The sequence below is a fragment of the Trichomycterus rosablanca genome, chromosome 1 (assembly GCF_030014385.1).
Source record: "Trichomycterus rosablanca isolate fTriRos1 chromosome 1, fTriRos1.hap1, whole genome shotgun sequence".
In the NCBI taxonomy this organism is placed as follows: Eukaryota; Metazoa; Chordata; class Actinopteri; order Siluriformes; family Trichomycteridae; genus Trichomycterus; species Trichomycterus rosablanca.
Genome location: NC_085988.1, coordinates 11,777,535 through 11,849,623, shown reverse-complemented (window position 1 = coordinate 11,849,623; position 72,089 = coordinate 11,777,535). Strand labels below are relative to the sequence as shown.

At 41.4% G+C, this 72,089-nt stretch overlaps 3 protein-coding genes across 3 annotated transcripts in view; all 3 read left to right on the top strand.

Annotated features, from left to right (window-relative positions):
- LOC134309195 (CMP-N-acetylneuraminate-beta-galactosamide-alpha-2,3-sialyltransferase 1-like) overlaps window positions 1-10,975 on the top strand; it is a 17,906-nt gene extending 6,931 nt beyond the window's left edge. The window contains exons 2-6 of the mRNA XM_062990871.1: window positions 1,167-1,366; window positions 4,774-4,953; window positions 7,065-7,110; window positions 8,190-8,309; window positions 10,479-10,975. Of these exons, the coding sequence (XP_062846941.1) occupies window positions 1,167-1,366; window positions 4,774-4,953; window positions 7,065-7,110; window positions 8,190-8,309; window positions 10,479-10,646 (714 nt within the window). The 3' untranslated portion in view covers window positions 10,647-10,975. The remainder of the gene's footprint in view (window positions 1-1,166; window positions 1,367-4,773; window positions 4,954-7,064; window positions 7,111-8,189; window positions 8,310-10,478) is intronic.
- Window positions 10,976-29,393: 18,418 nt separating this feature from the next.
- LOC134308831 (CMP-N-acetylneuraminate-beta-galactosamide-alpha-2,3-sialyltransferase 1-like) lies at window positions 29,394-35,721 on the top strand. The gene is made up of 6 exons (XM_062990761.1): window positions 29,394-29,429; window positions 29,505-29,704; window positions 33,561-33,740; window positions 34,583-34,628; window positions 34,914-35,033; window positions 35,554-35,721. The coding sequence occupies exons 1-6, from the start codon at window positions 29,394-29,396 to the stop codon at window positions 35,719-35,721; spliced, it is 750 nt and encodes a 249-aa protein (XP_062846831.1).
- A 19,572-nt stretch (window positions 35,722-55,293) lies between these two features.
- LOC134307364 (CMP-N-acetylneuraminate-beta-galactosamide-alpha-2,3-sialyltransferase 1-like) lies at window positions 55,294-66,583 on the top strand. Its single transcript, XM_062990582.1, has 6 exons — window positions 55,294-55,494; window positions 58,738-58,937; window positions 63,490-63,669; window positions 64,272-64,317; window positions 64,928-65,047; window positions 66,416-66,583. Exons 1-6 carry the CDS (start codon window positions 55,294-55,296, stop codon window positions 66,581-66,583), a joined length of 915 nt encoding a protein of 304 aa, XP_062846652.1.
- The last annotated feature ends 5,506 nt before the right edge of the window (window positions 66,584-72,089 follow it).

The window sequence follows — 72,089 nt, the reverse complement described above, 5'->3', positions numbered from 1 at the left end:
AAGTGTTGTTTGAATTAGGAATACATTTAAGGCAAGGTATCAAAATTTGATGTTAATATCGGGGGTGTCTTATAGTTTACCCAGTAGCGCCTCCCGAAGAACGAAGAGCCATTTCTTTGAACGGCTCTTTAAAAGGAACCGAGCCAAAAGATCCGGCTCCCTTCAAGAAGCCATAATTCCCACCACTAATATATACACACACACCTAATTAATGTGTGCCATATGTGGTTCTGTGATGAGAAACATAGGTGGTACTTGGAAGTTTTGGTTTGATAATGGGTGGTACTTGGTCTAAAAAGTTTGAGAACCACTGCTCTAGGCTATCACTGTCCACTGTGTGCATTGTCAACATGGCAGTGGTGGGGCTTGATCCAGCAACTTTCCGATTACTAATGTAGTACCTTAACTGCTAAGGCTTTATAGCCCCAGTGCTATTGGTCTGTACTCATTCAGTTCCTTAGGATTTTTGCTCTTTTGGCACCAGAACAATGCAGGAGGTCTTCCAAAGCACCATCAATAACCTCAATTAATCACATTCCCATTTTGGTAGCTAGCTTTAAAAGAATTACTTAGCTGCTACAGATATAGCCCAGATTAACCAGTCCTATCTGAATAAGACTTCTATTTTATTTATGCATTTTCTCCCATTTCTCTCAATGTAGTGCAGTCAATTTGTCTTCCGCTGCTGGAGGATCCCTGATTGCAGTTGAGGTGGGTATGTTGCTGCTCACGCCTCCTCCGACCCGCGTGCAGCCCTTTGAGGAACCCTTTTTCACCCATGCACTCTGCATAGGCGCTTCTCTATCTGCTAATCAGGGTCCTTACACAACGTTTGAAGACCCCACCCACATAGTCCGGACATCCCACCCTAACAGAAATGTGTCTGCTGCAGGCATTGCCAATCATGCCTGCTAAATGCACCCTAAATAAGACTTTTGAAAATAAGGAAAAGAAAAACAACACAGCTTACATTTATGAATTTACCTCATTTGTCAAATCATGTTGACAATAATTACAACTCAGCTGGTGAATGGGGCAAAATTTTACTTTTAATTAGCAGAATAAAACAAAATCCTGAATGCAAAATATGTAATGTATGTTTTATTTTATTATAATTATTTTATAATAAAGCATTGAAATTGGTTTTCTCTTTTATCTCTTGGCAGAGGCTACAACGTCTCAACAGTGGGAGCAACAAAAACTATGAGGTGATTAAGGACTCCCTGTTCTCATTGTTCCCTGATGTGCAATACTACAACGACTCCAGTCATGACCGCTGCAGAACCTGCGCTGTGGTGGGAAACTCGGCCAACCTTATTGGATCTTTTTATGGTCCTCTAATAGATGCACATGACTTCGTTATCAGGTACCATCACCTGTCTTATTACCTATCCTAAATTATTTTTCCTATAGGTTCTCTCTGTGCTAGTGCACCATTAAAGTGTAATAAAACAGTGTTTGCTTGACAAGGTTGAGAAAACAAAACAAACTGTCACCTTTTGGTAATTTTGTCTGAATGGTAAGATGTAACCCAGGTACCACCTTACAGTCATGAATTAGAGGCTGATGAAACATGAGAATGTCCATAGTCAAGCAGGCTGTCATGAAATTGAATCCCCTGTTCCTGTGTTATATGTTTTATGTACATGTATTGTATAATTAGCTATAAACTCAAGCTAGCATGAAGACTTGAAAGCCCAATGACCCTGATCATGAAAGTTGCAGAAACTGTGCATTGGTACTTAATATAATTACTTATGTAAATTACATTGTTACCTAATTCTTAACCCTATCTATGTTGCAAAATCTACCTTACTAAAACTAATCTACAAAACATACAAAGTCATTTGTAAGGAACATAACTTGGTACTTGTAGTTCTCAGAAGGCACAATGAAGGCTGTCTCCCACTTACCTCCTTGACGAATTTGTTAGACTCAAGGCTGACCACCCCTAGTGACCTGTAGTGATTGACTATCTATGACTACTATGATCATAGATATGATAGATCTATGACAGTAGACTATGTCTACTGGTGATAGGACGCAGTGCCTTGAGGGACTACAAGTACCAAGTAATGCCCTTTGGGCTCACAAATGCCCCACGGTCCTCCAACGATTCATTAACTACATGTTTGTCTACTTGAATTACATCTTGATCTATAGTATAAATCTAGATGAACACATAGCTCATGGTGGGCATGTCCTGCAGCTGTTCTTGGACCACCATCTCTCCTTTAAGCTGAAAAATCCAAGTTCCACTGATAACCTTCCTGTGCTTCGTTGCATCCAAGAATCAGTTGCAGATGGATCCAGCAAAGACCGAGGCCAACACTGAATGGCCCCAGCCCACCTCAGTCAAGCTGGTCCGATGCTTCCACGGCTTTGTTAATTTCTTTTGCCGTTTCATTTGGTAAAATAGGTAAAACAGTATGAACACAATTATGCAATTTAGCAAATGCTTATTAACACAGCAGCTTCCAGTTATGATCAAATATCATGCAGGTAATTGAGGGTTAAGGGCCTTGTTTAGGAGCCCAACAATAGTGGGGATTAGAGATGACTGGTGGATCAAGTAGCTGGTTGACTTGCCTCTGTAGCGGTCCCACCTAGTGCTCTCGCCCCTTTAGCCTAAGCCTTTTGGCCCTCAGGGGCGTTTCTGAGGGATACCATCTATTGAGGAGTCCAACAGGCCCTCTGCATCCCCATGACATCCCTCAAGGGACACCATCCTATCACCAGTATAGACAGTCAATCACTAGGGTCCGGGGTGGTCTTTCAAATTCGGCAAGAGGGTGAGTGGAAGAAAGCCTTTATTGTGCCTCCCAAAAACTACAAGTATCAAGTAATGCCTTTTGGGCACATGAATGCCCCCGCTTTCATCCAACAATTATTTAACTAGGTAATCCAGGAGGCCCTGGGGCACTATGTGTTCGTCTACTTGGATGACATCTTAATCTATAGTAGAAATCTAGATGAACACATAGCTCACGGTAGGCATGTCCTGCAGCTGCTCTCGGACCACCATCTATCCTTTAAGCTGGAAAAGTCAGAGTTCCACTGATAACTTTCCGGGGCTTCATAGTATCCAAGGGTCAGCTGCAGATGGTCCAATGCTTCCTGGGCTAAAGAATTTGATTGGCATCGCTGACATTGCATTAGCTTGGTTTAGGTCACATCTTACAGATAGGCAGCAGTTTGTCTCACTTGGCAGCTTTAAGTCAAATCCTTCCACTCTTGCTCATGGTGTTCCTCAGGGCTCAGTTCTTGGCCCCCTGCTGTTCATTATTTACATGCTTCCACTTGGAAATATTATCCGGCAGCATGGTCTATGTTTTCACTGTTATGCGAATGATGTGCAAATCTATATCTGTGCCAAGCCTTCTAACAACCTTTCATCGGATTCACTGATAAGCTGCTTGGTCGATATCAAAGACTGGATGGCCAAGAGCTTTCTTAAGTTGAATAGCAATACAATGAAAGCCATACTCTACTTAAATTGGGCAGCCCACATTGGCTATTCCTGACCTTGTTACAGCCTCTGTAACCTAGTTATGTAACCTCGGTGTTATACTTGATAACACACACATACTTGATCTGTACCAAACCATTCTTCACTTTCGTTTGATACCCATATTAAATCAGTTACAAAACAACATTGCCAGGCTGTGTCCCTCCCTTTCCTACTCTGTAGCTGAGACGCTAATTCATGCACAGGTTGATGCCTCTGATGTATGGGTCAGGGCAACCCCAAGCAACACTTTGCATGCACATACTTCTCTCATAGACTAACACTGTCTGAGAGAAACTCTACTATTGGGAACAGAAAGCTGCTAGCCATGAAGTTTACTTTGGAGATACTTATTACTAGTTTGGACGGACCACAAAAACCTGGCCTACATTCAACAGGCCAAATGGTTTAACCCTAATCAGGCCTCGACTTTGTCCTGTCCTATTGACCTGACCTGGTTTCCAACCCTCTCACCCTCAAACAAGCCTCTCATTCCATAATCCAGGATAATAGCGTCTCTTAGATGGGGGCTCAAAGAGGCTCTATGGGAAGCTAAGTGACAGGAGCCCGATCCCAGTAACAGCCAAGCTATAAAACGATCCCAACCTCTGTTTATGGACAAGTCCTTCAATGGGGAAAGACGGGCCTTTTTGCAGGCCACCCAGAAGCCAGTACAACAGATGAGTTTTTGCACAGATGGTGGAGAAGTACATTAGGGCTTGCAAGGTCTGGGCTCTGCCTGCAACAAAGAACCTCTTGCATCCTCTTCCTATTTTCGTCTTGCCCAGAAATCAGCATAGTCCATAGCAGAGGCAGCACAGGTACAATGCAAGGTTCAAAGAGATGTGGTTTGGTGTATAGAAACTAGTGACCTTTGCAAAGACCTGCTTTCCAATAAACAGTTTGCAATGTATAATATACATATATACATATATCTATATACAAATATACCGGTGCCTCATTCAGGACCTACATTTGCCCTGCACCCACTGACGCACTGTGACCCAGACTAAGATTAAGCAGTTAGAGGGATGACTGATTAAGAAGCTACTGCTTAATTGCCAGAATGTCTGTTGGCTTTCACTGGAATCTGTACCAAACCATCCTTAGAAAAACGAGTGATAATATAAGAGTATTGCAAAAGAGAGTAAACCATAGATGAGAAAAAGCTGCCGGCAGGTGTAATTCTTAGTCTAGCAGGTGAGAAAAAAAGCCTAAACTTTTTTATTATGATTGTTACATGCTTGTTAAATCTTGTTCCGCAGGATGAATCAGGGTCCCACTAAAGGCTTTGAGACTGACGTCGGGACACGCACCACGCACCGAGCCATGTACCCTGTAAGTGCCATGGACATGGACAACTCCACCCATATGGTGCTGCTGCCATTTAGTGTTAGAGACTTGGAATGGCTCATAAGCGCCTTCACCACCAAGCACATTAACCGGTAAGAGCACAAACCAAATGGTCAAAGTAACACAAACAGTAGCTGTGTAGCAACATAATTTAATTTATATGACAGAAAGAGAACGATTACTTAAAAGGTATTTAGACCCCACATTATATGACCACACACCGGAGGTGTTCACAAGTCACAAAATACAAGTCATTATAAATCTTAGGCCAGAGTCTAAATCAAGTCACGAGTTCTTAGACCAGAGTCCAAGTCAGGTCACGCATCTTTAGGCTACAGTCCAAGTCACATGTGTCAAACTCAAGGCCTGCGGGAGCTTAAAAGACGTATGATTGTCTTAAAATACTGTAAAATTGTACATAAAGACAATGCATACCGATTTTGTGACCTGCAAAGTGGCCGCATCCCACCACTAGATGCCGTTGTTTCCACATCAGCGTTTAGCTGAGGCGGCTTTCCAACAAGTGATGTTGAGAAATATTTACAAATAATCCCAAAATATACAAGAACAGAAAATTGAAGCAGAATGAAGAGGATTTAATGAAAGATGGGAAAGTGAATACAAGAAACTGGTACGTCTCTTTTGTTATGAGGTCAAGTCTGTGGTAAAGGAGTACAATATAAATGTAGATATACATTATAAATATACAGTATGAATTTGGCATTTTGACACCAAACACAGAATTTAGCCTCCAAGAAAAACAAGAAATTGTCCAACACTTAAAAGGCAGATACATTGCAATCTATACATTGCAATAGGTCTCAGTATAAAGGACAGAAAATAAATAAATAAAAGGATTAATACAACTATAGTGGTCTGGTAAGAAGAAGAGGCCAATTACCAATCAAAAAACACTTGAAGCAAATTGACACAAATAGACAATACATCACACATCAATCCAAGCAAAATAGTGCCGGGACTTTTAATACAGACCCATCCACTCTGACTCAGGGCTAATGGTCCTCACCAAATGCTGCTTATAAATACACTGATCAACCATAACATTAAAACCACATCCTTGTTTCCACAATCACTGTCCATTTTATCAGCTCCACTTACCATACAATTACTGACTGTAGTCCATCTGTTTCTCTGCATGCTTTATTAGCCTCCTTTCATGCTGTTCTTCAATTGTTAGGAACCCCTACAGGACCCCCACAGAGCAGGTATTATTTAGGTGGTGGATCATTCCAAGCACTGCAGTGACACTGACATGGTGATGGTGTGTTAGTGTGTGTTGTGCTAGTATGAGTGGATCAGACACAGCAGCGCTGATGGAGTTTTTAAACATCTTACTGTCACTACTGGACTGAGTATAGTCCACCAACCAAAAATATCCAGCCAACAGCGCCAGTTGGCAGCGTCCTGTGACCACTGATGAAGGTCTAGAAGATGACCAACTTAAACAGCAGCAACAAATGAGCGATCGTCTCTGACTTCACATCTACAAGGTGGACCAACTAGGTAGGAGTGTCTGATAGAGTGGACACTGAGTGGACACGGTATTTAAAAACTCCAGCAGCGCTGCTGTGTCTGATCCACTCATACCAGCACAACACACACCAACACACCACCACCATGTCAGTGTCACTGCAGTGCTGAGAATGATCCACCACCTAAATAATACCTGCTCTGTGGTGGTCCTGACCATTGAAGAACAGGGTAAAAGCAGGCTTAAAAAGTATGTAGAGAAACAGATGGACTACAGTCAGTAATTGTAGAACTACAAAGTGCACAGAGCAATGACTCCAACCCTATAAAACACCTTTTGGAATACCAGGAACATAATTTTTGAGCGAGGCCTTCTTTTTTGTACCATATTAAATAAAAGATGGTCTGTGATGTTGTTTTGTTTTTAGTACACCTGAGACCTGTAGGAATATTTTGTTTTGGTTCTCTCTGTGGATTGCAATGCAGCAGTACTACATTTCCTAAGCTTGTAGATTGGAAAATCAGTTGTGAGCAAGGCATTCTGAGCTAACGTTATACCAATGCCAATATATACTGTACTGAATATGATATCCAACAAGACCATGTACCGGTGTTATACTATTGACCATATACTGTAGTTTATATAGTGTTTGTTTCTGTATTTCAAATGGCATCATTTAAATTCTTTGTTTTTGTTGTTTTCTCTCTTAAGCACACATACGGCAGTAAGAGCAACATTAGAAGCCAATAAAGACAAGGTGAGCACTTACCATTTTTAAATGTGCGTAAAGTTTCATTACAGTTGGATGATGGGAGTCAAACCTTAAGTACTGGTCCGTATATGTCGGTTTGCGATACACAACTACTTTCAAATACCCCCCATCTCGAATAGCAGTTTCACAATCTAAGAAGGCTAAACTGATCAAAACTCCCGACACAAACAGAGTAACAGCTACTGGCGAAACGGATGTCACAACATAGAAGATTGACCTCTTTGTTTCTACACTCACTGTCCATTTTATCAGCTCCACTTACCATATAGAAGCACTTTATAATTGTACAATTACTGACTGTAGTCCATCTGATCCTCTACATACCTTTTTAACCTGCTTTTACCCTGTTCTTCAATGGACTCTCCCAGGAAGTACCACTACAGAGTAGGTACTGTTTAGGTGTTGGATCATTCTCAGCACTGCAGTGATTGAGTGGATCAGACACAGCAGCGCTGCTGGAGTTTTTAAATACCGTGTCCACTCACTGTCCACAATATTAGACACTCCTACCTAGTTGGTCCACCTTGTAGATGTAAAGTCAGAGATGATCGCTCATCTATTGCTGCTAGACCTTCATCAGTGGTCACAGGACGCTAATGACTGGATATTTTTGGTTGGTGGACTATTCTCAGGCCAGCAGTGACAGTGAGGTGTTTAAAAACTCCATCAGCGCTGCTGTGTCTGATCCACTCATACCAGCACAACACCACCATGTCAGTGTCACTGCAGTGCTGAGAATCATCCACCACCTAAATAATTTCTGCTCTGTGGTGGTCCTGTGGGGGGTCCTGACCATTGAAAAACAGTTTGAAAGGGGGCTAACAAAGCATGCAGAGAAATAGATGGACTACAGTCAGTAATTGTAGAACTACAAAGTGCTTCTAAAATGGACAGTGAGTTTAGAAACAAGAAGGTGGTTTTAATGTTATGGCTGATCAGTGTATGTGTCAATTACAAGCGTATGTAAATCTCTGATCTAAAGAGAAACCTAGAAGACAGACGGCCATGTTCCCTCTTAACATCCCAGCTAGAGTAACAAATGTCATCTTTCTTTTCTTTTTTAGGTGATCATCATGAACCCTGAGTTCATGAAATACGTCCATGCTTACTGGTTAAAGGGAAGGGGCAGAATCCCATCTACTGGTCTCATTATGCTCATATTTTCTCTACACGTCTGTGATCAGGTAACAGCACCATTTTAACACATTGCAGCATCAATAAACATTTAGTGGATCCATTAATGAACCAGATAAACAAGAAATGAAAGCAGGAAACCAACATGACACAGCATGAGGGTGTATATTATATACCATATGTGGACAGTGCAGACCAGTGGAGTTTCTTTAAACAAAGCTTTTCTTCATGTCTTTATAGAGCTCGCTTTGTGCACAGGAGCACAGTCATGATGGAACAGTAAAGGACCTTCCCTTAACTGTCAATGCAAAGATGAATGCATACAACTGCCTATACATTGCTGCTTTATTACACCTGTTAGCAATTGTTGTGACTAAAACACATGAATTCAAGCAATAGAAGGGGTGTCCCAATACTTTTGTCCATTTAGTGTATATGCTGGTGTAGGTTTGTTTGACTGCACCTAATACAAAGTACATGAAACAGTGGACTCTTGTCTTGTCTACTCTTGTCTACTCTCTCCAACCTTGGAGTAACTGGTTCGGCATGACAATGGATGGCCTCCTACCTGGAAGGACGCTCCTACCTATATCCCCTCCATGCACTCTCTCAACCGGTGTTCCTCAGGGCTTCGTACTTGGCCCAATACTATTCTCTATCTACACCTGCTCTCTGGGTAAGGTCATAGCCTCCCATGGCTTCTTTTACCACTCCTATGCAGATGATACTCAGCTCATTCTGTCATTTTCTCCTTCAGACACACAAGTCTCAGCTCGCATCTCAGCATGTCTGCATTATATCTCACAATGGATGTCAGCTCATCATGTTACTTATTTCTGCAGATCAATCTCCAACCCAGGATCTAGTCATCTCTCTTGATGACTCCCAGATCAGACCATCTGATCATGTAAGAAGCCTTGGTGTCGTCCTGGATAACCAGCTGACCTTCTCTCCTCATGTAGCCAACATCACGAGATCGTGCCGGTTCCTCCTCTATAACATCAGGAATATTCGGCCACTTCTCTCCATGGAAGCCACTCAGATTATTGTGCAGTCACTTGTAATCTGACAGTTGGACTGCTGCAACTCCCTCCTGGCAGGTGCTCCTATGTCCACTATTAAACCCTTGCAGCTCGTTCATAATACAGCTGCCCGTCTGGTTTTTAACCAGCCCAAACACTGCCACATCATCACCTCACTGCTGCGTTTGAAACACTGATGCTCACCTACAAAGCCAAAAATGGACCAGCCCCAAGTTACCTTCAAAGTCTAATTAAACCCCGCTCTGTACCGTGCAACCTCTGAGCCACTAGTCTCTCTACTTGATCCTCCACCCAGGACTAGAGGAAGACAAGCATCAAGGCTCTTCTCTGCACTTGCACCTAAGTGGTGGAACGAACTTCCTCTGTCTGTCCGAACATATGAGTCTCTAGCTGTCTTCAAAAAACGATTAAAAACCTCTTTACTGAGCACTTAAGCTGACGTACTTACTTACTCACTTACTTGCTAACACTTGCAGATTTGTGTTCTTGGACTGTTGTCTACTTAAACTACAGAAATGAAATGTTTACTATGGAAGCTCTTCTGTAAGTTGCTCTGGATAAGAGCGTCTGCTAAATGCCTAAATGGATATTCAGATTACTCCAAGAACCCCTCAAAACACGTCTTTCATTTTACACAGCCAAGCAAGCTTTAGATTTCAATGGACTCATACTGTAGTCATGCCTCTAGTCTTGCTTTTTTTAGCCATGTGGCCAACAACAAACGTGCCAATTTAAAGCTTACTCGCCTGTGGACATTTACATTTTACATTTTCAGCATTTAGCAGATGCTTTTATCCAAAGCGACTTACACGATGAGCAATTGAGGGTTAAGGGCCTTGCTCAGGGACCCAACAGTGTCAACTTGGTGGTGGCGGGGCTTGAACCGTCAACCTTTTGTTTACTAGTCCAGTACCTTAACCACTGAGCTATCACTGGCCTATGGACAGTGCCACCTGTGTTCCAGCTGCCTGTACTGCAAAGCGAACCTGTCTTTATTGGTTCTTTGATTACATATGACTATCCATATGACCAGCCAAAGTAGTCATATTTGTATAGGCACCAAATTTGCAAAGGAAGTCACCAACTGTAGTCAATCATAGTTAAATGACATTATAAAATGTACACCAATAATTAATTAATGTTAGATTTTGACATTGGTCAACTTATCCATCACAGGTGAACGTGTTTGGATTCGGGGCTGACAGAAGAGGAAGATGGCTCCATTACTTTGACAACACACATCAACCACGTTTTAACAAAGGCAACCACAAAGGCAGCTACGAACGCGGCATCCTGCTGGATCTTCAGAGAAAAAAAAAGGTTACAATTTACAAAGGATGGTGAAGAAACAATGTGGGTAAAGACACTGATGTATCTTCATCTGCCCAAAAGTTTGTGGACACGTGAAAAATTAACCAGGATCAAAACATCACTGTTGATGCCCCACTGCATGGTGAAGTTTGGTGGTTTTTCGACTGTCTTCGTTACCAGACCTTTAAAAACTGTATTTGAAGGACTGTAAATGTGAACTGTAAATAGTCTGTAATGTATATTGCTATAAGAACTGTAAGGAACATGGAAAACCAACCGACAGACCAACCAAGTGTTTCCTTAGAGCAATACTGCATATTGAAATATTATTTAAGACAATACCTCATGTTGTATCTTTTATACAAGATGTTTTTAAAGAAATATTTATAAAATATTGATAGTGATCCTAATTTATTTTTGTATTGATCTCTTTCTTGTTCTTACTTTTTACGGTCCTGTCATATTGCATATATACTGCATATTCACCAGGCATAACATTATGAGCACTGACAGGTGAAGTGAATAACACTTATTATCTCTTCATCACGGCACCTGTTAGTGGGGGGATATATTAGGCAGCAAGTGAACATTTTATTTTCAAAGTTGATGTTAGAAGCAGGAAAATTGGACAAGCGTGAGGATTTGAGCGAGTTTGACGAGGGTCAAATTGTGATGACTAGACGACTGGGTCAGAGCATCTCCAAAACTCCTGGTCTTCAATGTTCAGTATCTATCAAAAGTGGTCCAAGGAAGAAACAGTGGTAAACCGACGACAGGGTCATGGGCGACCAAGGCTCATTGATGCACCTGGGGAGCAAAGGCTGGTTCTGATAGAAAGGTGTCCGAATACACAGAGCATCACAGTTTGTTGTGTATGGGGCTGCATAGCCGCACAGCAGTCAGGGTGCCCATGCTGACCACTGTCCACCACCAAAAGCGCCAACAATGGGCACGTGAGCATCGGAACTGGACCACGGAGCAATGGAAGGAGGCCTGGTCTGATGAATCATGTTTTATTTTACATCACGTGGATGGCCGGGTGCGTGATCGGTGTACAGTACAGTAAGTAAATTATTATTTTTTTTAACTGAGGGTAGATGTGAAGCTGTACACTTGTACAACTAATCACCTTCCAGATCACACACCAAGTCAAGTCAAGTCAAGTCAACTTTATTTATATAGCGCTTTTTACAATAGACATTGTCTCAAAGCAACTTTACAAAATCCAGGACCAACAGATACAAAAAAACCCTGTTGAGCAAGCCGAGGGCGACTGTGGCAAGGAAAAACTCCCTGAAAATTACAGGAAGAAACCTTGAGAGGAACCAGACTCAGCAGGGCCCATCCTTCTTGGGTGGCCTGGAGGATACTTTAAATAAATACACGATTTACACAGAGCATACGAACACAGAATTAAATGATCTAAAAGTTATAACTGGTAATAAATAGATAAATAATAATAGAGTTGTTCTTCGCTGTAGTCTTCAATAAAGTCTGTAGTGAGTTCTTGTCATTCTTGGTGCAATTACTCCAGACCCGTCACATCCGGCAGAAGCAGCATAGTTGTCACGGCAGTCTCGACTTTAATCCTTAACCTCGGCGGGTAAACAGGTTTCCATCAGAATGCCTTTGGAGTAAAACAACAAAGAATGTAGTTAATAATGTACAATGCTAGTTAAGTAAAACAGTTTTACAGAGAGTTTTAGACTCCGGCAGCCCTAATTATTACAGCATAACTAAAAGGGAGAGCGAGCAGGTAACAAGGTCATGAAGGCTTTCACAGGACATCAGCGCCCACCTCTCCTACCCAAACCGGAGTGATCGGACAAGAGAGGCAGAACGACATCAACCCAATCAAAAGCCTGAGAAAATAAATATGTTTTCAGTCTAGACTTAAACATTGAGACTGTGTCCGAATCACGAATAGAGGCAGTAAGATTATTCCAGAGTTGTGGAGCTTTGTAAGAAAATGCTCTTCCACCAGCTTTGGTCTTTTTAATTTTAGGAATTATAAGTAACCCTGCATCTTGTGAGCGAAGTGGACGCACTGGGTTGTAGTGATTAATAAGCTCACTCAGATACTGTGGAGCCAGACCATGTAGCGCTTTATAGGTTAGTAAAAGTATTTTGTAATCAATGCGGAATTTAACTGGCAGCCAGTGTAGAGATGATAGAACAGGACTAATATGATCAAATTTTCTAGTTCTAGTTAGCACTCGAGCTGCTGCATTTTGAACTAACTGGAGTTTGTTTATGGATCTACCAGAGCATCCAGTTAGAAGAGCATTACAATAATCTAACCGAGAAGTTATAAACGCATGGATCAGTTTTTCAGCGTCATTAACAGATAGTATATTTCTTATTTTAGAGATATTACGCAAATGATAGAAAGCAACTCTAGTAATATTATTAACGTGTGTATCAAAGGAAAGATCTGAATCTATTGTGACACCCAAGTTTTTTACATCAGAGCTGGGAGTAACAGAGAAAGTGTTTAGGTTTAGCACCAGGTTAGACAACTTGTCTCTTGCAGCTTTAGAGCCACCAAGTAAAACCTCAGTTTTATCTGAATTAAGTAAAAGAAAATTACACGACATCCAGTTTTTTATGTCGTTTACACAAACTTCAATCTTACTGATTGTGTCAGTATCATTTGGTTTGGCTGATATATACAGCTGTGTGTCATCTGCATAGCAGTGAAAGTTTATGCCATGTTTATGAATAATTTCACCTGGTGGAAGCATATAGAGTGTAAATAATAGTGGTCCAAGTACCGACCCCTGTGGAACACCACACTTTACTTTTGTAGTTTCCGAGCATTTATTATTTACATAAACGAATTGAGAGCGGTCAGTCAGATATGATTTAAACCAAGAGAGTGCGAGTCCTTTAACACCTACTGTATTTTCTAGCCTCTCCAGTAAAAAGTTATGATCGACCGTATCAAACGCTGCGCTAAGATCTAATAGAACAAGAAAAGAGACACATCCATTATCAGAAGACATTAACAACTCGTTAACTACTCTAATTAATGCGGTTTCGGTACTATGATTGGGTCTAAATCCTGATTGACATTTTTTTACCAGGCAGGTAACACAAAAATTCACCATGGTTGGAAGGTTTTATTCATAAGGGCTCTGTGATAAAGTTGTGAAAAGGCACAAGTTTGGGGAAGGATATGGAAAAAAAATAATAATTTCAGGGTTCTTCAAAAAGTTTCCTCATCTTTTTAATTCTATTAATTAAGAATTTCATAAACAAACCCCGCTCTGTACCATGCAACCTCCGAGCCTCTAGTCTCGCTCGACTTGATCCTCCACCCAGGACTCGAGGAAGACAAGCATCAAGGCTGTTCTCTGTTCTAGGGTTAGTGGTGGAATGAACTTCCTCTGTCTGTCCGAACATCTGAGTCTCTTGCTGTCTTTAAAAAACGATAAAAAACCCACCTTTTTACTAAACACTTAAGCTGACTTGTACTTATTTACTAACATTTTGTTCCATTATTTTCCATTTCCAAAAAAAAAAAAAGGGCACTTTGGTTCTAACAGTTTTTAGCAGATTTGTGTTCTTCGACTGTTTACCTAAACTTGAGAAATGAAATGTTCACTATAGAAGCACTTCTGTAAGTCGCTCTGGATAAGAGCGTCTGCTAAATGCTGAAAATTTAAATGTAAATGTAAACTACGTACATCACTTTTCTACATGTTTACCAACTTTTTAATGCCGTCAGCAAAAAATGTTTTTGGTTGAGCGTGTAGCCACTCACACAGCGCTGCTTTCACATCATCATCACATGCAAATCTTCTTCCTCTTAAAGCTTCCCTGATTGTCCAGAAAGGTGGAAATCAAATGCTGCTATAATCGTCTCTCTCTGTTTTTCAGACATGACCGATTACTACTCCTCCCACCCTCACCATTTAAAATGGCAGGTATTTATTGTGACTTCCTCTTACACTTACAATAGAAACCTCAATTAGTGTAACTGCTGTTTGTGCACCTGTTTGTGCAAGAAATGCTTGAGCATTATGTACACGTGTTGTACAAGCTTATCTCTCTCTTATGGTGTACATCTTATCTCTAATAATAATATCTCTAAAATAAAAGCGAAATTTGAACAGTTATGCACATTTTTATTGCAAGAACCATTTCTACATGCAACACCAGTGGAGTAACTAGGAGCTCAAGGGCCCCAGTTAAAAAAAAAAAAAAAGTTGGGCCCCCTCAACAAAACTTAAGCTTTCTGGCTAACCCAGAAATCATGCTTTCAAAATATTTTAATCTAATATTATGCATCAATAACAAAACACAGATATGATTATATCATAGATATTTTAAGACAAGCTTTTAATACTGTGTTCTGCACAAACATGACTGGGAAATACTGTTCTAAATTACCATTTAAACACCTATAAATAACTAAAACAATCAAGTTACCAGACATTATATATAATGTCGGTTTTGATGGACATGTCTAGTAGCCAATGGAAATACTCGTTACAAAGATTGCGTGATTTCATTCATCTTTTCATCAACACATAAAAATAGTGAAAACCGCTAAAAGTAGTTTTTCATCGGACTGTGACGATAATTTATTACTTTTTTCTGTTTGACTGCGCTGGCGAGTCACAAGTAATGCAGTTTAAAACAGAAGATGCAGGCCGTATAAAACCAGATCTGGTGTGGACAGAACACCCCGGACTTTGGATTGTGATCTATTTAACAGCAGTGTTTGTAAAGTTCTGTGTACAGTTCATGCGCTTTACATCCAAATTTATCTAAAATACAGTTCATTACCACAAGACACATATTTACGTGGCACAAACAGCCAAATAAAAATAGTTAGATTATAAATTTTAATCTTGATAATTTTTTTTAATCGCGATTAAAATTTTAACGCGTTAATCGCGTTGATTAATGCATTAAACGACAGCCCTAATTATTACTAGTTAATCTTCCTGGTCAAGCCAGTTCTCAGCCACAGCCGGTTTCCACCAGTCTTCAGGTAACTTAGTCCACCAAGCCCCGCTTCCAGATGCTACCTGCTCCTCTGTTAATCTCTGCAAAGTCCAAGATATGCTGGATCAGGCTGACTCTCTGTCTCCTTTGTTTTTACCAGGAAGCCAGCTTTTTTCATGGACCCCTTCATCACCATCCAGTTCTTAATTTTCAGTATTTCTGTCCCCTTTCTGTCTGATTCTTGTGCTGAAGAGATGATTGTCTGTCCAACTGACAATTATAAGTCCTGGACCAAGTCCCTTCTTGCCTCAATGCTCAATGAAGCCATAAAGTCATCTTTAAAGAGGTTTAAGGTTGTGACAAGTTTCTTTCATTTCAAAAAGTGTGAGGCCACAGTGTTCCTGGGAACACTAAAAGCTTTAGATATGGTTTTATAACCTGTACTTGCCAAAGTCTGATCACAGAGAAACTCACTCACTCACTTACTTTCTTTACCGCTTATCCAATTAGGTGCTGACTTACAAGGCACACAGTAACACCATGGCACCAGTCCATCGCATGGCAGACACACACAGACACATACACACACCCATTCACCTATAGGGCAATTCAGTGTCTCCAATTAACCTGACTGCATGTTTTTGGACTGTGGGAGGAAACCGGAGTTCCCAGAGGAAACCCATGCAGAACATGCAAACTTCGCACAGAAAATATCTGGACCGCCCTGCCTGGGGATCGAACCCAGGACCTTCTTGCTGTGAGGCGACAGTGCTACCTACCGATATTAAATGCCTTGTCGCTTGTGCCAAAAGGCTCTCCCTCTTCAGGAGTTTCACCACTGCAGCCAGGTGCTATTCCAGAGGTCTTACCACAGCTGCCAGATGGTCCGCCACCATTGCCTTACCACTGCTGCCAGAAGACTCTCTAGGTGACATCACAGATGTATCATTGCCACTACCAGACTGCTTCACAGAGGTTCTTTACCAGGGTGCGATGGAAACTGAACCCACGGTGCATAGCAGGGGAGAAAGGGAATAATAGGTAAGGAACCAAACCATAACTAATGGAAAGGAAAGGCCTTAGGTGGCACCTGCGACCGTGGTCAGCCAATTACCTACTCGATCCACCACACAAGCCGAGATCCCAAATGCTTCTTCCAAAAAACCTAAACTAAAAGGAGAGAGAAGCCAGTTGTTAACCATATAGCCACCCAGTCCAGCCGGATGGCTGAGCTAAGATTATGAACACGTCGCTTCGAATCTCAGCTCTGCCATCCGGCTGGGCTGGGCGGCTATATGGTGTGCTAGTACGTTTTACTGCTGCGTCACCTGAGCACCAACAACCACATTTAATTGACAACTGAGTTCAATGTCACTAATCATATGTGAAAAGCACTGTAATTACTGGTAATTGCATATAGACCTGATCACCTTTTGCTTAAATGATCTTGATGACCCCCCAAGACTTGGGATAATAGTCTATGGAAGTGAAAGGTTAGCTTTGACATGGGTCAAAGCTAACACTGCATTCCACTATAAGAACATCAAACCTGGTGGTGGTAGTGTGATGATCTGAGGCCACTTTGATTCCACAGGGCCTGGACGACTTGTCATAATTGATGGAACCATGAATTCTGCTTTTTATCAGAAAATCACAAGTGGCTCTAAAGAAGCAAAACAAGGGTTCTCTCTGATAATACTCCAAACTGTGTCTCTAGGAATGTCATGTTTCTTATACCCATTGTATTTTGGTACAATGAAATGATCTAATCTCTTAGCTTGTGTGACAGCTCCTTAGTTTTCTCCATGGTTGCAACACAACTGAAACTGTTGAATCTCAGGTATCCCTTTTCAAAACCCTGATAACTCTGGTTCTTGAACTGTTTCTGTTTTGGCCTCCTTGGAACCTTGGTGCTTTTTGTGCCTAGTTCACACTACACAATTTTTGCCCTGATTTTCGCTCGCTGATTGGTGGCCACTAGATGTTGCAGCTCGGAAGCAACTCGGCGTTCACTCGGGGATCGAAACTCGGCTCTCGATCGCTATGTGTGAATTGTTCAACGACTCGATCCAAGCGGCTCCCCGAGCGCTCACAGACTCGAGAAAAATATCTAGGATGTTAAATATCTGGAACTGTCAGCGACGCGGTTCGTTTGGGCTGGGTATGGATTTTGTTTCTAGGTCTTGTTTCTAGGTCTTGTTAAGTCATGCTAAGTAGTGATGGCATAAGTGGGGCTTTTGAGAGATCGAAGCAAATGAAACAAATGATTCAGAAAAAGATTCAAGATTGTGAAACGTTTGAATCATCGCATCACAGTGATATCTAGTGTCCAATCAGTGGTCTAACACTAACATCTGTCTTATAGATCACTGAAAGAAGTGTGTTTTGATAGTGGTATGAAACATCAGTCTGTCATATAATGAGTGTCCTTGACATTGATCATTATTTATTATACAATTAAAATGAGAAGTGCTTGTGCAACCTGACTATACAATATTTATTACACATTGACACATACAGTTGATCAGTTTCGAAACGTTTTCCGGGACAGTCACGTGACTTTTTCAATTTGATACGGACTTTGAAGCAACGTTTCGAAACACTGAGCTTCAAATAAATCGAATCAGTTTCGAATACAAGTTTCGAGGTTGACATCACTACTAGTCACGTTACCAGTCATCTTCCTAGCTCTTGTTACTAGCCATGTTCCTAGCTCTTGTTACTAGCCATGTTTCTAGCTCATGTAAGGCTAGCTACAGTGTATCACAAAAGTGAGTACACCCCTCACATTTCTGCAGATATTTAAGTATATCTTTTCATGGAACAACACTGACAAAATGACACTTTGACACAATGAAAAGTAGTCTGTGTGCAGCTTATATAACAGTGTAAATTTATTCTTCCCTCAAAATAATTCAATATACAGCCATTAATGTCTGAACCACCGGCAACAAAAGTGAGTACACCCCTAAGAGACTACACCCCTAAATGTCCAAATTGAGCACTGCTTGTCATTTTCCCTCCAAAATGTCATGTGATTTGTTAGTGTTACTAGGTCTCAGGTGTGCATAGGGAGCAGGTGTGTTCAATTTAGTAGTACAGCTCTCACACTCTCTCATACTGGTCACTGAAAGTTCCAACATGGCACCTCATGGCAAAGAACTCCCTGAGGATCTTAAAAGACGAATTGTTGCGCTACATGAAGATGGCCAAGGCTACAAGAAGATTGCCAACATCCTGAAACTGAGCTGCAGCACAGTGGCCAAGATCATCCAGCGTTTTAAAAGAGCAGGGTCCACTCAGAACAGACCTCGCGTTGGTCGTCCAAAGAAGCTGAGTGCACGTGCTCAGCGTCACATCCAACTGCTGTCTTTGAAAGATAGGCGCAGGAGTGCTGTCAGCATTGCTGCAGATATTGAAAAGGTCGGGGGTCAGCCTGTCAGTGCTCAGACCATACGCCGCACACTACATCAAATTGGTCTGCATGGCTGTCACTCTTCTGAAAGCCTCTTCTGAAGTCTCTACACAAGAAAGCCCGCAAACAGTTTGCTGAAGACATGTCAACAAAGGACATGGATTACTGGAACCATGTCCTATGGTCTGATGAGACCAAGATTAATTTGTTTGGTTCAGATGGTCTCAAGCATGTGTGGCGGCAATCAGGTGAGGAGTACAAAGATAAGTGTGTCATGCCTACAGTCAAGCATGGTGGTGGGAATGCCATGGTCTGGGGCTGCATGAGTGCAGCAGGTGTTGAGGAGTTACATTTCATTGAGGGACACATGAACTCCAATATGTACTGTGAAATACTGAAGCAGAGCATGATCCCCTCCCTCCGGAAACTGGGTCGCAGGGCAGTGTTCCAGCATGATAATGACCCCAAACACACCTCTAAGATGACCACTGCTTTATTGAAGAGGCTGAGGGTAAAGGTGATGGACTGGCCAAGCATGTCTCCAGACCTAAACCCAATAGAACATCTTTGGGGCATCCTCAAGCGGAAGGTGGAGGAGCGCAAAGTCTCGAATATCCGCCAGCTCCGTGATGTCGTCATGGAGGAGTGGAAAAGCATTCCAGTGGCAACCTGTGAAGCTCTGGTAAACTCCATGCCCAGGAGAGTTAAGGCAGTTCTGGGAAATAATGGTGGCCACACAAAATATTGACACTTCAGGAACTTTCACTAAGGGGTGTACTCACTTTTGTTGCCGGTGGTTTAGGCATTAATGGCTGTATATTGAGTTATTTTGAGGGAAGAATAAATTTACACTGTTATATAAGCTGCACACAGACTACTTTTCATTGTGTCAAAGTGTCATTTGTCAGTGTTGTCCCATGAAAAGATATACTTAAATATCTGCAGAAATGTGAGGGGTGTACTCACTTTTGTGATACACTGTATGTTTCTAGCTCATGTTACGCTAGCTCTTTGTTTTGCCATGTTTGCCTTGTTTGCCATGTGTGCTTAGTTTTGCCTTAGTTAGTTTTGTTTACCGGTGTTTCTCCTTGTTTAGTCCTGTTTGTTCTCTTTGCCCTGTCTTTTGTTATTTAATAAAGATCCTTTGTTTGTATACATCTCTGCGTGTGTGTCCGCCCCTTTGTCTTGTCCTTAGCCCCCCCGTTACAATGAGCCCAATATTTCTCAAGCATGATGTATTTACCACGTATTTTACCATCAATAATGCTTAAAAAATACATTTAAAAAAAGCTTTTATGAGTAAACGTAGTCTGTTGTGCATCTACAGTTACGTCATGCTTATTGTATCAAAAAAAAACCTTATAACAAAGCCAATGCACAGTTCAAACATCAGTGTCTTATGCTATAGGGCAGTGGTTCTCAAACTTTTTAGACCGAGTACCACCCATTGTCAAACCAAAACTTCCAAGTACCACCTATGTCTCTCATCACAGAACCACATATAGCACACATTAATTAGGTGTGTGTGTGTATATACTGTATATATACAGTGTATCACAAAAGTGAGTACACCCCTCACATTTCTGCAGATATTTAAGTATATCTTTTCATGGGACAACACTGACAAAATGACACTTTGACACAATGAAAAGTAGTCTGTGTGCAGCTTATATAACAGTGTAAATTTATTCTTCCCTCAAAATAACTCAATATACAGCCATTAATGTCTAAACCACCGGCAACAAAAGTGACTACACCCCTAAATGTCCAAATTGAGCACTGCTTGTCCTTTTCCCTCCAAAATGTCATGTGACTCGTTAGTGTTACTAGGTCTCAGGTGTGCATAGGGAGCAGGTGTGTTCAATTTAGTAGTACAGCTCTCACACTCTCTCATACTGGTCACTGAAAGTTCCAACATGGCACCTCATGGCAAAGAACTCTCTGAGGATCTTAAAAGACGAATTGTTGCGCTACATGAAGATGGCCAAGGCTACAAGAAGATTGCCAACACCCTGAAACTGAGCTGCAGCACAGTGGCCAAGATCATCCAGCGTTTTAAAAGAGCAGGGTCCACTCAGAACAGACCTCGCGTTGGTCGTTCAAAGAAGCTGAGTGCACGTGCTCAGCGTCACATCCAACTGCACATCAAACACAGATCTGCTCTGACAAAAGCGAGAGAGCTACTGATAACTTTACTGATAACTTTACTGATAACTTTACTGATAACTTTACTAATAACGTTTCGGAAATTTCGAGATGGAAACGTGAAGTATAGACTTAATAAAGTACGGTGTCTGCGTAGCCCCGAATATTTTTAAAAACACATTAGTTTAAATACAACTTGTTTTAATTAAACTGATTTTATTAAAACAGAATTATAAGAACTTTGAAACAGATTTTATTAGTAATTTACACATTTTGTTTCATATTATCTTTTTTTATTTATAATTATTAAATGATTTATTTTTTCGGTCCATGTAATTACTTTTCCGAGATTATCTGGCGTACCACCTCATGCTGCTTCACGTACCACCAGTGGTACGCGTACCACAGTTTGAGAACCACTGCTATAGGGGATTTTTTATTCCATTGTGCAGGGGTACTTATGCATTCTGGATTTTCAGCAAAACAAGTCTATGTGCTAGACTGGCCTGCCTATAGTACAGACCTGTCTCCTGCCGGGCATCTAATACAGGAGTGACTCTCTACACAAGTGATCATAATTTTGTGGCTTACAGGCTGCTGTGCAGGAAGGAATCTTCAACATTTATATTGTGAGGTTTAACTGAAGTTTGTTGCTGATCATGGCAACCTTTTAGCCTTTAATGATGTCAAGCTTGCTTGACTTTGGATTTTTTATTAGGCGGAGTCAAACTGGCCCTATTCATAAGGGGATATATAGTTAATAATTGTCAATAATGAAGTTTATACAACAACACAAATAGACATAATAAACTTACAAACAAGTTAATATACATTTAAACTGTATGAAAGGGCAGCACAACCGCTTTTGTTCCAAATCACAATTCGATCACCTGCGGACATCACCTGTTTGAAATCACATTACTAGCCCTAAATTATCTCCATCCCAAATATGGAATATTCTGGGTTCATACTGTATGCAATGAAATAAATGTCAAAGTAAATTTAAGAAACATTGTGTTTTTTATAGAAAGGATTATGTAGGGTTGTTTATTATAATGTGACCAAAATGTAAAAAAGTGACATTAAAGTCTTAAACAAATACATAAATAAATGAATGACACGATGTTAAAAAATAAAAGGTGAGCTGAATCATACTTGTACTGTGTTTTGACATCATTTTGTCACCCCACCCATAAAACTGCTTTTTTCTATTGTTACCAGAACTAAACAAAAAATGTTGTACTGATGAGCATTAGACTCAGAATTACTTAGAACTGTAAAGCCTGTAGAGCACAAATACAGAAAATCATTACTGCGTTTCTGTACAAATTAAATTAGTGGTAATAAGTAATTAGTGGTGTAATCAGATGAACATGATTGTTCACATATTGTACTAATTGTACTAATTTAAAAAGTCCTGCCATGATACTAGAGAACGTCACTCACTCTCCATAATTCAAACTTACAGTAAAGCAGTACAGTAGGAGACATATTTACATCAGCTATACAGGATGAAAAACAGGCTCGGGCAGTCAAAAGTTTGAATGCACTTCTGAGTAGAAGCACAATACGTCCAGAAGTATTCACCTCACAGCAAGAAGGTCCTGGGTTCAATCCCAAGGTGGGGCGGTCCGGGTCCTTTCTGTGTGGAGTTTGCATGTTCTCCCCGTGTCTGCGTGGGTTTCCTCTGGGTGCTCCGGTTTCAGTCCAAAGACGTGCAAGTGAGGTGAATTGGAGATACTAAATTGTCCATGACTGTGTTCGATATAATCTTGTGAACTGATAAACCTTGTGTGAAGATAAACTACCGTTCCTGTCATGAATGTAACCACAGTGTAAAACATGACGTTAAAATCCTAATAAACAAACAAACGTCCAGAAGTATAACATCACCACTACTGTGGGTTTGAATGTCTTACCTTAAAAACGTTCAAACATACCACTGATCAGCCATAACATTAAAACCACCTCCTTGTTTCTACACTCACTGTCTATTTTATTAGCTCCACTTACTATATAGAAGCACTTTGTAGTTCTACAATTACTGACTGTAGTCCATCTGTTTCTCTGCATGCTTTGTTAGCCCTTTTTCATGATGTTCTTCAATGGTCAGGACCCCCACAGAGCAGGTATTATTTAGGTGTCCAAATTCCAACAATAGTCACCCAGTATAGACAGATTCCACTTGCCCTGATACCGTTTCTCCATCTTGGCAATGTCTTGATGAAACCTTTCACTATGTCACTCACGGCGCCGAGGTTGTCTTGGAACATGTTGCACTTCATCGACTTGTATGCCTGAGGCAGACTTTAAACCTGTTCGACATAATCAGATGCCTTGTAGTGGCCTAGAAGACATTCTTGAAGGCTGTCAAGTCAAGTTTATTTATATGGAGCTTTTTACAATGGATATTGTCTTAAAGCAACTTCAAAGCAGACTCCAGGACTGACAGACCAAAAACCCACGTTAAGCAAGCCGAGGACAACAGTGGCTGGAAAAACTCCCTTAAAATTACAGGAAGGAACCTTGAAAGGAACCAGACCTCCATCCTCCTTGGGTGGCCTGAAGGATAATTTGAATGAAAAGTATTTACACAAATTATACAAAAAAAAAAAAAAAAAAATTATAACTAGCAAAAAAGACAATTGGAGTTCTTCATTATTCAGTCCAGTCTATAATAAAGTCTGTAGTGAGTTCTTGACATTTTTGGTGTTAAGTGGTGGATAATTCTCAGCACTGCAGTGACACTGACATGGTGGTGGTGTGTTAGTGTGTGTTGTGCTCGTATGAGTGGATCGGACACAGCAGTGCTGATGGAGTTTTTAAACGCCTCACTGTCACTGCTGGACTGTAAATAGTCCACCAACCAAAAATATCAAGCCAACAGTGCCCCGTGGGCAGCGTCCTGTGACCACTGATGAAGGTCTAGAAGATGACCAACTCAAACAGCAGCAATAGATGAGCGATCATCTCTGACTTTATATATTGTATCATTTATTTATAATAGATCACGGTCAAGAGAAAATTGGTGAAACAAGTAGAATTTAACTGTAACGCTAAGTGGGCTAGACTGACAGGAGGGGCGGACACACTCGCAGAGATGGGACAAGAATTTATATTTATTAATAACAAAGACAAGACAAAGGGATACAATATACAGGACTAACAAGGATGACAAAGCTAATAGTGCTAAACAGGCTAACGTGGCTAAACAGACAAAACAAGACAACACAGGCTAAACAGGCTAATCTAAACGTGCATGAACTAGTGGGCCAGTGATAGCTCAGTGGTTAAGGTACTGGATCAGAACAAATCACCAAGACAGAAGCTAGTAGCAAACCATGAGACAGAAATACAACGAAAATAATCTCCAACCAGCCTTTCCCACAGCTTCCCTTAAATACTGGCAGCTGGGGTTAATTAGCCCCAGTTAACCAATCAAAAGAGGGGAGCTGGCTGGAGACTGAGGAGAGAGGGGCGTGGCAGGAGACTGAGTGTGCTCACAGAGAGGAGGGCGTGGCACACAGGAGCTCCAGAGCACAGAGGGGCTGTAAACGTGACATTAACACTCTGAACACAAATATGTATTTATAATGTCTGTATCATGTACCGTTTGCCAGTGTTGCCGTGTTTTGGAGTTGAATGACAAAAAGGGGACAGGTGTATTAGTGACTCTATTCAGAGGGCAAACGTTCTGATTGGTGCAGCAAGAGCCGACACCCATCAGACTGTGCATTTCATTGTAACTGCTATCTTATCACACGGCACTCATCACCACGGTCTTTGTGCTGGGAAATAGCAGTGGCAGTTCTTAGACTTTTAGTTTCAGTTTAGACTTTTTTATTTATTTAGTATTTATCCCATTATAATTTCTAATAATAAACCAGTGATGAAAGCCCAACTTCTGGCTTTTTTGTCAGCTGTGGTCATATTCTGCCTGATGGCGTACGTTCACATCGGGTTAGAAGTCCGCTTCAACATCGATTTTGATGCCAACTTGACGAGACCATGTGGGTGTAACCGGTGCGTCATAGAGCTGAATGAGGACAGAGCATCATTTTTATCAGTTGATTTACTTACATTATGGTAAATGTTATAGTGATTTTTAAACCCATTTAAAACTATACTGGAAAAACTCAAATGAATCTGATTTTTTTTACCTTTTCTTCAGTTGAATTGTTTTTAAAGATAATATTGATAAAATACCCTTGTTTAAGGGTTTAAAAATACACTGATGAGCCAAATTATTTAAACGACACTTAAAAAGTACATGGCTGTAAAACAGACTAGCACACCAGAGCTGGGATTTTGAATACATCGTATCAAATCTCAGCTCTGCCATCCGGCTGGGCTGGGCGGCTTTATGAACATCAATTGGCTGTTGTTCATAGGGTAGAATAAAGCTGGATAGGGACTCCTCGAGGAATAATGCTGATCAGGGTGTGGCTCTCTGTGCACAAAGCTGATCGGCATATGAACTCGCCTCGTGCGGGTAAAAAGATGCAGTCGGCTACTGCACACGTGTCGGAGGGGGCGTGTGCTAGTCTCGGCTCTCTTCAATCGGGTCGAGGGTCAGCACCAGTAGAGAGGAAGCATAATGCAATTGAGTAAAAATTGGGCACACTAAAATCAGGAGAAAATGCATTAAAAAAGTGCATGGCAATGCCGATTTTGTAACAATGGTGCATGTGAGGGTAAAGGAAATAGTAAGGGCAGTTGTAGCCTAGCGGTTAAGGTACTGGACTAGTAAGCTAGAGGTTGCTGGTTTAAATCCCACCACTGCCAAGTTGTCACCGTTAGTCCTTGAGAAAGGCATTTAACCCTCAACTGCTTAGACTGTATACTGTAAGTCGCTTTGGATAAAAGCGTCCGCTAAATGCTGAAAATGTAAATTAAATGGAATCCAGGACACCAAGGCAGGGTTTACCTGTGCCACACTTAGCTTGCCCCTCAACAGGAGGGGCCGGATGTTGTAAAGGCATGTGATTCTCTAAACAGTACATGTGGCCGATAGGCAAACTTACATTACATTTTACATTTTCGGCATTAAGCAGACACTTTTATTCAAAGTGACTTACAGTAGTGTGACAGTATACAGTCTAAGCAATTTAGGGTTAAGGGCCTTATTCAAGGGCTTAACAATGACAACCTGGCAGTAATGGGGCTTGAACCACCAACCTTTCGATTACTAGTCCAGTACCTTAACCACTAGGCTACAACTGCCCAAACTGAGGAGTCCAGTGCCTTTACCAACTGTGACCAAGCACAAGCCTCTCAGTTGACTTAATCAGGTGTAATGTCAGTGTGATCTTTTTATTTACTTTTATACAAAGCAACTTACAATTGACCCAAGTGCTACTGATCTGTAGTCATTCCGTTCCTTAGAGCAGAGGTCCCCAACCACCGGGCCGCGGACCGGTACGGTCTGTGGGTCATTTATTATCGGCCATGAAAACACTGCTTTTATTTCCAACACATGGGTGTTTATCGTCTCATATCACCCCCAGGCAGTAATTAGTAGTATGAGTAGTAATTCTATTATAAGTCCCCACGCCGGTTCGTGAAATAATGTTTTATATGAAACCGGTCCGTGGTGCAAAAAAGGTTGGGAAGCGCTGCCTTAGACGTTGGCACTGAAAGAATACGGTAGGTCTTTACCTGGGAGGCATGGTGTTTGGTGGTGTAACCAATGAGGGTTAAAACCAAATTTTGTTTCACCTGTGTGTAATTTTCATGTTCTATCTACAGAGCTTTACCACTGGTGGCTGCTAGATGAATAGAATTTTTGCCTCTACAGGGATGTATTAATTTAGAAATACAGCGGTACCTTAAAACTCGACGTCAGTTGGTTCTGGGAGGGGCATCGAGTTTAAAAGACGTTGAGTTTCAAGGTATTTTGTCCTGTAAGGATGTATGGGAAACCATGGAACTGCATATATTTTAGGCTAATGTAAAATAATAGGGTTGTTTTTGACACTTATACACTGAAAATAACACAAATATACTGCCTGGCCAAAAAAAAAAGATCACACACTCTAATATTTTGTTGAACCGCCTTTAGCTTTGATTACGGCACGCATTCGCTGTGGCATCGTTTCCACAAGCCTCTGCAATGTCACAACATTTATTTCTGTCCAGAGTTGCATTAATTTTTCCCCAAGATCTTGTATTGATGATGGGAGATTTGGACCACTTCGCAAAGTCTTCTCCAGCACATCCCAAAGATTCTCAATGGGGTTCAGGTCTGGACTCTGTGGTGGCCGATCCATGTGTGAAAATGATGTCTCGTGCTCCCTGAAGCACTCTTTCACAATTTGAGCGCGATGAATCCTGGCATTGTCATCTTGGAATATGCCCGTGCCATCAGGGAAGAAAAAATCCATTGATGGAATAACCTGGTGGTTCAGTATATTCAGGTAGTCAGCTGACCTCATTCTTTGGACACATAACATTGCTGAACCTAGACCTGACCGACTGCAGCGACCCCAGATCATAGCACTGCCCCCACAGGCTTGTACGGTAGGCACTAGGCATGATGGGTGCATCACTTCAGCCGCCTCTCTTCTAACCCTGATGCACCCATCACTCTGGAACAGGGTAAATCTGGACTCATCAGACCACATGACCTTCTTCCATTGCTCCAGAGTCCAATCTTTATGCTCCCTAGCAAATTGAAGCCGTTTTTGCTGGTTAGCCTCACTGACAAGTGGTTTTCTTAAGGCTACACAGTTGTTTAGTCCCAATCCCTTGAGTTCCCTTCGCATTGTGCGTGTGGAAATCCTCTTACTTTCACTATTAAACATCCCTGAGTTCTACTGTTCTTTTTCTACCATTTGATTTCACCAAACGTTTAAGTGATCGCCGATCACGATCATTCAAGATTTTTTTCCGAACCACATTCCTTCCTGGAAGATGATGTTTCCCCACTGTCCTTCCACTTTTTAATAATGCGTTGGACAGTTCTTAACCTGATTTTAGTAGTTTCAGCTTCTCCTTAGATGTTTTCTCTGCTTGATGCATGCCAATAAGTTGACCCTTCTGAAACAGATTAACATATTTTCCACGACCACAGGATGTCTTTCGACATGGTTGTTTAACAAATGAGAAGCTACTCACTGCATCAGTTAGGGTTAAATAACTTGTTGCCAGCTGAAACATAATCACCCATGCAGTAATTATCCAATGGGAGGCTCTTACCTATTTGCTTAGTTAAATCCAGGTGGTGACTTTTTTTTTTGGCCATGCCGTGTATAATATAAAAATACTGAAATAGAATAAAAAAAAAACAGTTACAAATCAATAAAAAATACAATCAAACCTGCACTTTACCTTTACTTCTTTATTGTTTTTTTAATCGGGGAGATGCTTGATCTTCAGTACCGGTGCATTCACATGAGTAGTGACAAAACCGCTTTTGTGTTGCTGTGCTGTTATTGAGCGTGACGGTGCACAAAACTTAAAGTGACTTATTGTACTAAAACAACAAGTGAGGAATTTCATTAGTGGAGAGAACTTATTAGCACTAATAATGAAGAGAAGTTTAGTGTTTCTATGTCGTTCTTACTACATCAGCATGGGGGTCAAAAAGAACACCCTAGTCCAGCGGTCCCCAACCTTTTTTGCATCACGGACCAGTTTCATATAAGATATAATTTCACTGACCGGCAGGGGTGGGGGATTTAAAATAGAATAACAACAGAATGGAAAATCAGTGTGAATCCTGAGCTTTTTTCGCTGCAACTGCTCCCACCTAGTGGTGATTGGGGACAATAACACCCAAAGAGTATTGGAAATGTATTGCTTTTGTAGCTATCTCTAATTATTTATTCTTTCTGTGCGGCCCGGTAATAAATGACCCACGGATCGGTCATTGGGGACCTCTGACCTAGTCAGTTCTTTTAAAGCAGCCATTTAGGACACTCATGGCCTTAGCTGACCACTGCAAACCTATGGTTTTGGATAAGGATATACAAGCATATGATCAGGTGTCCTGATAGTTTTGGCCATAATTGGCATTAATTTGCCAATGATGAACAATTCTGTTACATAATCGTAAAACCATAAGCTAACGTTATAGTAAAAGTTACTATATTAATTGGAATCCATGCCACAAGGCTGTTATAAGATCACTAGTAATAGGTGTTTCTAAGTGGTCAGTAAGCGTATATACTATACACTATACACCAAATAGCCAAAAGTATGTTGACACTTGACCATGAGCCAGTTGGACATTCCATTTCAAAACTATGGGCATTGAAATGGCTATGACAGCGACCGTTCCTCTTCAAGAGGCGTGGATAGTTAGTAAAAAAGATTTTTTTGTAAAAATTAAAAAAATTATACAGTAATTGGTTTTCTCTTTTATCTCTTGGCAGAGACTACAACGACGCAACAGAGGGAGCAACAAACACTATTATGTGATTAAGGATTCCCTGTTCTCACTGTTCCCTGATAAGGAATACTACAACGACTCCAGTCATGACCGCTGCAGAACCTGCGCTGTGGTGGGAAACTCAGCCAACCTGAACGGATCTCTGTACGGTCCTCTGATAGATGCACATGACTTCGTTTTAAGGTACTAATGATGATTACTAGGGTAAATCACATCCCATTACATTCCCTGTTTGTGATTAGAATTATAATTAGCTGCTGAATTCTCTCTGTCCTTTAAAATAGGGCTAGTGCACAGTTAAAATGTACATGGAACAGTGTTTGCTTGACAAGGTTAAGAAAAGCTTTATAGTAAAAGGAATTTTGTCTGGATGCTTAGGAACCACCTTACAGTCATGAATTAGTCAAGCAAGCTTTACATCGCTTGCAATCCAAGTAAAGATCCCCTGTTCCTGATCAGCCATAACTTTAAAACCACCTTCTTGTTTCTACACTCACTGTCCATTTTTTCAGCTCCACTTACCATATAGAAGCACTTTGTAGTTCTACAATTACTGACTGTAGTCCATCTGTTTCTCTGCATGCTGTTTTTTTAACCTGCTTTCACTCTGTTCTTCAATGGTCAGGACCACCACAGGACAACCACAGAGCAGGTATTAATTAGGTGGTGGATCATTCTCAGCACTGCAGTGACACTGACATGGTGGTGGTGTGTTAGTGTGTGTTGTGCTGGAGTTTTTAAATAGTGTCCACTCACTGTCCACTCTATTAGACACTCATACGTAGTTGGTCCAACTTGTAGATGTAAAGTCAGCTCGTCTATTGCTGCTGTTTGAGTCGATCATCTTCTAGACCTTCATCAGTGGTCACAGGACGCTGCCCACGGGGCGCTGTTAGCTGGATATATTTTTGGTTGGTGGACTATTCTCAGTCCAGCAGTGACAGTGAGGTGTTTAAAAACTCCAGCAGCGCTGCTGTGTCTGATCCACTCATACCAGCACAACACACACTAACACACCACCACCATGTCAGTGTCACTGCAGTGCTGAGAATGATCCACCACCTAAATAATACCTGCTCTGTGGTGGTCCTGTGGGGGTCCTGACCATTGAAGAACAGCATGAAAGGGGGCTAACAAAGCATGCAGAGAAACAGATGGACTACAGTCAGTAATTGTAGGACTACAAAGTGCTTCTATATGGTAAGTGGAGCTGATAAAATGGACAGTGAGTGTAGATACAAGGAGGTGGTTTTGTTCAGACCGCTGGATTAAATGTAAATTTGTGATGAATATTTAGCTTTGGAGTCTACCGGCTTAAAACTGCTTTGTCAATAGTGTAATGTAACGTTAGCTAACAGAACAGCAATCTATTGGTGACAGACGAACCGAAACACGCTTTCCTGCCAAAATGACAATATGTTTACCTGATGAATGCAGGGATTCTGGCAGCAGCTTCCTGAGCTCTATATACAACCTCAGATGGGACAGCATTCTATTATGCTAGTTCACCACTGGGTTCAGATCTCTGGTTTGGTGGACGTCAGGGTGTTCTTGCCTTGCATCCAGTTGGTCCCCCTTTCGCTGCCCCATACACAACAAACTGTGATGCTTTGTGTATTCCGACACCTTTCTATCAGAACCAGCATTAACTTCTTCAGCTATTTGAGCTACAGTAGCTCGTCTGTTGGATCGGACCACACGGGCCAGCCTTCACTCCCCACGTGCATCAATGAGCCTTGGCCACCCATGACCCTGTCACCTGTTTACCACTGTTCCTTCCTTGGACCACTTTTGATAGATATTGACCACTGCAGACCGGGAACACCCCACAAGAGCTGCAGTTTTGGAGATGATCTGACCCAGTCGTCTAGCCATCACAATTTGGCCCTCGTCAAACTCACTCAAATCCTCACGCTCACCCATTTTTCCTGCTTCTAACATCAACTTTGAGGATAAAATGTTCACTTGCTGCCTAATATATCCCACCCACTAACATGTGCCGTGATGAAGAGATGATCAGTGTTATTCACTTCACCTGTCAGTGCTCATAATGTTATGCCTGGTCGGTGTAGTTTCCATATGCTTGTTAGGGATATAAATAGTAAAAGAATATGTAAAACTACAGTGAATCACAAAAGTGAGTACACCCCTCACATTTCTGCAAATATTTTATTATATCTTTTCATGGGACAACACTATAGACATGAAACTTGGATATAACTTAGAGTAGTCAGTGTACAGCTTGTATAGCAGTGTAGATTTACTGTCTTCTGAAAATAACTCAACACACAGCCATTAATGTCTAAATAGCTGGCAACATAAGTGAGTACACCCCACAGTGAACATGTCCAAATTGTGCCCAAATGTGTCGTTGTCCCTCCCTGGTGTCATGTGTCAAGGTCCCAGGTGTAAATGGGGAGCAGGGCTGTTAAATTTGGTGTTTTGGGTACAATTCTCTCATACTGGCCACTGGATATTCAACATGGCACCTCATGGCAAAGAACTCTCTGAGGATGTGAGAAATAGAATTGTTGCTCTCCACAAAGATGGCCTGGGCTATAAGAAGATTGCTAACACCCTAAAACTGAGCTACAGCATGGTGGCCAAGGTCATACAGCGGTTTTCCAGGACAGGTTCCACTTGGAACAGGCTTCGCCAGGGTCGACCAAAGAAGTTGAGTCCACGTGTTCGGCGTCATATCCAGAGGTTGGCTTTAAAAAATAGACACATGAGTGCTGCCAGCATTGCTGCAGAGGTTGAAGACGTGGGAGGTCAGCCTGTCAGTGCTCAGACCATACGCCGCACACTGCATCAACTCGGTCTGCATGGTCGTCATCCCAGAAGGAAGCTGACGCACAAGAAAGCCCGCAAACAGTTTGCTGAAGACAAGCAGTCCAAGAACATGGATTACTGCAATGCCCTGTGGTCTGACGAGACCAAGATAAACTTGTTTGGCTCAGATGGTGTCCAGCATGTGTGGCGGCGCCCTGGTGAGAAGTACCAAGACAACTGTATCTTGCCTACAGTCAAGCATGGTGGTGGTAGCATCATGGTCTTGGGCTGCATGAGTGTTGCTGGCACTGGGGAGCTGCAGTTCATTGAGGGAAACATGAATTCCAACATGTACTGTGACATTCTGAAACAGAGCATGATCCCCTCCCTTCGAAAACTGGGCCTCATGGCAGTTTTCCAACAGGATAACGACCCCAAACACAACCTCCAAGATGACAACTGCCTTGCTGAGGAAGCTGAAGGTAAAGGTGATGGACTAAACCCAATTGAGCACCTGTGGCGCATCCTCAAGTGGAAGGTGGAGGAGTTCAAGGTGTCTAACATCCACCAGCTCCGTGATGTCATCATGGAGGAGTGGAAGAGGATTCCAGTAGCAACCTGTGCAGCTCTGGTGAATTCCATGCCCAGGAGGGTTAAGGCAGTGCTGGATAATAATGGTGGTCACACAAAATATTGACACTTTGGGCACAATTTGGACATGTTCACTGTGGGGTGGACTCACTTATGTTGCCAGCTATTTAGACATTAATGGCTGTGTGTTGAGTTATTTTCAGAAGACAGTAAATCTACACTGCTATACAAGCTGTACACTGACTACTCTAAGTTATATCCAAGTTTCATGTCTATAGTGTTGTCCCATGAAAAGATATAATAAAATATTTGCAGAAATGTGAGGGGTGTACTCACTTTTGTGATACACTGTATATCCATAATATATGCTTCCAACTTTAAGGCAACAGTTCCTGAAGTGGTTTGGTGTGGAGAAGCTACAGTAGCCTGTGCAAAGACCTAATCTCCAAAGAACACCATCTGGATCAAGTGGAACACTTTTCAAGGCTGGTTTTGCAAGGAATTGGCACCACGTCCAAAACCTATTTCCTCCTCGTGCCAAGTATTGGCAGTTTGCGTCAGACCCACTAGTTAGTGAAAATAAATGACTGAATAGCAGCTGTATTATAAATAGCTATCTCCAGCAGTATTAATTTATTTTATTTGTTGTGGTTTTAATTGAAATCTTGTTCCGCAGGATGAATCAGGGTCCCACTAAAGGCTTTGAGACTGACGTCGGGACACGCACCACGCACCGAGCCATGTACCCTGTGAGTGCCATGGACATGGACAACTCCACCCATATGGTGCTGCTGCCTTTTAGTGTTAGAGACTTGGAATGGCTCATAAGCGCCTTCACCACCAAGCACATTAACCGGTAAGAGCACAAACCAAATGGTCAAAGTAACACAAACAGTCAAACAGTAGCTGTGTAGGGACATTATTTAATTTTTAATGACAGAAAGAGAACGATTATTTAAAAGGTATTCAGATATGACCACACACCAGAGATGTTCACAAGTCACAAAATACAAGTCATAGGCCAGAGTCTAAATCAAGTCCAGTCTTTAGGCTATCGTATAAGTCACCTTAATTCAATTCAACTTTCTTGTCATTATACAATACAGGGTTGTACAGTATAATGAAACACTTTCAGGCTACATCTCCAGTGCAGACATACAAAAGACAACAGTGCTGGCAGTGCCTGCAGCAGATACTGCTGAGTGATTGACACCCTAATATACACCTTTAGATTTGTTTTTAGTAAACCTGAGACCTGTAACAATGACCTATCAAGGCATGGACTCCACTAGACCCCTGAAGGTGTGCTGTGGTATCTGGCACCAAGATGTTAGCAGCAGATCCTTTAACTCCTGTAAGTTGTGAGGTGGGACCTCCATGGATCGGACTTGTTCGTCCAGCACATCCCACAGATGCTCGATTGGATTGATATTGCTCCATCATCCAGTTCTGATGCTCACATGCCCATTGTTGGCGCTTTCAGTGGTGGACAGGGGTCAGCATGGGCACCCTGACTGTTCTGCGGCTATGCAGCCCCATGCGGCTATGCAGCCCCATACAAAAATCTGTTGTAAACGAGGCATACTGGGCTAACTCTATACCAAAGCCTATCTGTTTCTGAATATAATATCCAACAAACATATGTACATATGTTATACATTGAGTTAAATTCATTGTTACCTTTCTTTTCTTTTTTAGCACACATACGGCAGTAAAAGCAACAATAGAAGCCAATAAAGACAAGGTGAGCACTTACCATTTTTAAATGAGCAGGAAGTTTCATTATACTTCTCTAAGGTGCAGTATAGATTTATTATAATGCAGGTCATTGATTACTTGGACTGGGACTTTTTATTTGAAATTAATTTTAAAATATGTATTCATTTGCTCAATCTTGAGAGTGTATATAATAATAAATGAATAATATTTTAGCTATGCCTGTGTTTCAAAACCTTAAACTCCATGGACTGCTATGACATAGTATGTGTATATTACAAGCGTATGTCATTTTTATTTGATTATTTTTAAGGTGATGGTGATGAACCCTGGGTTCATGAAATATGTCCATGCCTATTGGTTGAAGGGAAAGGGTCGAATCCCATCCACTGGCTTCATTATGCTTGTATTCTCTCTACACATCTGTGATCAGGTAACAGCACCATTTCACCAATGTGTGTGTAAATAATCATACAGTGGATCCATTAATGAACCAGATAAACAGAAAATTAAAGCAAGAAAACAAAGATGATACAGCATGAGAGTGAAATAAAGCCTTTGGTGTCCATGTAGTATACATGCTGGTGTAGAAATTCCGCTTAGTGATTATGATTAATAAATAGGGTTTGTTTGACTGTACCAATGGAACAGTGGAATATGTACCAAGGTTAGACAGAAAACCCAAACCACACGCCTCAGTCGAGTTTAAAGTTTCATATTTGAGACAGTATCACCTGTGTTCCAGCTGCCTTTAATGCAAAGTTGGTTCTTTGATTGATTACATACAACCATCCATATGACCAGCTAAACTAGGCATATTTGTATAGGCACAGAGAAGTCACCAGCTGTAGTCGGTCATACTTAGATACCACAAAGTTCATTGACATTATTATTATTGTTATTTACCAACAATTAATGTTAGATTTTGACATTGGTCAACTGATCCTTCACAGGTGAACGTGTTTGGATTTGGGGCTGACAGAAAAGGAAGATGGCTCCATTACTTCGACAGCACACATCGTCCAAAATTTAACACCGGCAACCACAGAGGAAGCTTCGAACACACCATCATCATGGAACTTCACAAGAAAAAAAAGATTACAGTGTTTAAAGGATGGTAAAGAGACAATTTAGGTCAAAAACACTGTTTGTGGACACCTCCAAACCCAAGTCAAGCCAAGTATAATGTATTTGTATAGCACTTTTTACAATGGACATCATCTCAAAGCAGCTTTAAAGAATCCAGGACCTATAGACCAAAAATGCCTAATGAGCAATCCGAGGGCGACAGTGGCAAGAAAAACTCCCTTAAAAATACAGGAAGAAACCTTGAGAGGAACCAGACTCAGCAGGAATCTCCATCCTCCTTGGGTGGCCTGGAGGATACTTTAAATGAGCAGAATCCACACAAATCATACAAACACACATTTAAATTGACCTTAAAGTTATAACTAGCAAAAATGCTAGTTATAAATTCCAGCTACCTGGTGTTTTTTTGCTGTCGTCTTTACCAGACATTTGTAAACTGGATTGGAAAATATGGACTGTATTTTATTTAAAAAAGGCAAAATGTATATAAAAAAGCTGGTTGATTTCATGTTGTAAGAAACAAAGTGACGATTTAAAAAGGGTATGAATATCTTGGGAGGTAAAAACATGCATTGATAAGATTTGATACCTGATGAGATGTTTCTCATATCTACAATAAACAACAACATTTCTAAAAGACTTCTGATGTTTGAGCCATACTTATAACGACACACATTAAACACATTAAAGATATAATTGATTTATTACCTAGAAGATCCTGGGTTTGATCCCCAGGCGGGGCGGTCCTGGGTCCTTTCTGTGTAGAGTTTGCATGTTCTCCCTGTGTCTGTGTGGGTTTCCTCCCACAGTTCAAAGACTTGCAAATGAGGTGAATATAAGTGAGTTTGATATAAACTTGTGAACTGATGAATCTTGTGTAATGAGTAACTACTGTTCCTGTCATGAATGTAACCAAAATGTAAAACATGACGTTACAATCCTAATAAACAACCAAACATTCATTATCTGTTTTACCACTGTCTGTTTTTCATCTATTCAGGGTCGTGGCGAATACAATTAACTGGGTGAAGGGTAAAAAACTATCTGGACGGGTGTGCCAGTCTATTACAGAGCACACACACACACACACACACACACACACACACACACATATGAAAAACAAATATGTCTAAAACTCAAACACAGAAAAAAAGAGATGTGGTTGAAGTTCAGGAACAGGTTATATAGATCCATCAGTAATAAGAAAATTATTAACACCAAAGACTATTTCCTGAGGAAGTTAAAACAGGCTCAGCTAACTCAAAAACTCCTGGTAAACTTCTACCGCAGCACTATTGAGAGCGTTCTCTCCAACTGCATGACTGTGTGGTACTCAGAGGTGAAATAAACTATATATATATATATATATTTATATATATATAACGACTCCCAAAGGCACGACTCAGTTCCTTTCGTTCGTTTTAGAGAGCCGTTCAATAGAATCGATCCATCACTAGTGGTTATACAGTTTGAAAAAGTTTTATGGGATGGTCTGTACTAAAATGACACATTACACATCCATAAATGTTGTATCAACATGCTTTTTCTATTAGATTTGAATAAAAAACAACTATTGTGAGTTTTATATCCACTTGTCACCCTCTCCTGTTAAAAAAAGTAACTAAGTAATGTTACTTTTTACTTGAGTAGATTTTTAGACTAGTAATTTCACTTGTACTTAAGTAAAAATTCATTAAAGTAATAGTACTTTTACTTGAGTACAATATTTTAGTACTCTTTCCACCTCTGGTGGTACTCCAGCTGCACAGCCTCAGAGAGGAAGGACCTACATCGGGTGGTCAGAGCGGCGGAACGTATCATCGGAACCAAACTCCCCAACTTGGACAGTGTTTATAACAGCCGTTTACAGAACAAGGCCAACAGCATTAGTAAGAATGCAACACACCCTGGGAACTATCTGTTCTCCCTGTTACCATCTGGAAGGCGGTACAGGGCTATTCGTGCACACACGAACAGACTGAGGAACAGCTTCTTCCCAAGAACTGTGGCCTCCATCACCCCTCCCAACACCTCATAGACTGTGAACTTGAACACTGCGTATTTGCACATCTTCATACAACCATTCTCTCACTCAAGCATGAAATCATCATTTTTGAAACTGAACTGGTATCTCCACATAGCATAAAATCATCATTTTTGAAACTGAACTGGTATCTCCACTTTTGCTTCTTCTTTTTATCTTTATCCTTCGTTCGTACACAAGTATAATGACAATAAAGGTTCTTCTTCTTCTATTAAACCAAAATAATTTACACTGGCAAAAGTAAATAAACTATATACGATTTCTTAGGCATTTACTCACAGGCAAAAACACAAAAATCTGGCATATCTCAACCAGTCTAGAACCAGATTCTTGATTAAAGGCAGACGTGAATTACAACGTTTTAATGACGCTTACATTTAGCAGATGCTTTATCTAAAATGACTCTGTTTTATCTAATAACCATGAAAGCAATGAAAGGTTAAAAGGCTTCACCCAGGCGCCCAACAGTGGAAATTCGGTATTGGTGGGGCTTGAATATATCTCAAATATGTAAGGTCGCTGCTCAGGTGGCGCAGTGGTAAAAACACACTAGCATACCAGAGCTGGGATTTTGAATACATTGTATCGAATCTCAGCTCTGCCATCCGCCTGGGCTGGGCAGCTACATGAACAACAATTGGCTGTTGTTCGTAGGGTAGGATGAGCCGAATAGGAACTCCTCTAACGAGCGAATTACGACCTCTGCTGGCTGGTTGATGGTGTCTGCACACAGAGAAAGGAATAAAGCGTTGAATCTGTGCACAAGGCTGATCCGCATATGAACTCGCCTCGTGCAGGTGAAAAGATGCAGTCGGGTACTGCACACGTGTCGGAGGGGGCGTGTGTCAGACTCGCTCTCCTCAATCGGGGCGGGGATCAGCACCAGTGGAGATGAAGCATAACGCGTTAAAATCGGGAGTAAAAGGGACTATGCAGGCTGTTGAAAACGCCATACTGATCAAACCAATGTGCCCAAGGGTACAGTTTGAGTCCCAAAGTTAGAGCCATATAATTAATAAATAAATAATAACCTGTCAAATTAAAAACAGTACAGATACAAAATACTGAATGTTCGACAGACAGACCTCGACGTGAGCAGAGCTAAAAGATAGATCAGCTTTATTCTGATGACAAGCATTACAGCCTGGTAGCAAAACCATGGTGAACATAACAGAGGGGAAAGAGACAGAGCCAGAAACCAAGATACAAGCCAATGGTCAAGACCAAATAACAAGAGTAAACAGGCTACCAAAATCAAAGGGAGAATCCAAAAGACAAAACCAAAATACAAAAGAGAATCAAAACCAGAGAGATCAGACAGAAATTCTAATCAAACAGTCAGTAAGGCAACAGAGTTGGCAATACCTCACAAAGTGGCATGACAAACGAAGGGGTATATACTGTACATATATGAGGCGAGTAATGACAAATAGGTGTGAATGATTAGTATTCTGGGGATGAGGAACGGAAAGACTGTGGTGCTGACATCATGAGGTGATGGATTGTGGGTAGTGTAGTTTGGAGTGTCGACATGAGGAGAAGAACCTGGAAGCAATCCAGCAACAGGTAATCCTACCAGCAACAGATAGCAGATAAAAGCAAGGGTAGAGTATTGGAGATTGGAGCAGATTTGCATATTTCTCGCTCTACAGTGCATAATATCATTAAACTACTCAAGGAATCGGGAGGAATTTCAGTACATAAAGGCCGAGGGCGCAAGCTTAAGCTAAACGCCCGTGATCTTCCATTCCTCAGACGTCACTGCATCAAGAACCACCACTCAACAATAGCTGATATAACCACATGGGTGAGGGATTAGTTTATCAATCCTTTATCAAGCTCTACAATACAGAGTTACTGCACAAATAATACTTAAAACTTTACTGTGCAAAAAAGAAGCCTTATGTTAACCATAAGGGCATCAGAAGCGGCATCAACTTCTCTGTACTCTGAGGCACCTAGGATGGACCTGCAAGACATGCAGCCTGTCAGTATACTCTCAATGGTGCACTTATGCAGGTTTACCAGAATTTTGGGTAGGAGACCAAACGTCTTAAGCCTGTGAAGAAAGTATAGACGTTGACAAGCAGACTTCACTACTGACTTGGTGTGGAATGACCAGGTCAGGTGATCGGTGAGGTGCTTCCAGAGAAACTTGGTAGACCTGGCATGTTCCACAACAGCTCCTTTAATGTACAAGGGAACATGCACATCCTCCTGCTGCTTCCTGTAGTCTACCATCATCTCCTTAGTCTTGCTGACGTTGAGGTGTAGGTTGTTGTCGCTGCACCATTCAGCTAGTTCACCAACATCTGCTCTGTAGGCCGTCTAGTCACCATTTGTGATGAGGCCCGGGATGGTGGTATCGTCAGCAAACTTGAGTATGATGTTGGAGTTGTGTACAGAAGGGGGCTGAGAACACATCCATGTGGAACTCCTGTGTTTAGAATCAGTGTGAAGGAGATATGGTCACCAATCCTTATAACGTGAGGTCTGCTCGACAAAGATTAGTGTTGAGTCCTAGGTCTTCAGGTTTAGCGATTTGTTTAATTGGGATTGCATTGTTAAATGCAGCGCTGTAGTTGATGAACAGTATCCGCACGTAGGAGTTTTTCTCGTCCAGGTGAGTGAGAGCATATCAGTGGATCTGTTTGGCGGTAAGCAAATTGAAGAGGATTCATTGATGGTGGAAGAGATGTGGTTCTTGATAATCCACTCAAAGTACTTCATGACGGAGGGGGTCAAACCAACAGGTCTGTAGGGTAGTGGGACAATGGTGGTCTTCTTAAAGCATGTTGGGATCACAGACAGGCTGAGGGAGAGGTTAAGGATGTCTGTAAACACCTCTGCTTGCTGGTTGGCACATGCTTTAAGGACACAATCATGGATGCCATCAGGGCCTGGCGCTTTACGTGGATTTACAACCCTGAAGGATCTGATCACCTCAGGAACAGAGATGAATAGTGTACCGCTGCTGTTGTTAACTGTATGTTTAACAGCTGGGAAGGTGTTTCCTGCCTCAAGTGCAAATTGGTGTTCAGTTCGTCAGGTAATGAGACGGAAGGACTCACATCACAGGTTCTTCCTTTGTAGACTATGTGTCTGTGGTCAGATGCTTCATAGTTAAAAACTGCCTTGTCTCTGGAGGTCTTTTGGTGAAGTTCGAGCATTGAGTTTGACCCGTGTCCCGTGTTGACCCATGGTTTATGGTTCATTAATGTCTGTGTCTACTGCCTGCTGGAAGATCTGCCAGTCTGCTGATTTAGAAGCAGTCCTGAAGTGTGAAGATGGTCTCCTCACACCATCAGTAGATTGTTCTGAGAACTGGTTTTACCTGTTTAGGCTTTTGTTTGTAAGCTGTCAGAAGAAGAATGGAGGTGTGATCGGCTTTGCCAAATGCAGGGCGAGGAAAGGTCTTTGTAGCTGTCTTTGATTGCAATATAGACAGAGGCGCAGAGTTTGGGGGTTCTTGGTCATAGAAACTTGTGGTGATTAGGAATGTTGGGTTGCTGTCATTGTGCCTCTCTTGTCCGATCACTCAGGTTTGATGATGGTAGGGGAGGTGAAAGCCTTCATGACTGTGTTACCTGCTCGCTCTCCCTTTTAGTTATGCTGTAATAATTAGGGGTGTCGGAGTCTAAAACTCTCTGTAAAATTGACATTTTTACTCTTAATGATTTCACATTGTAACTACATTTTCTGTTGTTTTACCCCGAGGTTGAATCCTGCAAGTCGAGACTGCTGTGGCAACAATGCTGCTCCTGCTGGATGTTGGAAACCTGGCTTGTTTGCACCAAAAATGTCAAGAACTCACTACAGACTTTATCACAGACTGAACTGAATAATGAAGAACTCCCATTATTTTTTGCTAGTTATAATTTTTTAGTACAGTTTAATTTTGTGTAAATCATATTTATTCAAATGATCCTCCAGGCCACCCAATGAGGATGGGGGTCCCTGCTGAGGTTTCTTCCTGTAATTTTAAGGGGGGTTTTCCTTGCCACTGTTGCCCTTGGTTTGCTCAACAGGAATTTTCGGTCTGTTGGTCCTGGATTCTGTAAAGTTGCTTTCAAACAATGTTCAAATAGTTTTGACTTGACTTGAATTTGACAATACAGCAGTGGTCCAGAGTCTGCTCCGCTCGAGTTGTAAATGTAACATGTTGAGAGTATTTGGGCAGAACTTTCTTCAGATTTGCCCTGTTAAAGTCCCCCACTTTAATAAAACAGTGTCAGGATGTAAGTCTTCCAGACCATTAATGGTTTCGTATAAAAAGTCCAGTGCAGAGTTTGTGTCTGCTTGGGAAGGGATGTACTGTAAGGTAGGAGGTAGAAAAAGTAGTCGTATTTTAACTGGAATGAGTTCGACACCAGTGATGGGCCCGCAGGCCGGACTTTGGACATGCCTGGTCTATGGGGTGTTTGTAATGACGAGTGCCCTCTGCTATACTTTAGACAGGCTTCAAAACCTTGATGGTTGCAAGATTCCCATTCTCTTCTCCTTTTGTCTAACCATACAGTGTATCACAAAAGTGAGTACACCCCTCACATTTCTGCAAATATTTTATTATATCTTTTCATGGGACAACACTATAGAACTAAAACTTGGATATAACTTAAAGTAGTCAGTGTACAACTTGTATAGCAGTGTAGATTTACTGTCTTCTGAAAATAACTCAACACACAGCCATTAATGTATAAATAGCTGCAACATAAGTGAGTACACCCCACAGTGAACATGTCCAAATTGTGCCCAAAGTGTCAATATTTTGTGTGATCACCATTATTATCCAGCACTGCCTTAACCCTCCTGGGCATGGAATTCACCAGAGCTGCACAGGTTGCTACTGGAATCCTCTTCCACTCCTCCATGATGACATCACGGAGCTGGTGGATGTTAGACACCTTGAACTCCTCCAGCTTCCACTTGAGGATGCACCACAGGTGCTCAATTGGGTTTAGTCCATCACCTTTACCTTCAGCTTCCTCAGCAAGGCAGTTGTCATCTTGGAGGTTGTGTTTGTGGTCGTTATCCTGTTGGAAAACTGCCATGAGGCCCAGTTTTCGAAGGGAGGGGATCATGCTCTGTTTCAGAATGTCACAGTACATGTTGGAATTCATGTTTCCCTCAATGAACTGCAGCTCCCCAGTGCCAGCAACACTCATGCAGCCCAAGACCATGATGCTACCACCACCATGCTTGACTGTAGGCAAGATACAGTTGTCTTGGTACTTCTCACCAGGGCGCCGCCACACATGCTGGACACCATCTGAGCCAAACAAGTTTATCTTGGTCTCGTCAGACCACAGGGCATTCCAGTAATCCATGTTCTTGGACTGCTTGTCTTCAGCAAACTGTTTGCGGGCTTTCTTGTGCGTCAGCTTCCTTCTGGGATGACGACCATGCAGACCGAGTTGATGCAGTGTGCGGCGTATGGTCTGAGCACTGACAGGCTGACCTCCCATGTCTTCAACCTCTGCAGCAATGCTGGCAGCACTCATGTGTCTATTTTTTAAAGCCAACCTCTGGATATGACGCCGAACACGTGGACTCAACTTCTTTGGTCGACCCTGGCGAAGCCTGTTCCGAGTGGAACCTGTCCTGGAAAACTACTGTATGACCTTGGCCACCATGCTGTAGCTCAGTTTCAGGGTGTTAGCAATCTTCTTATAGCCCAGTCCATCTTTGTGGAGAGAAACAATTTTATTTCTCACATCCTCAGAGAGTTCTTTGCCATGAGGAGCCATGTTGAATATTCAGTGGCCAGTATGAGAGAATTGTACCCAAAACACCAAATTTAACAGCCCTGCTCCCCATTTACACCTGGGACCTTGACACATGACACCAGGGAGGGACAACGACACATTTGGGCACAATTTGGACATGTTCACTGTGGGGTGTACTCACTTATGTTGCAGCTATTTAGACATTAATGGCTGTGTGTTAAGTTATTTTCAGAAGACAGTAAATCTACACTGCTATACAAGTTGTACACTGACTACTCTAAGTTATATCCAAGTTTCATGTCTATAGTGTTGTCCCATGAAAAGATATAATGAAATATTTGCAGAAATGTGAGGGATGTACTCACTTTTGTGATACACTGTAACTGTCCCCATCTACATAAACACACTCAGACACAGACAGTTAGTTCAGATGTATACATATTCTTTTTATTCAGTATTTAAAACTTATTTTAGGCTCAAGTACCGGCATGAATGGGCTTATCATGACTCCACCTTTTTACCTTGTTGTTCACCTCATGATTTATCTTGAAGCCCATTTGACCTGTGTTAACAAAGCATGATGAATCTCACACACTTCACATAGCTTTTTAGATTATTCTTAAGTCATTCAAGTGATGACCTTTATAGGGTCTTCTAAACCATGCTCTTGGTATTGGACACCCAGATAACATCTCATGTGAGCTTAAGTGAGTATTGTGGTTAGTTTGCATTTTTGTGCTCATCAAAGCATGTGGTAGTGCTCTAATCCAGTTCATTTAATTTTGGCTCGGGTGCTGACAATTTAATATAATATCTAGTTCTTCTAGCATTTGTCACTACAAAAGCTGACCCAGTCAACAATGTATGTAATGCATGATTCACGTACATCTCAACTTAATCTGTCATAGTGGGTGTAGCTGATTTTTCATAAGTATAAGGTGCAGCTGCTAAGTCCAGATGACATGGAGGCATGCCCTGTTCTACTAAGTCATGTTGAGTACTAAAATAAGTACAACCCCAAATCAGAAAAAGTTGGGACAGTATGGAAAATGCAGATAAAATAAAACTGCAGTGTTTCTTACATAACTTTGACTTTTATTTAATAGCAGACAGGATGAACCTGAGATATTTCATGTTTTATCTGCTCAACTTCATTTCATTTATTAATAAACATCCATTTTTGGTGGTGTGTTAGTGCGTGTTGTGCTGGTATGAGTGGATCAACACCTCACTGTCACTGCTGGACTGAGAATAGTCCAACAAGCAAAAAAATATCCAGCCAACAGCGCCCCGTGGGCAGCGTCCTGTGACCACCGATGAAGGTCTAGAAGATGACAAACTCAAACAGCAGCAATAGCAATAGTCAGTGTCACTGCAGTGCTGAGAATGATCCACCACCTAAATAATACCTGCTCTGTGGTGGTCCTGTGGGGGCCCCGACCATTGAAGAACAGCATGAAAGGGGGCTAACAAAGCATACAGAGAAACAGATGGACTACAGTCAGTAATTGTAGAACTACAAATTCCAAAGTCTCTGTACTTACTGGATATTTCCTCTGACTCATCCCACAATGCATCATATTCGTTTTGGCTGCCAAATACAACAATAGTAGTTGTCAATTGCTGATTTCAAATGATCTCCACTAATGATTCAGAAAAGGGTGGCATCTGTGTTTTCATACTTGAGAGGGTGAGAGACATCTGTGACACACTGTATGACTATGTGACTCCAGTTACCAGTAGGGATGGTATATCTTGATGATCCTTTATGTAAACGTGTACTGTTGTTTGTATTTCTGGCCCAATGGGCAGATAGTGATGGCTAATTGTATGTTTTTCCCTAGAGAGAGAGAGTGTGTGTGTGTGTGTGTGTGTGTGATTTAGAACAGTCACACTCATTCAATGATGACTACAAGCATATGTTGAAAGGGAACTGCCTGACTACCAAGCTGGTTTCAGAAAAGGAAGAGGAACAAGAGACATCATTGCAGACGCCAGATGGATTCTCGAGAAGACTAAAGAATATCACTGATTACCAAAAAGCATTCGACTGTGTAGATCATGAAAGATTGTGGTCAACACTACAAAACATGGGTGTGCCTGAACATCTGATAGCCCTCAAACTTGTACAAGGATCAAGAGGCTACAGTGCACACAAAAGATGGAGATAGCGAATTGGATAAGCTATTCATCCTCTATGCAGAACAAATAATGCGAAATGCAGGTATATACGAGTAAGACCGTGGAATTAAGCTGGGTGGAAGGACTATCAACACCCTCAGATATGCCGATGATACAACCATACTGGTAGAAAGTATGAAAGAGCTCAAAATGTTGCCTGACAAGATCAGAAAGTGTATTCTGGAAATGGGTCTTAGTCTAAACATAAGGACGACCAAAATACTGGCAACAACACATATTGACTAAAATGTATAGCACGCTTTTACAATAGACATTGCCTCAAAGCAACTTTACAGAATCCAGGACCAACAGACCAAAAACCCCTGTTGAGCAGGCCGAGGGCGACAGTGGCAAGAAAAACTCCCTTAAAAATACAGGAAGAAGCCGCAGCGGTAAAAAGACATGCTGCAACCAGAGCTGGATTCTGAGTACATTGTATCAGATCCTGTATGAGCAACGATTGACCGGTTGCGCAGTTGGGGGGTGGGACAAAGAACCGAATGTGGGTCTCTCTCTGTCAGAATGCGATTACGACCTCTGCCGGCTGATTAGAGGTGCCTGCACAGAGATGAGGAAGAGTGCCCTTAGGGTGTGTCTCTCCGCATGCAACGCTAGGTGGCACAGCACTCATCAATGTGTGGGTGGCAAAAATGCATCCGGCTACTGCCCATGTTTCGGAGGGGATATGGGTTAGCTTCGATCTCCTCAGTCAGGGCAGAGCTCGTCATAGATAGAGAGAAAGCACGATGCAAATTGAACTATTGGATGCGCTAAAAAAAAATACAGGAAGAAACCTTAAGAGGAACCAGACTCAGCAGGGATCTCCATCCTCCTCGGTTGACCTGGAGGATACTTTAAATAAATAGGATTTAAACAAATCATACATACACAAAATTAAATTGAACCAAAAGTTATAACTTGCAAAAAAATAATTTCTAGTTCTTTATTATTCAGTCCGATAAAGTCCGTTGTAAGTTCTGGATATTTTTGGTGCAAACACGCCAGGTTTCCTTCACATCTAGCAGGAGCAGCATTGTTGGCACTTCCGTCTTTAACCTCAAAAGGATGAACAGGTTTCCGTCAGAACCACCTTGGGGTAAAACAACAGAAGATGTAGTTACAATGTGAAATCGTGAAGAGTAAAATATCAGTTTCACAGAGAGTAGCTTTAGACTCCGGCATCCCTAATTATTACAGCATAACTAAAAGGGAGAGCGAGCAGGTAACAAGGTCATGAACTCCCAAGCTCTGCGTTTTTGTCTATATTTAAGACATCATCAATCACAGAGGAAATCAGAAAAAGGATCGTAATAGGCAAGACCGCTTTCAAAAAGGTTTGGAAATGCAAGGACATCAGGATACAACAAAGACACGCTCGTGAATTGCACAGTGTTCCCAACAGTTATGTATGGATGTGATAGTTGGACGATCAAGAAACATGACTGGAAGAATACTAAAAGTTCCATGGACTGCACAAAGAACCAAAGAGAACATTCACTGGAGAAGGACATAATGCTCGGCAAGATCATTATCGACCTGCTACAAGATGAATTGACAACATAAAAGAAATCATGAGTGTGCATCTATTATTTACATTTTCGGCATTTGGCAGACACTCTTATCCAGAGCGACTTACAGTATCAACCTTAACAAGAATGACAGAAGACAGAACAACATATAGATGGTTCAGATGGGTGGCATCTGTGTTTTCATACTTGAGAGGGTGAGAGACATCTGTGACACACTGTATGACTATGTGGCTCCAGTTACCACTAGGGATGGTAAATCTTGCTGATCATTTATGTAAACTTGTATTGTTGTTTGTATTTCTTGGCCCAATGGGCAGATAGTGATGGCTAATTGTGTATTTTTCCCTAGAAGTCAATGTGTGTGTGTTTGCCCTGTTATGGATTAGTGACCTGTCCAAGGTGTTTCCTTCCTCTCACCCAGTAAAATACACCCACCACAACCATGAATAGGTTAAAGTGATGGTAAAACAAACAAAAATCTCTCATTTATCTCCCTTATTGTTTGACCAGGCTTTTTTGTCAAGTGTTTATCTTTACTGGCCATTACTTTCCTTGTTTTTTGTCTTTCCACATTTTATTAAATTTTTTTTCTCAGAATTTTCCACCCTAATCTAGTCATATCCAATTACCCTGGTTGCGTTACGCTTCACCTCTACCGATACATCCTTCACTGCTGACTGAGGAGCTTTGGAACTGACACACACCCCCTCTGACACGTGCTCAGTACCGACTGCCTCTTCTCACCTGCACGAGGCGAGTTCATATGTGAAGAGCCACACCCTGATCCTCATTATTCCCCAACTCTGCACAGGCGCCTTCAGTCAGCCAGCAGTTATGAGGAACCCTGGTCCGGCTTGTCCCACCCTGTATGAACAACAGCCAATTGCTTTCCGAGTGGCCTTTTTCCACATTTTGCTCTCCAGCAGTCCTCTATTGTAGCCCGTCGCTCTCTTACTCACTGTTCTCATGTTCTTGTGTGTTAGACGACACATCAATGTTATAACTCTTATTCATTATTCCTTCTTATTAACTTATTATAATTTTATAATGTATTTTATCAGACAATAAAAACAGGTTCTCTTTTTTTGAATTGCACAGATAAAAAATGAAAAAATGAACAAAAGAACAGCTGAATCATTACTTAGCAATCCATCCACCAACAAAGTTAATGGTTTTTTGACATGCGTTTCCATCTTTCTCAAATACACATACATGGCTCTAGGGCATTTTGGTTACATATATATCCAATGCACCTTATATAAACATTATACATCCTAACAACCTTATATAAATATTAAACACTATAACATCCATATATAAACACTATACACACTGCCACATACTGAACACAACAGTCACACTGTCACTTTAAGCATCTTGTGATTTGTTGCTGCTTAGTCTTGCTGCTATACTTTTAGCAATTATGTACTTTATTTTTTAAGTTTTTTAGTTCATTCTATTTTATACATTTTGGGTTACAAACGATCTTTTTCAACTTAACGTACGAACAAATTTTGGATTATGAACCGAAATTCACGAAACACCTGACGTCACGAACAAGTTGACTCCAACTGTCTCTCTCTCTCTATATATACACATATACAGTGAGCAAACATTCGGACAGAGGGCGGTGTTTTTTTCTGTGTTTTCTTTATATTTTGTAAAATTCAATATAAAAATGGCCTCAAAGAAAGTGCAGAGGAAGCGCAGTGCTGAGAAAATGAATAACTCTATTACTATTTGTTGTGTTGTATAATTACTCCTGCCAGTAGCTGTCACTGTGTATTAGACAGAGGGGACAGTGAGTGAGAGAGAAGAAGGAATTTGGCTCAGTAAAGTATTCTTTCTTTCGTGCAATTACACCTACAAAATACAACATTATTGAAACAAAGAAGGAAATAATAGAGAAATATGAGAGTTATTGCTGTTTCTGGTAGATACATTTTATAAAAAAAAGAAAGGAAATTTATTATAGTGTATTACTTCAAGATGGCGCCGAGTATGGCTGCCATGTTGCGAGCTCCCTTCAGTGTTTGTAGTTTTTTGTTAATTTTATGTATATATGTAACTTTTTTTACACTAAATGTTGCCAGCACCTTTATCTACGACAGACAGACACTTTTGGACATAAGATCTTCAATAACTCACCGCGCACCGGACTTTTAATTTCTCAATGAAGTTCCATTGTTTGTAAACACAGACGAGCCCCCATTCACCTGGGCAATGCGTCCGAGGAAACGCCGCAGACTCTGGAAAAGGCGAACGTCCAGTCCTTGGACAACAAACTCAGCAAACTCAGGGCACGGATCTCTTTCAGCGAGAAACAAGGCACTGCTGTATAATCTGCCTCACAGAAATGTGGTTATCATCGGACACGCAGGACCAAGCCGTTGAACCAGCGGGATTCTCTGTGCACTGCGCCGACAGAACAAAGGACCTCTCTGGGAAGAGTAAAGGAGGTGGTGTATGTTTTATGATCAACAATGCTTGGTGTGATCACAGGAATGTTCACTTCATGGAGTCTTTCTGTTCCCCGGACCTGGAATACCTCATCATCTCGTGCAGACCGCTGTGGCTACTGAGATAGATTTCAGGAATCATTGTTACGGCTTTGTACATCCCACCGCAGACTGATACGGACTTGGCACTTAGGAAACTGTACAAGACTATTAACAAGCAGGAAACCACGTGTCCTTAGGCCGCTTTTATTGTTGTTGGGGACTTGAACAAAGCAAACTTTAGCAAAGTTTCGCTGAAGTTTTTCCAGCATATCGCCTGCAAAACACGGAAAACACGCACGCTGGACCACTGTTACACCCCCTTCTGCAACGCTTACAAAGCCCTCCCCCGCGCTCCGTTTGGCAAATCGGATCACTCCTCCATCCTGCTTCTGCCTACCTATAGGCAGAAACTGAAACGGGAACCGCCTACTATCAGGGAGGTACGTCACTGGTCGGACCAATCAGACTCTATGCTCCAGGACTGTCTTGATGACATCGACTGGGAGATGTTCACTGACACAGTCACTGGATTCATCAGAAAGTGCATAGATGATGTTGTTCCCACTAAAACTATCCGTGTGCATCCGAATCAGAAACCATGGCTGAACTGTGAGGTCCGTGCAGCCCTGAACGAACGTACTGCTGCTTTTCAATCGGGAAATACAGACGAGTATAAAAAAGCCAGCTATGCCCTCCGTAAAACCATTAAAGCAGCAAAACGCGAGTACAGAGCAAAAGTGGAATCGCAGTTCAACAGCACCAACATGAGAAGCATGTGGCAGGGATTAAACACAATAACGGACTATAAAGTAAAAACTCGCGGTGCAGTGAACATCAGTGCTGCGCTTCCAGACGAGCTAAACGCCTTTTACGCCCGTTTTGAGGCAAATCACACTGCACCTCCGGTAGAACCCACCGCTACTGAAGCGAACACACTCACTGTCTCTGTGGCTGATGTGCGCAGGTCCTTTAAACGCATTAACACCCGCAAGGCGAGTGTTTACGGACATTTTCAATCTCTCGCTTTCTCTCTCAGTCGTGCCAGCATGCTTTAAACTGGCCCCATTGTCAGAGACTTCATCTGCACATCACTGCCTGAAACCCTGGACCCTCTACAGTTCACTTACAGACAGAACAGGTCCACTGATGATGCTATAGCCCTGACATTACACACCGCTCTATCTCACCTGGACAAGAAGGACACATATGTGAGAATGCTGTTTGTAGACTACAGCTCAGCTTTCAACACCATTGTACCTTCAAGACTGGACATTAAGCTCCGCGACCTGGGTCTGAACAGTTCTCTGTGCAGCTGGATCCTGGACTTCCTGTCTGATCGACGCCAGGTGGTCAGGATGGGAAGCATCACTTCCTCCTCACAGACCCTCTACAACGGAGCTCGCCAGGGCTGCGTTCTGAGTCCCCTGCTCTACTGCCTGTACACACATGACTGCACTGCTAGTCACAGCTCCAACGTCATCATCAAATTCGCAGATGACACGACGATCATAGGTCTGCTCTCCAACAAAGACGAGACAGCCTACAGAGAGGAGGTCAGCTTCTTGACACACTGGTGGCAGGAAAATAACCTCTATCTGAATGTCAACAAGACCAAGGAGCTGATTGTGGACTTCAGGAAGCAGGAGACAGCGCACACCCCCATCACCATCAACGGAGCCACGGTGGAGAGGGTCAGCAGCTTCAGGTTCCTTGGGGTCCACATCACTGAGGATTTCACATGGACAGAACACACCACATGGGTGGTGAAGAAGGCCCAACAACGCCTCTTTTTCCTCAGACAGCTCAAGAGGTTTGGCATGAGTACCCGCATCCTCAGGACATTTTACACTTGCACTGTGGAAAGTGTACTGACAGGCTGCATCACCGCCTGGTACGGGAGCTGCACTGCTCTGGAACAGAAAGCCCTGCAGAGGGTCATACGGACAGCCCAGCATATCACCAGGGTTCAACTGCCAAACCTCCAAGATCTTTATACCAGCCGCTGCCTGAGGAAGACCAGGAGGATTATAAAGGACTCCACCCACCCAAGCCACTGCCTGTTTTTAGAGCTGCCGAGCGGCAGGAGGTACAGGAGCACCAGGACCAGAACCAGCCGGTTCCGAGACAGCTTCTTCCCCCGAGCCATCAGACTGCTGAACAGCAATGGACAAGTACACCCCTCAAAATCAGTGATCCACCCCCCACAACCCATTCTGCACTCTGCACTTTACCATGTGTAATTCAAATCTTGCACAATAACTGTACATGTCGGACTTATTATTCCAATTCTATTTTATATATTTATATTCATTCACTTTTCATAATTTTGTACATCTGCACATAAAGATTCCTGTACTATATCTGTATATATTGAACAAATGGTGCTAGTTTTTTTATGTAAGTTAATGTGTATATACTGTATATTTTTTTGTAATTAATGTGTATTGCAACTGTGAGGGACTGAGCACCTAAGCATTTCAATCACCTTTCACACCTGTGTTAATGTGACGTGACAATAAAATGATTTCATTTTGATTTGGTACAGCACACGTACTGTACTAAAATGTGTTGTGTGTTTATGTACAGTACAGTACTACAGTGTATTGTTGTTTATTATTGTTTATTACAGGAATGTCTATTCTATAATTTAAGATGTAAGGGGAAAAAAGACCATTTAAGACATTAGAAAGGTTAGGTCAGGGGGGTTGGGAGGTCTGGCACGGATTAATTCTGTTTACATTATTTCTTATGGGGAAAAATAGGTTTAACTTTTTAAAATTTGTAAGTTAAGGGTCCACTGTAACACAAAAATAATATAAAAACACTGAAATTAAAAGGAAAGATCACTTCAGCACTAATGGAGAAGATGTGGAAGTGGTAGGACTACTCTTACCTAGATATCAAGCTCAAATATCCAAACTAAAGCTTTTTTGTTATAATAAAGAAACTTATACTTGAAAGAGTCAAATGTAAAAAAGGGCAGGAAGAACGAGACAAAATAAAAGCTGAAACACTAAATCACTTGGTCTCCTCGGTGTCAAAATGTCTTTTAAGTGTGGTGTGTTGCAGGCCTGTAATGCAGGAATGGATGTTTATTAATAAATGAAATGAAATTGATGAGACAAAACATGAAATATCTCAGGTTCATCCTGTCTGACATCAAATACAAGTCAAAGTCCATGCATGTATTTTAAACAGACCTGTCATGATACTAGAGAACGTCACCTGCACTCTAGATTTTACTTCAGTAAACCATTTTCAATGGGGGTGAAATGTTTCCACCAGCTACACAGGTTGAGGAACAGGCTTGGGCAGTGTGTTAGATGTCGTGTACAGATGAAGTCAAAAGTTTGAATACACTTCTTAATAGAAGCACAATATACCCAGAAGCGTAATATTTCCACCACTGTGCATGACAATAGGTTCAGGCTTAGCGAATTTGAATGACTCACCTGAACAACTTCCAAACGTACCAGTAATCACTTGTCAGGTATTTCTTTTAGCATGTAATTATTTTAATAATTATCAACTTATAATGCTTAAGATGAGATGGCCATAAATCTTCGGATCATCTGGATCTCAAATTAATGTTTATCTAGCTGGTTACTTTTTTTTCCCATATAAAGGGAGGAGATTTTACAGTGGAAAATTTTAGCAGCGGCGTCCAAATCTATTGTCTTCAAGATCAAATCAAACCAAATCAAGGTTTATTTGTCACATTACATACATACATTACATACATTACATACATTACATACATTACATACATTACATACATACATAGCCATGACATTAAAACCTTGTTTCTACACCCATTTTATCAGCTCCACTTACCATATAGAACCACTGTGTGGTTCTACAGTTACTGACTGTAGTCCATCTGTTTCTCTACATGCTTTGTCAGCCTCCTTTCATTCTGTTCTTCTCAATGGTCAGGACCCCCACAGGACCACTACAGAGCAGGTATTATTTAGGTGGTGGATGATTCTCAGAACTGCACTGACACTGACATGGTGGTGGTGTGTTAGTGTGTGTTGTGCTGGTATGAGTGGATCAGACACAGCAGCGCTGCTGGAGTTTTTAAATACCACTCACTGTCCACTCTATTAGACACTCCTACCTAGTTGGTCCACCTTGTAGATGTAAAGTCAGAGACGATCGCTCATCTATTGCTGCTGTTTGAGTTGCCCATGGGGCGCTGTTTGCTGTCCAGCAGTGACAGTGAGTTAAAAACTCCAGCAGCGCTGCTGTGTCTGATCCACTAATACTAGCACAACACACACTAACACACCACCACCATGTCATTGTCACTGCAGTGCTGAGAATGATCCCCCAGTCTGTAGTGGTCCTGGGAGAGTCCTGACCATTAAAGAACAGAATGAAAGGGGGCTAACAAAGCATGTAGAGAAATAAATGGACTACAGTCAGTAATTGTAGAACTACAAAGTGCTTCTATATGGGCCTTCTTAACCAGCGTGGTGGTGTGGCAGAAGCGTGGTGACAGGTCCTTTGAGATACAGAGGTCAAGGGAAACTGATCAAAACGGTGATAGTTCCTCTCCTGCTTTATGCTGCAGTCCACTCCACACTGATAGGACCTTGCCCCTTATGTTATGCTATGCTATGTTATTAGCATTAGATCCCTGGCTATGTCTATGTTATTGGAATGGCACTAAAACTGCTATGCGATCCAAAATAAATGACAAATTAAATTACGGTTACAACATTTTACTCTGTTTAGTGACCATTTGTCTTGTAATGGTATGTTTTTGACATGTTTTTCTTGTATTGTGTTTTGACACCATTGTTTTGTCGTCCCACCCATAACACTCTATAACATTAAATTGTACCAATGACCTACATTGAAATCTAGGTAATTAGTGGAATCAATATGTAAACAACCAGGTTCTTCTGATTACTATTCAGAATTTAAACAGGTGTCATAATATAAGAGGGCGTCACTTGCTCTTCAGAAGCGACATAATTACACCCTCATTAAGTCCTAATCAATGATAAGCTCACAAGCAGCTACACGACACATTACACTTCATACACCACCAAATAAATCAAGCACAAACCTTAAATTCCCAAAGAAATAGCACAGTATGTTTAATACAAAGTCAATTTAATGTGTCTTCAATAATGGTGGATTCCCAAACACAGAGGTGCTCTGTCCCAACTTTTTTTTAAGTTTCTGAGGTAAAAGTATAAATATGTTCTTGTTCTTCTTCTTTATTAAACACTTTACAAACCAGAACCTTCTTTTCATCAGCATTTTTTAAATTCCCTTAGTTTTGGAGTTGAATGACAAAAGGGGACAGGTGTATTAGTGACTCTATTCAGCGTGCAAACATTCTGATTGGTTCAGCAAAAGCCGACACCCATCAGACTTTGCATTCCATTGTACCTGCTTCAAGCAGAACTGCTATGCCTGTGTGCTGAGGAATAAGCAGAACACCTGTTCTTAATGGTGCCTAAATTGACAGATTGACTTTATGGGATTGACTCTGAGAGGCAGCTTACACTTCATTTCTTGATACAGTAGTAGTTTACCATTTACAGCATTATCAATGATGAAGGTTCAACTTCTTGCATTTGTGACAGCTGTGGTCATATTGTGCCTGATGGCATACGTTCACATCGGGTTAGAAGTCCGTTTCAATATTAATTTCGATGGCAATTTGACGAGACCATGCGGGTGTAACCGGTGCATCGTGGAGCTGAATGAGGACCCGTGGTTTGCTGAGCATTTTAGAAGCTCTGTGCCCATAATGCTGAACAGAAAAAGCTACAATCTCAGTGGTGCAACCAAAAGGTGGTGGACGGTAAGTACTTTGGCATTTTTATTAATTGATTTACTTACATTATGATACATATTCTGTAGGTTTTTATGATATATATTAGATTTGTACTGATCAGCTATAACATTAGAACCACCTCCTTGTTTCTATCAGCTCCACTTACCATATAGAAGCACTTTGTAGTTCTACAATTACTGACTGTAGTCCATCTGTTTCTCTACATACCTTTTTAGCCTGCTTTTACCCTGTTATTCAATGGTAAGGACCCCCACAGGACCACCACAGAGCAGGTATTATTTAGGTGGTGGATCATTCTCAGCACTGCAGTGACACTGACATGGTGGTGGTGTGTTAGTGTGTGTTGTGCTGGTATGAGTGGATCAGACACAGCAGCGCTGCTGGAGTTTTTAAATACCGTGTTCACTCACTGTCCACTCTATTAGACACTCCTACCTAGTTGGTACCTTGTAGATGTAAAGTCAGAGACGATCGCTCATCTATTGCTGCTGTTTGAGTCGGTCATTTTCTAGACCTTCATCAGTGGCCACATGACGCTGCCCACGGGGCACTGTTCGCTGGATATATTTTTGGTTGGTGGACTATTCTCAGTCCAGCAGTGACAGTGAGGTGTCTAAAAACGCCATCATTATTGCTGTCTTATCCACTCATACCAGCACAACACACACTAACACACCACCACCATGTCAGTGTTACTGCAGTGTTGAGAATGATCCACCACCTAAATAATACCTGCTCTGTGGTGGTCCTGTGGGGGTCCTGACCATTGAAGAACAGCATGGAAGCAGGCTAAAAAAGTATGCAGAGGAACATATAGACTACAGTCAGTAATTGTAGAACTACAAAGTGCTTATATATGGTAAGTGGAGCTGTAAAAATGGACAATGTGTGGTTTTAATGTTATGGCTGATCGCTGTACCTTCTAATTATTGAGATAAGTTAGTTATATGCCTCCAAATTTGAGGCGACAGTTTTGAGAAGGTGCTAACTGTTAACCTGCACAATACAGGATACATAAAACATGCTTTTATTAGTTTGACATAAAGAAATTCCAAATGCATGCACAGAGCTTTGACCTTAACATACTGAGATAAATTGGAACATTGACAAGTGACAAATCAGAAATCTCAGTTCATGTAAGGCAAAGCTTGTAATCACTTTTGCACATTTGAGCTGTCAGACGGCATTGCATGAGAAACCATCATGCCACTGTGATAAATATAGCCACATGGGTTTGGAAATACTTAGGAAAACCGTTGTGAATCATCACCGTATGCAACCTGAAATGCAACCTGACACATACACAAAGAAAAAGACATACATCAATTCTATGCAGAAATGCTTAAGGGATTTCTGAAACCTCTCTGTATGGGGCCGCATAGTCATAGGCTAGGCAGAGATGGCAAATGTCAGTATGTACAACACCAAATCAGAAAAAGTTGGGGCAGTATGGAAAATGTGTTTCTTACATTTACTTTGCCTTTTATTTGATGTCAGACAGGATGAACCTGAGATATTTTATGTTTTATCTGCTGAACTTCATTTCATTTATTAATAAACATCCATTCCTGCATTTCAGGCCTGCAACACATTCCAAAAAAAAGTTGGGACGGGGGCAATTTAGGGCTAGTAATGAGGTGAAAACACTAAATAATGATGCGATTTTAAACACGTAATGTAAACAGGTGATTGTAATCATGGTTTGGTACAAAAGCAGCATCCAGGAAAGGCTGAGTCTCTGATGAGTAAAGATGATCAGAGGATCCAGTTTGTCTACAAATATGTGAGAAAAAGATTGAAATGTTTAAAAACAATGAACCTCAAAGAAAGATTGGAAGGGATTTGCATATTTCTCTTTCTGCAGTGAAGAATATCATTAAACCATTCAAGGAATCAGGAGGAATTTCAGTGCGTAAAGGCCAAGGGTGCAAACTTAATCTGAACGCCCGTGAACGTCCAGACCAAAGACAAACAGGACCATCCAGACTGTTATCAGCAACAAGTTCGAAAGCCAGGGTCTGTCATGGTATGGGGGTGTGTCAGTACCAGGGTGTGTCATGGTATGGGGGTATGTCAGTACCAGGGTGTGTCATGGTATGGGTCGTGTCAGTGCCCTTGGTAAAGGTCATTTACACTTCTGTGATGCAGCATTAATGCAGAAAAGTACACTGAGATCTTAGAGCAACATGTGCTGCCTTCAAGACGTCGTCTTTTCCAGGGACGTTCATGCATTTTTCAGCAAGACGATGCAAAACCACCTGCTGCACACATTACAAAGGCCTGGCTGTGGAAGAAGAGGGTACGGGTACTGGACTGGCCTGCCTGCAGTCCTGATCTGTCCCCAATAGAGAATATGTGGAGAATTTTTAAAGGAAAAATGTGACAACGACGACCCCCCATACTGTTGTACATCTTAAGACGTGTTTGCAGGAAGAATAAGACAAAATAAAAGCTGAAACACTAAATCACTTGGTCTCCTCGGTGCCAAAACGTTCTTGGTAAAGTGGTAAATGCTTTAGTGTCCCAACTTTTTTGGAATGTGTTGCAGACCTGAAATGCAGGAATGGATGTTTATTAATCCATGTTCACCCTTTCATGGAGACGGTATTCCCTGATGGCTGTGGCCTCTTTCAGCAGGATAATGCGCCCTGCCACAAAGCAAAAGTGCTTCAGGAACGGTTTGAGGAGCACAACAACCAGTTTGAGGTGTTGACTTGGCCTCCAAATTCCCCCAGATCTCAATCCAATATAGTATCTGTGGGATGTGCTGGACAAACGAGTCCGATCCATGGAGGCCCCACCTCACAACTTACAGGAGTTAAAGGACCTGCTGCTGACTGCTGTATCTTGGTGCCAGATACCACAGCACACATTCAGGGGTCTAGTGGAGTCCATGCCTCGACAGGTCAGGGCTGTTTTGGCAGCAAAAGGCGGACCAACACAATATTAGAACATATTGGAAGTTTTAATTAATCCAAAGGTTTGCACTGGGGTCAAGACAATGGGTCTGTATACAAAGTTGCTTTACATTTGGATGTATAACTTTATCCAAATCACATTCTCATATCAGTAGCTATTTTTAAAGGAACTAATTAGATGCTATGGCTACAGCCCAGATAAACTAATCCCATCTAAATAGGGCCATAGCTTACATTTATTAAATGACCTCATTTATTAAATCAAGTTCACATAAACAAAATATGTGATGTAGGGTTTTTATAATTGGTTTTCTCTGTTATGTCTCGGCAGAGGCTACACCGACAAAATGGACGAAGCAACAGAAACTATGATGCAGTTAAGGATTCCCTGTTCTCCCTGTTCCCTGATAAAGAATACTACAACGACTCCAGTCATGACCGCTGCAGAACCTGCGCTGTTGTGGGAAACTCAGCCAACCTTATTGGATCTCTGTATGGTCCTCTAATAGATGCACATGACTTAGTTATCAGGTACCAACGATTTGTACTTGTGTAAATCACCTGTCTTGTTACCTACCCAAATTATATTCACTGTAGATGATTAGAATTAGAAATAGCTGGTGAATAGCTCCTTGCCGTTTTATATAGGGCTATTTCAAAGGCTAGTATATTAAAATGTACATTGAATAGTACAGTGCTGGCTTGAAAAATTGAAGTTTGTCTGGATGGTAAAATATAATCCAGGAACTACAGTCATGAATTAGAAGATGATGAAACATAGGTGAGACTGTTCACAAGTTTTATATCGCAGTAAGAATCCCCTGCTCCTGTCTTTTTTATGTAAATATACTGTATGATTAGCTACAAACGTAAGATAGCATGGAAGTCTTAAAGCCAATGTAAAGGTTTTTTGACTGTGGGATATATATATATATCCACACATATAAAGCAGTCAAAACAATAAGTCCAAAAATTAAGTTATGTGTAATAAAGTGAAATGACACAGGGAAAAAGTATTGAACACATGAAGAAAAGGAGGTGCAAAAAGGGATGGAAAGCCAAAACACCAGCTGAAATCTGTCAGTATTTAGAAAGCAATCCTGCCCCTATCAGTGCAAATTAATATCAGCTGGTTTTGTCCTAATTGATGGCCTACAAAAAGGTTTCTTATTACCAAGGTGTCACACAAGCATCTCATGATGGGTAAAAGCAAAGAGCTCTCTCAAGACCTTCGCAACCTTATTGTTGCAAAACATACTGATGGTATTGGTTACAGACGTATTTCTAAACTTCTGAATGTTCCAGTGAGCACCGTTGGGGCCATTATCCGGAAGTGGAAAGAACATCATTTTACCATAAACCATGACCAGGTGCTCCTCGCAAGATTTCTGACAGAGGAGTCAAAAGAATAATCAGAAGAGTTGTCCAAGAGCCAAGGACCACTCGCGGAGAGCTTCAGAAAGACCTAGACTTAGCAGGTACAGTTGTTTCAAAGAAAAGTATAAGTAATGCACTCAACCGCCATGGCCTTTATGCACGCTCACCACGCAAGACTCCATTTCTGAAGAAAAAGTATGTTGAAGCTCGTTTAAAGTTTACTGCACAACATTTGGACAAGCCTATAAAATACTGGGAGAATATAGTCTGGTCAGATGAGACCAAAATTGAACTCTTTGGATGTCATAGCACACACCATGTTTGGAGAAGAAAAGGCACTGCACATCACCAAAATAACACCATACCAACAGTGAAGTTTGGAGGTGGGAACATCATGGTGTGGGGCTGTTTCTCAGCATATGGTGCTGGTAGACTTCATGTAATTGAAGAAAGGATGAATGGAGAAATGTACCGAGACATTCTTGATAAGAATCTGCTGCCATCTACCAGGATGCTGAATATGAAACGAGGGTGGACATTTCAGCAAGACAATGATCCCAAACACACAGCCAAGGAAACTCTCAAGTGGTTTCAGAGAAAGAAAATAAAGCTGCTAGAATGGCCCAGTCAATCACCCGACTTGAATCCAATTGAAAATCTATGGAAAGAACTGAAAATCAGAGTTCATAGAAGAGGCCCCCGGAACCTTCATGATCTGAAGACAGTTTGTGTGGAAGAATGGGCCAAAATCACACCTGAACAATGCATGCGACTAGTTTCTCCATACAGAAGGCGTCTTGAAGCTGTCATTACCAACAAAGGCTTTTCTACTAAATATTAAATAAATTTCAGTAAGCGTGTTCAATACTTTTTCCCTGTGTCATTTCACTTATTATTACATATAACTTAATTTTTGGACTTATTTGGACTTATTTGTTTTGACTGCTTTATATGTGAGGATTACTTGGGTTGTTACCAACATCTGGTGAAAATTTTATGTCAGTAGTCCCATTAGAAATATATTTACTGAGAAAAATGTTGATGCGTTCAATACTTATTTTCCCTGCTGTATGTATATATACAGTATATATATATATATACAGTATATATATATATATATATATATATATATATACAATTTGTCAGTTATTCATGTATTTGCTGTCTTAGCTAATAAAAGCTATCTATACTAGAATATGTAAACAGCTAGCAAGCAAATAGTATTGGACATATTCAAGATTCAAGAGCCTAATCTTTGGTTGTCTTTCAAAAGATCAGTAAATATGTTTTTGACTACAAACACTTACAAATGTCAGTAGTTTTTGTCAAATTCCATAGTAAATACATAAGGGTCATTTTTGACCCATGTTGTGCATTAGAAGGGTAGTGATACAAAAATGATTTTTATTAAAAAAGCAAAAAATATAAAACTGAAATAAGGATTTGTGATGATCAAAAACAAGTTAATTGAAAAATTCATGGAAGCTTGAATGACGAAATTAATTTATTGAAGATATAGAAAATAAAAACTCAGTTGGGTCACTTTTGACCCAGGTTGTGCATCAAAGGGTTAAATCACTCAAGATAAGAATCAGTTATAAGCTAAATATTTTGGAGGATGATGTTACACAAACCTGTGTCACGTAAGACCCGCATGTATACTTGTACTGACCGAAATGTTTACAAGTTTTTGAGATTCTTATCATTTAAGCATAGTAAAATGTTCTTTTGGAAAATGTAAAAATCAATAAAGTTGAATTGAGGTTACTGTGCAGGAACGTGTGACCTGTGGTTTAGCCTGCTGGGGAACTTTAGATGCTTTTCACTGAGCTCTTAATAATGCTGTCAAAAATCCAGGGTTTGATACGTCATCTTGTATTATTTTGTAACATCCCCATTCATTGCACTTTTCCGAGCCTGGTGAAAAGTCCCCTTAAAAAGTGCTGCAGCAAGTTAAACCACATTGTCACAATTATCACTAGACAGTAAACCCTTGTGATATGCTGAAACTGAAACAATCGATACCTATTGTGAGCTCGAACTTCTCGTTTGCGTGCAGCGATTGTAAAGAGGAAATCAACATTGTCGGTAGCTTAGACAGTTTCCATACGTTGGTGCTGAATTGTCGGGGTGAAAAGAAAAGTTGTTTTAACTGTTGAACATGCCAAAAAAGTAAATCACCTGCTAAACTAGCATCAGAGTTTAATATCAGAAATCAAACTGTGTGTGATATAACCCGGAATGAACTTTACAAGTTTTTTATATACACCGATCAGGCATAACATTATGACCATCCTTCCTAATATTGTGTTGGTCCCCTTTCTGCTGCCAAAACAGCCCTGACCCGTCGAGGCATGGACTCAACTAGACCCCTTAAGGTGTGCTGTCGTATCTGGCACCAAGATGTCAGCAGCAGGTCCTTTAACTCCTGTAAGTTGTGAGGTGGGGCCTCCATGGATCAGACTCGTTTGTCCAGCACATCCCACAGATGCTCAATTGGATTGAGATCTGGGATATTAGGAGGCCAAGTCGACACCTCAAACTCGATGTTGTGCTCCTCAAACCGTTCCTGAAGCATTTGTGCTTTGTGGCAGGGCGCATCATCCTAAAAGGGTGAACATGGTCTGCAACGATGCTTAGGTAGGTGGTTCGTGTCAAAGTAACATCCACATGGATGGCAGGACCCAAGGTTTCCCAGCAGAACATTGCCCAAAGCATCACACTGCCTCAGCCGGCTTGCCTTCTTCCCACAGTGCATCCTGGTGCTATGTGTTCCCCAGGTAAGCTACACAGGAGATTCACCAGACCAGGCCATTTTCTTCTATTGCTGCGTGGTCCAATTCCAATGCTCACGTGCCCATTGTTGGTGCATTCGGCGGTGAAGAGGGGTCAGCATGGGCACCATGACTGGTCTGCAGTTATGCAGCCCCATACACAACAAACTGCAATACACTGTGAATCTAAAACCTTTCTATCAGAACCAGCATTAACTTTTTCAGCAATTTGAGCTACAGTAGCTCGTCTGTTGTATTGGACCACACTGGACAGCCTTCGCTCCCCACGTGCATCAATGTGCCTTGGCCGCCCATGACCCTGTGGACCACTTTTGATAGATACTGGCCACTGCAGACTGGGAACACCCCACAAGAGCTGTAGTTTTGGAGATGCTCTGACCCATCACAATTTGGCTTTTGTCAAACTCGCTCGAATCCTCACGCTCGCCCATTTTTCCTCCTTCTAACATCAAGTTTGAGGATAAAATGTTCACTTGCTGCCTAATATATCCCCCCCCCCCCACTAACAGGTGCCGTGATGAAGAGATAATCAGTGTTATTCACTTTACCTGTCAGTGCTCATAATGTTATGCCTGGTCTGTGTATACTTCCAACTTTGAGGCAGCAGTTTTTAAACGCCCTTTTTCTGTTTTAGCATTACTGTGCATGAAGCCAAGTTTAAAGAGACACGCTTTGGTTTGCAGAGCCCTGATTTCTAATCAACACCTTTTAGATAAGTGGGTACATTGTGAACCAGGACTTTTTGCTGCTTGTTTTGCAATAAATTGACATACCATCTGTGCCAGACCCACTGTGACCAAGACAAATAATAAGCAAATGATAATTGTGGAGGAACTGAACCTCAAAACCACTAGCATTACATTAATTTATGTTGTTCCCATGAATGATTTGTACATATACCTGTTTCACAGGATGAATCAGGGTCCCACTAAAGGCTTCGAGCATGACGTCGGGACACGCACCACGCACCGAGCCATGTACCCTGTGAGTGCCATGGACATGGGCAACTCCACCCATATGGTGCTGCTGCCTTTTAGTTGTAGAGACCTGGAATGGCTCAAAAGTGTCTTTACGACGAAGCACATTAACCGGTAAGAGCACAAACCAAATGGTCAAAGTAACACAAATAGCACAACAGTAGCTGTGTAGCAACATAGTTTGATATATGAGAGAAAGAGAGAGAAATAGTTTGTATGGTATTCAGACCCCACACTATAAGACCACATGCCTGACCACAATTTGAGGTGTCACAGCAAACAATCTTAATATTTTTGCAAATAAAAGATTTAGTTTTGGATATTTAATACATTTATAAAATCATGTTTTCACTTCGTCATTACGGGTGACTGATAGTAAAAATGGCAATACCCATTTATATCAAATATACTAACAAAATAAAAAAAATACTGTATATACTTTCAACTTCATAATAACTCCCTATAAAAGGTCCACATAAAAAAACATGGTTTATCAGTTTTGGTGTACAGGAACCCCAGTGGTCTACACAGACTCTGACTCCAACCCTATTAAACACCCTTTGGATGATTTGGAAACGCAGTTGTAAGCAAGAACTTCTAAGCTATCGCTATACAAATGCCAAGTGTACATACAAGTGATATACTTTTGGCCATGTAGTTTTTATAGTGTTGGTTCCTTATTTTAAATGATCATTGCTGTTTAAATTCTTTTTTAGCACACATACAGCAGTAAAATCATCAATACAAGCCAATAAAGACAAGGTAAGCACTGCTATGTTTAATAGTTACTATTCTTAAATGTGCAAGAAGTTTTATTACAGTTGCCCAATGTGCAGTTAGATTTATTATAATGCTATAATGTTGGACTGAAACTTTTTGTGGGTGTTCCCGGTCCGTAGTGGTCAGTATCTAATAAAAGTGGTCCATGGAAGGAACAGTGCTAGACTGATGACAGGGTCATGAGAGGCCAAGGCTCATTGATGCATGTGGGGAGCGAAGGCTGGCCCGTGTGGTCTGATCCAACAGACGAGCTACTGTAGCTCAAACAGCTGAAGAAGTTAATGCTGCTTCTGATAGAAATGTGTCAGAATACACAGTGCATCACAGTTTGTTTTGTATGGAGCTGCATAGCTGCAGACCAGTCAGGGTACCCAGCACACCTTCAGGGGTCTAGTGGAGTCCATGCCTCGACGGGTCAGGGCTGTTATGGCATCAAAAGGGGGACCAACACAATATTAGGAATCCAATACAAGTGTGTGTAAACTTTTGACCTGAAGAGTAGCATAGAAAACAAAAACACAGAAGCCCATGTTTACTTTTTAAACCCAGGCAAGACTTACTTATATACTAACTCCTTTTTTTGTTGTTGAAGGTGATGATCCTGAACCCTGGGTTCATGCAATATGTCCATGGCTATTGGTTGAAGGGAAAGGGTAAATTCCCATCTACTGGCTTCATCATGCTCATATTCTCTCTACACATCTGTGATCAGGTAACATCACTTTTTCACCACATTGCATATTAAGTTTTGCCAAGTGCAGCACTCATTATGAGTCTTCTAAGCATGTAAAAATATAAATACAGCAACTTTATGCATTATTTAATCATTTACACTATATGGCCTAAAGTATTTTGACACCAGACCATGAGCTTGTTGGACATCCTTGTAATGGGTAAATTATAGCAGGAAACAAAGATCAACCTGTGGTAGCTTTAAACAAACCGCAGATCCCAGGAGCAGCAGCAGCGCTAACTCTCAGCACCTGACTGAACTTGGTATTTGAATCATTGCAGCAGGCAACCATCTTCACCAAGTTGGACCTGCAATGTCTACAATTTTATCCAAGTTCGACCAGGGGATGAACTTGGATATGGCCACTATAAGGACCATGTTATGCCATTTGGCCATCTTCATCTACCTAAACCTGATCTATAGTAGAAGTCAAGACAAGCATCTAGTTTATTCCAGGTTTGTCCTACAGCTGCTTCTGAACTGCTATCTCAGTGTTAAGCTTGAGAAGAGTTTCATACACCCTCACAGCATTCATTACCGCATTTCGGCACTATAAGTACCATGTTATGCCATTTGGGCTTATGAATGCCCCACATCTTCCAAAGATTAATTAATAAGCTATTTTGGGAGGCCCTGGGGCAGTACATCTTTTTTTTACCTAAACCTGATCTATAGAAGAAGTCAAGACAAGCATGTAGCTCATACCTTTTTTGTCCTACAGCTGCTCTTTGACTTCTTAAGCTTAACACTGAGATAGTTCAGAGTTTCATACACCCTCATAGCATTCATTACCCCATATGGGCACTGTGAGTACCATGTTATGCCATTTGGGCTTATGAACGCCCCTATCTGCTAAACATTAATTAATAAGCTACTCTGGGAGGCCCTGGGGCAGTACATCTTCATCTACCTAAACCTGATCTATAGAAGAAGTCAAGACAAGCATCTAGCTTACACCTGGTTTGTCCTACAGCTGCTTCTGAACTACGACCTCAGTGTTAAGCTTGAGAAGTCTGAGTTTCATACAACCTCAGCAACTTTTGATTTTGTAGTATCCAGAGGCCACTTACTGATGAATTCAGCGAATACCAAGGCCATTACTGGCTCCTGTAGAGGACAATTTTTCCTTTTGTGCTACCATGCCAACGAGTTGGTTATTTGATTACATACAACCAGCCATATGACCAGCAAAACTAGTTATACCTGTATAGGCACAAATAAGTCCCTAGCTGTAGTCGATCATAATTAGATGCCACAAAGATAAATAGCATTTTAATTTTTTTTATACCAGCAATTAATTTATGTTGACTCATAGAATTTTGTCATTGGTTAAATGATCCATCACAGGTGAACGTTTTTGGATTTGGGGCTGACCAAAAAGGAAGATGGCTCCATTACTTTGACAACACACATCGTGCAAAACCCAATGCTGGCAACCACAGAGGAAGCATCGAACACAACATCCTGCTGGAACTTCACAAGAAAAAGAAGATTACAGTGTTTAAAGGATGGTAAAGAAGCAATTTAGGTAAAGACGTTTATGTATCTTTATCTGCGTAAAAGTTTGTAGACACCTGGCATATCCAAACCAAGTGGTATTATTAAGGAATTGGCCTTAGTTCCCTGCTGTAATAACAATCTATGCTTTACATGTTGGCAGGTATTTTCACACTGTGCTAGAATGTGTTTCTAATGTTGAGGGTTCAAATCCCGACTCTGGACTCCCCACTGTTAGGCCCATAATGCTACACTACACACTACACGACTTCCGGAGCTGTCAGATCTCTGTACAGTTCATACTACACTACTGGATCTCTTGTAATCGGGAGTCTTTTAAGTCATTGTGGTTTTCAGACTACCGATTGATCGGCAATAGGGGGTCACACACTAGACCATCTATCATCTATCTGGTCTCACAAACTTTGTTTAGTCACAAAACACACGAGAAGTGACGAGGGGTTTAATGATACTACATTCAAAAATGCACGTCAACAATAAGCGAGAGATCAAAGTTGTTTGCGCGCTGATGTGGAGTGTAAAAGCAAGAAGGAAAGAATGAATCTGGGTGGATTTGGCTACGTGACCAGCAGGGATCGTCTGTTCTGTAGTGAGTTGGGGATTAATAAATATTTTTTTGCAATGCAGTGTGGGTATTATGGTTTGGCATGGACGATAAGGTCACACATACTGTAAAGCTTGTGTATGTGCTGATGTATTCTGATAGAAACTATATTACGCCCCATAACCACGTTTTTACAACTTCTTCCCCGGGTTCCCCCCACCCCGTATCTGACGTTCTCATTGGCTGTAGTTCCACATAGCACTCGCTGCCACTCACAACCTTCTCACAACAGCTTTCACACTACAGGATTTTGATTCGCTGACAGGTTTAGATATTTTACATGCTAGATATTTTTCTTGAGTCTGCAAGCCACTCGATAGAGTCGTTGAACAGTTCACACATAGCGATCGAGAGAGTTGCCTCAGAGCTGCCACATCTAGCGCCGACCAGTCGGCGAGCGAAAATCAGGTCAAAAATCATGTAGTGTGAACTAGGCATGACTCTCTCAGCTTCAGGGGAGCTGTACAATGGCTGACTCTGTGCTCTGACCCCAGCTTTCAAGAACCAATATTATTAATCTTTAAATCATTAAGAAAAGTTGTAATAATAATTGTGACACCCATGTCATCCACAAGTACACTGTCCAGGCATAACATTATGAGCACTGACAGGTGAAGTGAATAACACTGATTATCTCTTCATCATGGCACCTGTTAGTGGGGGGGATATATTAGGCGCCGAGTGAACATTTTATCATCAAAGTTGATGTTAGAAACAAGAAAAATGGGCGAGTGTGAGGATTTGAGCGAGTTTAACCAGGGCCAGATTGTGATGGCTAGACGACTGGGTCAGAGCATCTCCAAAACTGCAGCTCTTCTGGGGTGTTCCCAGTCTGCAGTGATCAGAATCTATCAAAAGTGGTCCAAGAAAGGAAAAGTGGTAAACCGGCGACAGGGTCATGGGCGACCAAGGCTCATTGATGTACGTGGGAAGCGAAGGCTGGCCTGTGTGGTCCATTCCAACAGACGAGCTACTGTAGCTTAAATAGCTGAAGAAGTTAATGCTGGTTCTGAAAGAAAGGTGTCAGAATACACAGTGCATCACAGTTTGTTGTTTTTGGGGCTGCATAGCCGCAGACCAGTCTGGGTGCCCATGCCTTGACAGGTCAGAGCTGTTTTGGCAGCAAAACAATATTAGGAAGGAGGTCATAATGTTATGTCTGATCGGTGTATATGGAAACTTTATATCAATCGTCTACATCCTGCAACATCTCTAGTGCAATTGACAGAACCAGTTTTTATACAGGCTTGTTGGAAAGATCCTGTGATCTCACCTTGTTTAAAGGCACTACGCTCTTAAGTACAACCTGTTCTACTGCCAATGTTACAAATGTACCCTAGGAGATAAGGGCTACTTTCTAACGTTCATCGACATTTCTCTCTTACACAGTTTAGTGTTGAAATTGAAGCTGGAATTCTTTCAACACGAGCAAGAGTCTTCAATTAGCAGATGGTGGTGCTGAACTGACCAGAACCATAACTTGAGTGCTGATGCCCCACCACTGCATGGTGAACTTTCTTTTTTTTTTTTTTTTTGCTGTCTTGTTTACCAAACTTTTGTAAAGTGGATTGAAGAACTGCAAATGTGAACTATGAATGAGGTATATCTGTATATAACTATAAGAAGGGTCACATTACATGCAAAACCAACCAACAGACCAACCTAGTGTTTTCTTAGAGCAGTACTGTATGTTAATATTATTATTATTATTATTTAAGCAAAACAATATACAATGAAGTGTATTATCATGAATACTTTGAGGACTGTAATGATTCAGGCCAGTGGATAGATGTCACAAATCAAGCCTCTATGCTCCTGGAGTTTGATGTTCTTGCTAATGGTCATGTTCCTACTTTGAGGCCTTGTTCAGTCTTGTCCTAGTCTAGTTCATGTTTAGGTTTAGCATTCTTAGCTTAGGGTTTAGGATTGTTTAGTCACATTGTCACATCTTAGCCCAAATCGTTACATAATTTGTAACAAAGTTGTACCCCCCATCGGATCCACAGCTGCTTGCTCAAATGCTCTTAACATTACCTACAACAAGGTGCAGCTGTGGACAATTAGCAGCAGACCAATCATGATGAGGGACGTCAGCCTGACACTCGAAAACACTCCACTTTGTATTCCTGGAGAGAGAGGTGTGGTGCATAAACAAACTCCGAGAGCAGAGGCTTGATTCATGACAAGAGACCATCATACATGAAATGTTATTTGTTTTAACACAAGATCTCACATGTTTTATTTTTTAAACAGAAAGAAATAAAAAAAACAAAGTAATGGAAACACTAATGTCTGATGCTAACCGTCTTTTGTTTTGCTCTTCTTACATTTTAATTACAGTCCTATTATATACACCATTTGCATATTTACCTTTTTTACTGATTTGAACAGTTTTCTCCCAAAGTTTAGCACAAGGTGGTGAAGCAAGGCCAATCTGCTTGCATTTGGTGGGTCCTCCTTTCATACCACACCTGACAAATCATAGTTTTGATTATATTTACAAAACACAATGACATTATTCCGTAAAAACTTGTTTCTACTATAGTCAGTTCAATAAAGTAACTCGGGCGGCACGGTGGCTAAGTGGGTAACACTGTCGCCTCACAGCAAGAAGGTCCTGGGTTCAATCCCCAGGTGGGGCTGTCCGGGTCCTTTCTGTGTGGTTTGCATGTTCTCCAGGAGCTCCTCCCACATTCCAAAGACGTGCAGTCAGATTAATTGGAGATACACAATTGTCCATTAAACCTGTGAACTGATGATCTTGTGTAACCAGTAATTACCGTTTCTGTCATGAATGTAACCAAAGAGTGTAAAACATGACATTAAAATCCTAATCAATAAATAAACTAACCTTCTAGAACATCAGTGACCCTAAATGCACTACAAAAAAGCAGTGGTTTGTGGATAAGAATGTGAATCTCTTTTAGGGGTCGAAGCAGAGCTCTGACCTAAATTCAGTCTGTAAATGGATTGAAAAGAGCAGAGAGAGCTTTTTTGAAATTAAATGTATTTACTGGCAACCTTTATTAGGCAGAATTAATAGAGATTCAGATCAATCTTTACCACACTGACCAACTCTAAGATTAATGTAAATGTCTATTGTGAACCAGGGTGAACCAGGCCTTCTTGTTGCAACCAGTAAACCATAGGTAACTGTAAATGTCAAACCAAAAACCCACAACTGGTTGAACTCAGAACTAATTTCTCCAAATAAACGTATTATTTTCATTATTCATTATTGTACCATAAACAGTAGGAATGTCTGTTATTTATTATTTTCTTGCCTTTATCTTCAAGTTGTTGAAGATAAATTCTGTATTAAAATGTTTACAACTTACATACAGTATATAACATTGTTTTAATTATTTATTTTTCCAATCCCTGAAACAAATTACTGCTGTGTATTAGAGCTTAATGACCTGCACGACTGCATGACTACATGCAGTGTGGGGGCTGTCAGGTAAACGAAACTCTATTGCTTTGACATGGATTAAAATGTATGGAAGAGAATAGAACAAGAGATAAAACATGTGAGTGCAGGTCAAACACTTACCTATGAATGTGAATAATTTGCTCATATAGGTGACTGTGTGTGTGCAAACATGCATTTGGTGGGGGTGTAAATACTGCTCAGATAGGCAATTGATGATTTGTCTGAGCAAGATGATTGCCAAGGTATTGACCGGCAGTGTTAATAGGTGGTTGCCAGAGGCGTACTCTTTGGCAGTTAAAGATGGTTGCTAGAATATACACCAACCAGGCAGCTCTTGTTGGGTGTGTCCCGGTCTGCAGTGGTCAGTATCTATCAAAAGTGATCCAAGGAAGGAACAGTGGTCAACCGGCGACAGGGTCATGGGTGGCCAAGGCTCATTGATACATGTGGGGAGTGAAGGCTGGTTCGTGTTGCCCGATCCTACAGACAAGCAACTGTAGCTCAAACAGCTGAAGAAGTTAATGCTGGTTCTGATAGAAAGGTGTCAGAATACACAGAGCATCACAGTTTGTTTCCAGTCAGGGTGCCAATGCTGACCCCTGTCCATCGCCGAAAGCGCCAACAATGGGCAAGTGAGCATCGGAACTGGACCACGGAGCAATGGAAGAAGGTGGCCTGGTCTGATTAATCACGTTTTCTTTTACATCACGTGGAAGGCCGGGTGCCTGTGTGTCGCTTACCTGGGGAACACATGCCACCAGAATGCATTATGGGAAGAAAGCAAGTCGGCGGAGGCAGTGTGATGCTTTGGGCAACGTTCTGCTGGGAATCCTTGTGTCCTGCCATCCATGTGGATGTTACTTTGACACGTAGCACCTACCTAAGCATTGTTGCAGACCATGTTCACCCGTGGATGACAAGCCCTGCCACAGAGCAAAAATGGTTCAGGAATGGTTTGAGGAGCACAACAACCAGTTTGAGGGGTTGACTTGGTCTGCTAATTCCCCAGATCTCAATCCAGTCAAGCATCTGTGGGATGTGCTGGACAAACCAGCCCGATCTATGGAGGCCCCACCTCACAGCTTACAGCAGTTACAGGATCTGCTGCTAATATCTTGGTGCCAGATACCTTAGCACACCTTCAGGCATCTGGTGGAGTCCATGCCTCGACGGGTCAAGGCTGTTTTGGCAGCAAAAGGAGGACCAATACAATATTATGAAGGTAAATTGTTTAAGCATTGGTCAACAGGATAAGAACGAATAATGTCCTGTTTACTGAAAAAAATGAACTCTCTTGGCCTCTTCCTTTATGACAAAGCAGTTAGATCTGTGGAGGTAGAGAACTGAATGTCTCGATGATGCACTGAACTTTGAAGTGTAACATGAATTGTTATCGCTATATTTCACAACAATAGGCAAGTAAAAATGACATATGGTTACATGCTGATACATTTCTGTATAGAAGA

Bases quoted from the DNA above. Each gene is read 5' to 3' on its own strand.
- LOC134308831 (XM_062990761.1), top strand. From the start codon at position 29,394: ATGACAGCGACCGTTCCTCTTCAAGAGGCGTGGATA. The intron at 29,430-29,504 runs GTTAGTAAAAAA...ATCTCTTGGCAG, and splicing joins CTCTTCAAGAGGCGTGGATA to AGACTACAACGACGCAACAG. The intron at 33,741-34,582 runs GTAAGAGCACAA...TTTCTTTTTTAG, and splicing joins ACCACCAAGCACATTAACCG to CACACATACGGCAGTAAAAG.
- LOC134307364 (XM_062990582.1), top strand. From the start codon at position 55,294: ATGGCATACGTTCACATCGGGTTAGAAGTCCGTTTCAATATTAATTTC. The intron at 63,670-64,271 runs GTAAGAGCACAA...ATTCTTTTTTAG, and splicing joins ACGACGAAGCACATTAACCG to CACACATACAGCAGTAAAAT. The intron at 65,048-66,415 runs GTAACATCACTT...GATCCATCACAG, and splicing joins CTCTACACATCTGTGATCAG to GTGAACGTTTTTGGATTTGG.